Below are 72,089 nucleotides of genomic sequence, written 5' to 3' on the forward strand. Positions count from 1 at the left end.
TTAAATTATTAGACTTTAATTACTCAAATTAATTAATTAATTAATTAATTAGGAAAAGTCCTTTTAGTCATTAATTAGTTTATTTAAGGCTTAAACACAAGTCAAACAAACAGTTAGAAAAAACACATAGAGTATGCACAATTAGTCAAGTAGGCACAATATGATGCAATGAGTTTGCAACCTAACCATGGCTCTAGTTCTCTAAAGTTCAGGATATGGGTTAGTCAAAGAGGGTCCATGGTTATGAGCCTGGATGCACCGCGCGGAAGCCTTACCTTTAGAAGGGTTGGTGCGAGTGGATGGGACCCCGCGAGTTAAAAACTTGCTTCCATGGTATGGTGAATTCAACATTCTCGGATGTACCCTTTGTTGCACAGAGCGTTCAATCAGTTAGATGGAGCATGAATTCCTAGAGGGTTATGTCCATATGTAGAACACATATGAGTTTCAGAAAAGTGAGAAAAACTCAATCAGGAAGTAGAATCGAGCCAACAGTGCTAGAACTGGTCGAAATTAGAACTCATATTTCTTGCTCGGTATTGGAAGAACGCAATGCCAGACAACGACTGTCGCCGCAATATAACCCTGTCGCCAGGCGACAAAATTGTCGCTCGACGACAGAGCCATATTATCGGCGACAGGCTCTGTTTAATAGACGCCAGTTCCTACAAGCCTCAGTAGCTTTCTGTGTTCAATAAAATTTTCTTGTTTTTCGCAGCATTATTTCGATCCTAATTGTGAAAGATATTCCTCAAATTTCCTACATGTAAAAATCCTATGTTTTAAACTCATTACGGATGGTCTTTCCAATGAGATCTTTTTTATGCATATGAAAAATAAAGTTAATCAAAATTACGCACATGAAATACTTAGAACTTTTCGAGTCTCATCCACTCATTCTAAATAATTGCCAAAATAAAATTTAGGAATTGAAATAGAAATCCTCCCCAGTGGAGTCGCCAAAAACCATAGGTAATATTTCAAGCATTACCCCAAACTTGAACTCCACTGTGATCATACACTTAAGCATGATGGCGTCCAAAGGGAAGGAAGCTAAAGCAAAAGAGTTGCCAACAAGTTTTAGGAACTTGTAAACCGTTCACAGGATGAAGGTTACACCCCTTAACGATCCAAGAGATCGTTAACTCTAATAGGTCTGGAACCAAGACTGGAAGTTCGGGAATGAAGGTACAAATCAAACCTAAAAGAGACTGAACCTGCCCTAATAATAGGCCTCTACTTTATTCTTCTCGTATTTATGTGCGCTTTCTGACTAACATGTAATCAATAGGTTTACCCTAAACCTGTTTATCTATGTTGGTTGAATATTAATGCACAAACAAAACTATTATTGGCGATCACTTGAATTATAACCACATAAACCCTAAAGAAGATTATTAATTATCTTATTAAGCATGATTACAAGTACAAATTTGCTTTAAACATGCATAAAAGGGTGTGATCAAACAATAACTATAAATATCAAGCAACATAATAATAATCATTATAACAATAATTAATAACCATCATAATAATAATAATCATAACAATTATAAAAAAAAACAATAATAATCATGTTAAAGCATAAAAATAGCAAGATCCTAGGTGTAGGAAATATTTCAAGCATTATCCGAAACTTGAACCCCACTGTGATCATACACTAAAGTAAAGTGGCGTCTAAAGGGAAAGAAGATAGAGCAAAAGAGTCGCCAACAAGTTTTAGGATCTTGTTAACCGTTCACGAGATGAAGGTTATACCCGTTAACGATCCAGGAGATCGTCAACTCCAATAGGCCTGGAACCATGACTGGTAGTTCGAGGATGAAGGTACAAATCCAACCTAAAAGATATTGAACCTGCACCAATAATAGGCCTCTACTTTATTCTGATTGTATTCATGTGCGCTTTCTGACTAACATGCAATTAATAGGTTTAACCCTAAACCTGTTTAATATATGTTGGTTGAATATTAATGCACAAATAAAACTATTATTGGCGATCACTTGAATTATAATCAAATTAACCCTAAACAAGATTATTAATTATCTTATTAAGCATGATTATAAGTACAAATTCCCTTTAAACATGCATAAAAGGTGTGATTAAGCAATAACAATAAATATATATCAAGCAACATAATGATCATAATAATCATAATCAAAATGATCATAATAATAATTATAATCAATAATCATACTAAAGCATAATAGCAAGATCCTAGGCATGATACTAACAAGATTAATAACAAACCCTAGCATGTCACTAAACATTAAAAATCAAAGCTTTAACCCTAAAATGATACTAGCATGAATATTAGGAAGAAAATAGGAAGCATCATAGAAATCATACTTGTCATATTTGATATTAGAAATTACCCTAAACATTATACTAGGAAGATTAAAACACCATAGACATGATTTTTATATCATAATATCAATGCAAAAAATTAAGCACTTACTTGGATGCCTTGTATCTCTTTATAATAACAAAATACACGCGTTAGTAACTTCAAGGAAAATAATAAACAACAGTTAAATTAAATAATTGAAATAAAGATTAGGGATCAAACCCTCAGAAATATCAAACCTTTCACGTCTAGGGCGAAGACAACTTCGAACTTGGCTAGGTGTGTCTAGTGCTAATATATGAGGAATTGTGTTTGTAAAAGGCTAGGCTAGAAAGAGGGAGAGAGAATCAAGAATTTTTTGATGAGAGTTGATGAGAAGAAAGAATAAGAATTGATGATTGTTGAGAATTGATGATTGAAAACAGAATTTAAAGAGGCTATTTATAGAGAAAATCAGTCGGATGGATAAAAAAAACGAATCAAAGTTTCAACAAGAATAAAACTCGATTAGCCCCAGACGCTGGTCATTAGCGCCAGGCGCTAAAGGTTAGCGCCAGGTGCCAAGCATTTGCGCCAGGCGCTAATGCTTGGCGTCAGGCGCTAATAATCAGTTTCACGCGTTTTGTTTTTATCATATCTTTTGATCCAGAAGTTCAAATAAGGAATATAATATGTCATTCGAAAGCTCTTGAAGTATAATTTCTAACCCAATTAGAATAAGATTAAAGTATTTTGTAGATAAAAAGATATGGTCGAAATAAAGGAATGGTGTCAGTTTTGGATAGAGTTTCATATTCCATTCACATCTTTTTCGTTATAACTCGGATTTAATATAATAACATATCATTGGAAAGATAATTTCAAGATCTATCCAAACATATAAGATTTAGATAAAGAATATGAGGCCCGAAAATAAAATCTGAATATATTCCACTTCGTACAAAACAAGGATTCTAAAAAGGAGTAGTTTTATTCAATTTCAAACTCTTTAAAACATAATTATCAATCCTAACTCCCTTAGGATTTAAAAGAACCTTCTAGAGTATTATAGAAGACTATAATCAATCCTAATAGCTTTAGGAATGATAATTAATAATATGCCCTCCTCTAGATCATTGGGCCGCATATAAAAACCAAATCGGGCCCAGTTTAGTATTTTGGCCATAACTTCCTCATTACTCACCAGAATTGGGCTTATAATATATCGTTGGAAAGTTCTTTTCAGGCCCCATCCAACTAAACCATTATTGGACCCATATCATGGACCAAACTAAACTGGAATGCACGTTTTTCATAAATAAGGTAAGAAAAGAAATATTTTCAAAAACAGAAAGAAGAGATATTTTAATAAAAACATCCTCATCATTAGACTTTTCACACTTTTGCTATGTTCGATAATCAAATGACGTGAAAGGTATTCATAACTGGATTTGGTTTTGGGGAGACATATTTGGGTGTCTACACTAGATATGATGCAACAAGATTAATAACAAACCCTAGCATGTCACTAAGCATCAAAGATCAAATATATAGCCCTAACATGATACTAACATGAATATTAGGAAAGACAATAAAAGGCATCATAGAAATCATAATTGGCATTATATCCTTTACCCTAAACATGATACTACGAACTTATTGTTGTCACCCTAAACATCAAATTAAGAAAAACACCTTAACATGATACTAGAAATCAGAATAGGAACCTAAACACGATTTCTATATCATAATATCAATAAAAAAATCAAAGCACTTACTTGGATGCCTCGTATCTCTTTCTAATAACAAAATACACTCGTTAGTAACTTCAAGGAAAATATAAAATCAAAACAATTAAATTAAATAATTGAATAAGGATTTGGGACCAAACCCTAAGAAATATCAAATCTTTCACGTCTAGGGCGAAGGCAATTTCGAACTTGGCTAGGTGTGTCTAGATCTTGTCAATGCGGAATTTTGTTTGAGAGAATGTTAGTTTAGTAAAGAGAGAGAGTATATCAAGAATTTCTTGATGAGAGTTGGTGATTGAAAATGGAGGTTTTAGGAGGCTATTTATAAAGAAAATCAGCCGGATATGATAAAAAAGAATCATAGTTTCGAAAAGAATAAAACACGACGTTGTCGCCAAACACTCCCCTTTCACTAGACGACAGGGCTGTCGCCAAGCGACAGGCGTGTCTCCGCAACGCCAAGCCTGTGGCTAGGCGACAAACTTTAATTGTGGCGCTGCAATTAGTTTTTCCACGCGTTTTATTATTTTGATAAAATTTAAGCGTACGAGGAGGTAAAATTGAAATTTCCTTAGAAACACTTCTATTATTCTAAATAAAACTCTTAAAACTCAATTATCAATGCTAATCAAATTAGGATTCAAAAGAACCTTCTAGAAGATTCTAGAAGACCATAATCAATCCTAATTGCATTAGGAATGATAAATCATAATAGGCCCTCCTCTAGATCATTGGGCCGCATATAAAAATCAAACCGGGCCCAGTTTAGTAAATTAGCCATAACTTCCTCATTATTCATCGGAATTGGGCTTTTAATATATCGTTGGAAAGCTCTTTTTGAACCCCATCCAACTACACTATTATTGGACCCTTTCCATGGACCAAACTAAACTGGACTGGATATTTTCATAAAATAGATTTCAAAAACAGAGAGAAAGAAAAGAATTAAAAACTAACCGCAACACTAGACTTTCCACACTTTCACTTCATTCGATAATGATTCGACGTGAAAGGTACTCATCAGTGGGTTTGGTTTTGGGGAGACACAAATGGGTGTCTACGGCGACAGGCACTGTTTTCTAGACGCCAGTTCCTACATGCCTCAGCAGCTTTCTGTGTTCGATAAAATTTTCCAATTTTTTGCAGCATTATTTCGATTCTAGTTGTGAAAGATATTCCTCAAATTTCCCTTGTGTAAAAAATCCTATGTTTTTAACTCATTACGGATGGTCTTTCCAATGAGATCTTTTTTATGCATATGACAATAATGTTAATCAAAATTACGCACATGAAATACTTAGAACTTTTCGAGTCTCATCCACTCATTCAAAATAATTGCCAAAATAAATTTTAGAAATTAAAATAGAAATCCTCCCCAGTGGAGTCGCCAAAAAATGTAGGGAATATTTCAAGCATTACCCCAAACTTGAACCCCACTGTGATCATACACTTAAGCATGGTGGCGTCCAAAGGGAAGGAAGCTAGAGCAATAGATTCGCCAATAGGTTTCAGGAATTTGTAAACCATTCACAGGGTAAAGGTTACACCCCTTAACGATCCAGGAGATCATTAACTCCAATAGGTCTGGAACCAAGACTGGAAGTTTGGGGATGAAGGTACAAATCCAACCTAAAAGAGATTGAACCTGCTCTAATATTAGGCCTTTACTTTATTGTTCTCGTATTAATGTGCGCTTTCTAACTAACATGCAATCAATAGGTTTACCCTAAACCTGTTTTCTATGTTGGTTGTGTTGGGGTTTGGTGAGTCCAACTCACCGCAGAAACAAACCCAAAAACAAGACCGCACTCGCAATAAATAAAACCATAAACATAATTAAATTAATCACAAGAGTAAGATAAGCTAATTACCTTTGACGCGTGCTTCGCTCCAAAATGAGCTCTTACTTGAAAGCTTCAAGTCCCGCTCACACGGAGACCTCCAACGAAGTCCACCCGCACCAACAAAATCGACTAGATCCAACGTCTTGGGGTTAGCAAGACCCGACCAATAAAACCCGAGTAATTATATTGAGTTCAAAGGTTTTCACTAATTGTGATGCCTTTTTCAACTCTTACTCAAGCATCATTCCCAATGCCCATACATGGGTATTTATAGGAAATGATGGGAGTATCATTTACTCTCCCATCAATGTGGGATAGCTCCTCCCACAACCGGCCACCTCACTCCACACACACTCAAGGACCACAAGCCACATGGCACCAACCCTTGGGCACCAAGGCAGCAAAGGTGGAATGCCATGTGCTGCTGTCCGTGGCAGCCACGCCCAGCAAGCCCAGCAGGCCCAGCACTCGCATGCGGGCTTCCAGGCGCTGCTGGAAAGCAAGCCCAGCATGCTTGTGCGGGCTGCTGCTGGCCTTGTGCATTGGCCAGCGCAGCCAAGCAATGGCCTAGCCATGCTGCTGCTAGCTGTGGCGAGCTGGCGCGCCTAGCGTGCTAGCTGCTGCATCTTGTTGCGGAATGGCTTGCTAGCCATTGCGCGCACAAGGCTGTGCCTAGCATGCTAGCACGCACTAGGCAGCGCCTAGCCTTGCGATGCTAGCATGGGTGTACGATTTCACATTAATATTACTGATCGGAAGCGGCCTCCACCCAGGCATTCCGATCACTTGACCTCACTGAATATATTAGCTTTCTAATAATTCTGAACCCACTAACGGAATAGTACACTTGTTCGAAGGACACCATTCTTTTCAATCTCCCACTTGTCCTTCCGGACAAGTGCGCATTTTGTGTACAACCTTTTTCCTATGTCGCTTAATGTCTCTTCATGAACTATAAGGTAAGATTTATTTTGTCATCCTTATTACGTCCAGAAGTTTTTCTCGATTCCGAGTCCGATTGTCAATAAACAGATGATTTCTAAAATCCATCCGAGCACGGCCATGCATTCTACAGTCTCGCTCTGCGAGAGGCCTTGTATACAAAAAAGACATCTTCCCTATTTTAGTAGGGGGACATTCCCAGTCTTGTAATGTAGCTCTTCTTACTGAGAGGACCTAGTCGCCCGAGTGTTGCCGTTATAATCCCCTATTACGGCATACGTTTGACAACATCAAAGCGAACTAGTACTCAAACAAGAGAACTCACAATACTCATGGTCGAGGAAATAGGTTCCGATAGCCATAATGAGAAGTATACTTATGACAAATTTTTTTTTAATTTCTTAAAGTATTCTCATAGGTCGATCCAGTATGGTTCTAAACCAATACCTGTGCAAATGATTTATGACAATCATGTCCTTGTAGCACATGAAACGGTGCTATAAATCAAACTACACACTAATCTCAATCGGTCATTAATTTTCCATAGTTTAAATGACCTTGATTAGGGATAATTTTCGATTATAATATTCAATGTTTACTTAATAGGTGTTTCCTTACCAAGACTGGTCTTGATAACCTATTTTGAATATTCTCATAATCGAATGGACTCATTATTTAATCCTAAACCACAATTAAATAGCATAACGGAGTAATAAAATATTGCATGAAATTTTATATTACTCCAAAACTTGAATGGTTTTCCTTAGCGTCTTACATTAATTTTTCTCAAAATTAACTAAAACATTAAACAAGGAAATCAAAGCCAGTCTCCTACATGCTTGATTCCCATTGCCTCAACGTGCTTGTTGTGCTTCACTTGAGGCAAAGGTTTAGTAAGTGGATCGGCTACATTGTCATCCGTTCCAACTTTGCAAATTCTGATTTCACCCTCTGATTTCCATTCTCGAATCATGTGAAATCGCCGCTTGACATGTTTGACCTTCTGATGTTCCCTAAGCTCTCTGGCCTGAGAAATAGCTCCATTGTTGTCACAATAGAGGGCTATTGGACCCTTTATAGAGGGTACAACATCAAGTTCACCAACGAACTTACGAATCCAAACAGCCTCCTTAGCTGCTTTAGCAGATGCTAAGTATTCGGCTTCAGTTGTAGAATCTGCAGTTGTACTCTGCTTTGCGCTCTTCCAACTAAACGCCCCTCCATTTAGATATAACACATATCCAGATTTCGATTTGAAATCGTCTCTGTCTGTCTGGAAGCTTGCGTCGGTATAACCTTCCACAACTAAATCTTCTGCACCACCATACACCAGGAATTTATCCTTGTTCCTTTTCAGGTACTTTAGGATATTTTTGGCCGCAGTCCAATGCGCCTCTCCTGGGTCTGATTGGTAACGGCTCGTAGCACTCAAGGCATACGTTACATCTGGCCTAGTACATATCATGGCATACATGATCGATCCAATAAGCGAAGCATATGGAATCTGATTCATTCTTACCCGCTCATTAAGTGTCTGTGGACACTGCTTCTTGCTTAGGGTTATGCCATGTGACATTGGTAAGTGACCTCTCTTGGCCTCCTCAATGTTAAATCGAGCAAGTACCTTACCAATATAAGTACTCTGACTCAATCCAATCATCCTTTTCAATCTATCCCTATAGATATTGATGCCTAGTATGTACTGAGCCTCTCCCAAGTCTTTCATTGAGAAGCACTTTCCAAGCCAGGCCTTTACGGACTCTAACAACGGAATGCTGTTTCCAATGAGCAATATGTCATCGACATATAAGACTAGGAAGGCGATGTCACTCCCACTAACCTTCATGTAAACACAAGATTCATCTTGATTCTTGATAAAACCAAACTTACTGATGGCTTCATCGAATCGCAAATTCCAACTTTTGCTTGCTTGCTTTAGTCCATAAATGGACTTCTTAAGCTTACAAACTTTCCTAGCATTGTTTTGGTCGACAAAACCTTCAAGCTGTGTCATATACACAGTTTCTTCCAAATAGCCATTAAGGAAGGAGGTTTTGACGTCCATCTGCCATATTTCATAATTGCAATATGCAGCAATCGCTAGGAGGATCCGAACGGATTTAAGCATTGCGACTGGTGAAAAGGTTTCATTGTAATCAATACCATGAACTTGTCTGTAACCTTTTTCCACCAATCTAGCTTTGTAAATGAATACATTTCCATCTTTGTCGGTTTTCAACTTGAAAATCCACTTACATCCGATAGGTGTATAACCTTCAGGTAAGTCAACCAAGTCCCAGACTTGATTTTCAAACATGGAATCCATTTCAGATCTCATGGCCTCTTGCCATTTAGCAGAGTCGGTGCTTGCCATCGCTTGCTTGTAGGTTGTCGGTTCATCTCCATCCATAATCAGGATGTCCTGATTCTCGGTTAATACTAAACCAAGATATCTATTAGGTTGAGATCTCGGCCTCTGAGACCTACGTAGGGTAATGGATTGAGCATTTGCATTGTCGGTTTGACTTTGCACATTTTGATCATTTTGACTAGCGTCAACAGATGTTGTTTGAGCACTTTGACTGTCATTATGATTTTGTTTCTCATCCTCATGAACTTCGTCGAGTTCGATTTTCCTCCCACTTGTCATTTTGGAAAGGTGCTCCTTCTTCAAAAAGACACCATCGCGAGCAACAAACACTTTGTTCTCCGATTTGTTGTAGAAGTAATACCCTTTGGTTTCTTTTGGGTAGCCCACAAAGTAAACCTTGTCAGATTTGGGATGAAGTTTGTCAGAAATCAATTTCTTGACATATGCTTCGCATCCCCATATCTTTAGAAAAGATAACCTAGGAGGTTTCTTCGTCCGTAATTCATATGGAGTCTTTTATATATCTTTTGATGGAGCACGGTTCAGTGTTAGTGTCGCAGTTAGAAGTGCGTGTCCCCAGAAAGAGATAGGAAGATCACTAAGACCCATTGTTGATAGTACCATGTCTAACAAGATTCGATTTCTCCTTTCGGATACTCCGTTCCATTGTGGAGTTCCTGGAGGTGTCAATTATGAAAGTATACCCTTTTCTTTTAGATGTTCATCGAATTCTTGGCTCAAGTATTCACCACCTCGATCCGATCGAAGGGCTTTGATTTTCTTGCCAAGATGATTTTCAACTTCACTCTGAAATTCTTTGAACTTTTCAAATGATTCAGATTTATGCGACATGAGGTAGACATAGCCATATCTACTATAGTTGTATGTGAAAGTGATGAAATATCGATGTCCATTTCTTGTGGTTGAGCTCATTGGTCCACATACATCGGTATGTATAAGACCCAATAAGTCACTTGCCCTTTCTCCCAACTTGGAAAATGGCTGTTTAATCATCTTGCCTAATAGACATCCCTCGCAATTCTCAAACGATTCTAAATCGAAAGAGTCAAGAACACCTTCTTGTAGAAGTTTCTTGATGCGTTTGATGTTGATGTGGCCAAGACGACAATGTCACAAGTAAGTCTGATTTGACTCTATGGTCTTAGCTCTTTTGGTATCATTATTCACACTATAAACTTGTTTGTCTAAAGAAAGCACATAAAGGCCATTTTCAGAATGTGCAATACCATAGAAAACATTATCGAGATAAAACGAACATTCTTTGTCCTTTACTCGAAATTCAAAACCTTTGGCGTCCAACGCCGAAATTGAAATAATGTTTTTGGTAATGTTAGGAACATAATAAACATTATCGAGTTCCAAAACTAGCCCGGTGGGCAAAGACAAACAGAGAGTTCCTACGGATACGGCACCAATTCTGGCTCCATTTCCGACCCGGAGTTCAATCTCTCCCTTCTCTAGCCTTCTAGAGTTCCTTAGTCCCTGAGAATTGGAACAAAGGTGTGAGCCACATCCGGTATCTAATACCCATGATGTTCAGCTAGTGAAGTTAAAGTCTATAACGAATATACCTAATTCAGAAGCAACGGTTTCGATCTTCTTATCTTCCTTGAACTTGAGGCAATCTCTCTTCCAATGTCCCTTCTTCATACAGTAGAAACATTCGGAATCAGATTTAGAAGGTGTTACCTTCATATCCTTGGTAGCTTTAGACTTAGGCGGAAAAGTTTTCTTCTTACCTTTCCCCTTAAAGCCTTTCTTCTTTTTGCCCGAAAATTTGAACGGCTTGCCCTTTTTAATCATGAGCATATCATGCTTTCCCTCATCCTTGAGCGTTTGCTCAGCTTGCTTCAACATACCATGAAGCCCGGTGAGGGTTTTCTCCATGCTGTGCATATTATAGTTCATCTTGAACTGATCATAGCCTTTGTGCAGCGAGTGGAGAATGATGTCAATTGCCATCTCGATTGAATACCCCGCATCAAGCCTTCCCATGTTTTCAAACAATCCAATCATTTTGAGTACATGTGGGCTGACTGGCTCTCCTTTCTTGAGCTTTCTCTCAAGGATCTGCCTGTGGGTTTCAAACCTTTCAGTTTGGGTCTGCTCTTGGAACATATTCTGCAATTCAGAAATGATCTCAAAAGCCGTCTCTTTTTCGAAGAAAGTCTTTTGAAGTTCAGGAGACATTGTGGCCAACATGATGCATTTGACATCTCGATTGGCACTTTGCCATCGATTTAGGGCAGCTTGAGTCACCTCCTCATTGGGAGCTTCGGGCATTTCCTCATCAAGGACATATTCCTTTTGCTCTTGCATGAGAACAATTCGCAAGTTCCTTTGCCAATCAAGAAAATTTGGCCCACTCAGCTTCTCCTTGTCAAGAATTGAGCGTAATGAGAATTGGTTTTTTGAGTTATTTGAAGACATGATTCTACAATCGAAAGAATTTGAAATGAAAAACCATTCATTATACTTAAATAAGATTGAATTCATGCATTTTAATCAAACTTATTTAAAACTTCTTATTCACACATTAAAGATTGTCCCCATTTTAGGAGAGAATAAGTCGATTCCAAGATCCAAAGAAACAAAGAGTGGTTAAGCATGCTTTGGCTTGTCTTAACACTCAATCTTCTAAGGTAAGAAACGCTTTGCTAATGGCTCCAAGCCACTCTTGGTTGAATAAATCGTTGCATCCAATGATCTCTAAACAATTTATTCACTTTGCCACGACATGTTAGGACTCCATCACTCATATCGTTGAGTATAACCAAAACCACCTTGCATACCCGGTATGCCTTACGTTCCTTGGAGAAGTAGTGATGCCTCGCTTTGGCGTAGCCCACCACTACCCTCGTTTGGTTGGTAAGTGTGTTTTGGAATGGCAAGTTTTACTCAATATTTTAGGGACCTAGGGTTTCTATGTTGGTTGATTTAAGTGAACTTAATTAATCATCTCAACATTCGAAATCCTAAACATGCATCTAACATATAATTCATATATATATAAACATAAATATATATCGAAAACATAAATAGAGATGCATTTGGCAACTAGCATGACCCCTTGAGATCTTCAAGTCTTCAAAAGGTCTTCATTTGCAACTTCATGGCTTTGTCTTCTAAGAACCCCGTCTTCAAGACATGACCAAAATATTACAATTGCTAGTATCTACGATTAGGACTAATCTAAATATTAAGGTACAAAAATACTCAACGGTTCGCAGACCGTATTTAGATTTACAAAAATACATCACGGATCACAGTCCGTATTTTCTATCCTAATCGGGCCCCACTAGTTGCCATTTCATAAAACCTGTGAGAGAATTTACATTCCATTCATCCATTCACTATCTGTGAATGGCGCATGCATTTTACAACGATAAACAAGTAACAATGCATAAAACGCGCGAGAACTAGTAACTAATCTAGGTGGTTAATCCAATTAACACGCCTAATTAAACTAGTCAAAGTTGTTTTAACCGGTTATGGAAATAACTAAGAGACGCTCCCACTAAATTCCGCATCCAACTTAACTAATCCAATTAATTAAGTCGGTGAACCCAAATATTTGCCAAAATTAATTTTTGCAAATGTCGCTCAAAAACCGAGGCCTAGCCTCCAAAAATTTTAATTAAATAAACAAAATAATTAAAATAATTAAAACGACAATTTAAGCAAAATTACGAATTCCAAACTGTCTAAGTGCCTAGCACTAAGACTTGGAGTCCAAAAAAATACCCTTATTTACATATTAAGCAACGCTAAAATTAACTTTAAAATAGCATCGCCTTAATAACCCGGGGTTATTGTGCCAATTATGGGATTGTACGTACCGTACAACAAGCACGTAGTATGCCCATGCGCACCCCCGCAACACCAAGCATGCATGTGGGCTGCTTGTGCTCGCATGCGCTACGCCCAGCCTAGCCAAGCGTAGCAGCGCGCACAACATTATGCTGCTGCTGCGCCATGCTGCTGCTTGCTGCTGGCTGGCGCGCTATGCTGCTGGCAGCGAGCAGCAGCCCACGCCCTTCCTCGCACACACACACACGCACATCACCAAGCACCAAAGAACGAAGTGCCCAGCAGCCTCGGCAGCCACATATGGGTTGCGTGAGCAGCCCAGCTGGCCGAGAGCTAGCTCGGGGCTCTTAGGCCTCGTGTTGCGTCCTAATGCTTCGAAAATTATCGATTTTTGTGTGTGACATTATAAATCAATTCTAAATTAATTTTAGAATAAATTTTGAGGAAAAATGAAAAATATCAAGTCCAACTTAAATAATTCATCCAAATGCAATTAACCAAATTTATTTCCAAGAACCATTCTTTAATAAAATTGGTTTAACTTGGTGTAATAAAATAAATTAGGGCAATTCTCACTATTAATTTAATCACTTTAAATTAATCTTGAGATTTTGACAAAATAAAAGGGAGTTGGAAAAATGAACATAAGTTCAATAAAGACTCCAACTTTAATACTTGTGACTTCATGAAAAATTATATCTTCCAATATGAAGATAAACCAATTTCAATCACAAGTTTTAAACTTTATGATTCCAATCAACTAAAAAATGATTAAATCAACAAAGTTTAACCAAAATTCATGGAATTTAGTAACTCGACCTTAGAATCACTTATCATAAATAAAGATTGAATCTTTAGTACTTGGAAGCAACAAAGAACAACAATTTCACACTTAATGCAAACCAAACTTTCAAGCACCAATTACTACCAAGTAATCATGCTTAAAGTGGTCTAAAATTGCATATAAATAAAGGAAAGAACCAAATACATACCACCATAAATATGCAATCAATTTTCAAGGTTAGAAAGACTTAAAATTTTTCGTCAAAACGAAAAATCCCTCGAAAAATGCATTTCCGGTCGTTTTTTGGCTAAAAACCGAGTCTTGAAAGGGTAAGACCATTTCCAGAACGCCTTTTCCACCCAAAATTCACTATTTTTGGGTCGAAATCTGAGTTTGGGAGCTGAAGACAGCTCTAATACGAGGTAAAAATTGGAAAAACGAGTTACTAATCTAATTAGCAACTTAAAACCAGAAAAATTAAGCCATAAAAAACACCTTAAAAATATTATGATTTTAAAAATAAACGAGCGAGGCTCTGATACCGCTGTTGGGGTTTGGTGAGTCCGACTCACCGCGGAAACAAACCCAAAAACAAGACCGCACTCGCAATAAATAAAACCATAAACATGATTAAATTAATCACAAGATTAAGATAAGCTAATTACCTTTGACGCGTGATTCGCTCCAAAATAAGCTCTTACTTGAAAGCTTCAAGTCCCGCTCACACGGAGACCTCCAACGAAGTCCACCCGCACCAACAAAACCGACTAGATCCAATGTCTTGGGGTTAGCAAGACCCGGCCAATAATACCCGAGTAATTATATTGAGTTCAAAGGTTTTCACTAATTGTGATGCCTTTTTCAACTCTTACTCAAGCATCATTCCCAATGCTCATACTTGGGTATTTATAGGAAATGATGGGAGTATCATTTACTCTCCCATCAATGTGGGATAGTATGATTTTTCCATTTTATTTTAAAGCTAAAATAAAATTAATAATCAAGCTAGTAATAAATCAACAAGTGGCAAGCCTATGTGAGTGGTTAGGTGAGGACCACTTGGAGAAGGGGGGGACCAAACTTGCTCCCCACTCCCTCTCCCATAACCGGCCACCTCACTCCACACACACTCAAGGACCACAAGCCATATGGCACCCACCCTTAGGCACCAAGGCAGCCAAGGTGGAATGCCATGTGCTGCTGTCTGTGGCAGCCACGCCCAGCAAGCCCAGCAGGCCCAGCACTCGCATGCGGGCTGCCAGGCGCTGCTAGCCAGCAAGCCCAGCATGCTTGTGCGGGCTGCTGCTGGCCTTGTGCATTGGCCAGCGCAGCAAGCAATGGCCTAGCCATGCTACTGCTAGTTGTGGCGAGCTGGCGCGCCTAGCGTGCTAGCTGCTGCAGCTTGTTGCGGCATGGCTTGCTAGCCATTGCGCGCACAAGGTTGTGCCTAGCATGCTAGCACGCACTAGGCAGCGCCTAGCCTTGCGATGCTAGCATGGGTGCGCTAGCACGCACCAGCCAGCCTAGGCTCGGCTTGGTGCGCATGCTAGCCACCATGCTAGGCCATACGCCCTTAGCACTCGGTTTTCTTGGGCATTCCGATGCTAGGGGTATTTTGGTCTTTTGTTGATTTATTACTATTTCTCGTCTCGTCTTTCACTATTTTTCGACTCGACTTCCGACGCTCGGTTTCGACGCTCTAAGCTCGAATTTCCGACGTCTAAATAAATATTACTCGGTCGACTCATTAATTCCTTCCGAATTAATTCGTCGTTTCGGTTTGTTGAATGCTTGGGTGTGACCCGAAGGGTTCAGTCAAGATTAAGCTGTAATATTAATTATTCATTAATATTACTGATCGGAAGCGGCCTCCACCCAGCATTCCGATCACTTGACCTCACTGAATATATTAGCTTTCTAATAATTCTGAACCCACTAACGGAATAGTACACTTGTTCGAAGGACACCATTCCTTTCAGGTTGAATATTAATGCACAAATAAACTATTATTGGCGATCACTTGAATTTATAATCATATTATCCCTAAACAAGATTATTAATCTTATTAAGCGTGATTACAAGTACAAATTCCCTTTAAAGCATAAAAGGTGTGATCAAACAATAACAAAAATATAATCAAGCATCATAATAATAACAATAATTAAAATAAACCAAATGATTATAATCATCATAATAATCAAATTAATTATGTTAAAGCATAATAATAGCAAGATCCTAAGCATGATACTAACAAGATTAATAACAAACCCTAGCATGACACTAAACAATAAAAATTAAATCTTTAACCCTAACATGATACTAACATGATATTAGGACAGAAATAGGAAGCATTCTTTTTAATCATACTTGATATTAGGAATTTTTAGTTGTTACCCTAAACATGATACTAGGAAGCAAAATAACAACCAAAACATGATTTCTATATCATAATATCAATTAAACAATTAAAGCACTTACTTGGATGCCTCGTATCTCTTTCTAATAACAAAATAAACACGTATGTATCTTCAAGGAAAATAATAAAATCAAAGAATTAAATTAAATAATTAAAATAGGTAGGTGTATCTAGTGCTAATGTATGAGGAATTGTGTTTGTAAAAAGTTAATCAAGAAATTCTTGATGAGAGTTGGTGATTAAAAAAGGGGAGATATGACCTCTATTTATAGGAAAAAACAGAGTCGAAAAATAAAGAAAAGAATCAAAAGTCGAATCGAAATAAAACTCGATGGACAACAGTTTTTGCGGATTTTTTTTTATCATATCTTTTGATCCAGAAGTCCAAATAAGACCTATAATATGTCGTTGAAAAGCTCTTGAAGTTTACTTTCAAACCCAATTAGAATAAAACTAAAATATTTTGTATATAAAAAGATATGGCCGAAATAGTAGGATGGTGTCAGTTTTGGATAGAGTTTTGTATTCCATTCATATTTTTTTCGTTATAGCCTGAAATCAATATTATAATATATCATTTGAAATATAATTTCATGATCTATCCAACCATATAAGATTTTGGATAAAGATTATGAGGCACAAAAACAATATCTGACTGTCTTTGAACATATTTAAATTTGAATAGAATTAGGATTAAAAAAAAGGAAAGTTTTTATAAAAGGAAAGTTTTTATTTAACTCAAATTCTTTAATCTTATCTTTCCAAAAAGGATAATTAAGACCTTTTAGAAACTTATAGAAGCTTCTAATTAATCCTAATTAGTTTAGGAATAGGATTATACCTTTGGACCCTCCACATGATCATTGGGCCGTAGGTAAAAACCAGTTTGGGCCCTGTTTAGTATTTTGGCCATAACTTCCTCATTATTCATCGGAATTGGGCTTATAATATATCATTGGAAAGGTATTTCAAGCCCCATCCAACTACACTAGTATTGGACCTATATCATGGAGAAAACTAAACTAGAATGCATGTTTTTCAAAAATAAGGCAAGAAAAGAAATATTTTCAAAAACAGAAAGAATAGATATTTTAATAAAAACATCCTCATCACTAGACTTTTCTCACTTTTACCTCGTTCGATAATCAAATTATATGAAAGTTATTCATCACTGGGTTTGGTTTTGGGGAGACACATTTGGGTGTCTACAATTTGCATACATTGCCTCGGCTCGTTAGTCTACTCAAGAACGAGAACCTATACATGTACCTTGCTATTTTAGAACATTCTTTAAGTGTCGTCCTGCTTGCTAAAATAGTCGGCCATCAAATTCTAGAATATTTCATCAGCCATGTGTTACATAATGCTGAGCTTAAGTATCCTCCTATTGAAAATTTTGGCTTTGCATTGAATATGGCGTCAAAGAATCTTCGGCCGTATTTTCTGGCGCATTCAATTGTGGTCTATACGGAGCAGCAACTCAAGAAGTCGTATGCAACTTTGGAAGCAAGTAGTCGCATGCTTAAATGGGCCTTAGAGCTGAGAGGTTTTGACATCACGTTCGAACTCAAAAGGGCAATAAAGGGGCAAGCCTTTGCTGACTTTGTAGCTGAGATGAATCGGCCACATTTGCAGCCGGCTGGAGACAAATTTGGAAAGTATGTGTGGATGGTAGTGCAACAACAACTGGATGCGGTGCTGGGACTATATGTCAATTTCCCGAGGGAGATTAGTTTGAATATTCAATGAGATTTCAGTTCCAAGCCTCTAATAATGAGGCCTAGTATGAATCCCTATTGGCCGACCTTAGAATGTGTAAGGCGACCGGGGCAACAAAGGTTGATGCAAGCTTAGACTCTCAGCTGATAGTCAACCAAGTGAATGGTAACTATGAGGCCAAAGTGTCAGCCATGATGAAATACCTACAGATTGTCAAAGAGGAGGCCGAGAGCCTAGAGAATTTTACCCTGCAACAAGTCCCCCGTTCAGAAAATCATCAAGCGGACGCGCTCTCCAAATTAGCGTCCTCGGCATCATGCGATAATCCCAGATTGGTGTTTTAGGAAGTAAAGGAAAATAGGAGTATCGATGCCGAGCTTGTGCAAATCATTAACAAAAGCTCCTCATGGATGGACGGAGTTATCTCATACTTAAGGGATGGGGTACTCCCGGACAATCCAAAAGAGAGATGGCTGATGAAGACGAGAGCAGCCTGGTTCGAAATGAAGAGAAGGGAATTATTCAAAAAATCTTTTATGAAACCATACTTAAAGTGTATTACTCCAGAAAGAGGGCACGATGTTTTGGAAGACCTCCACCAAGGGCATTGTGGATCCCATATAGGCGGGCGTGCCTTAGCTGAAAAAGCTACCACCTGGGGTATTACTGGCCAAGCATGAATTCGGACGCCATAAAAATGGTGAAAAAATGTGACAAGTTCCATAGGTTTGCAACCTTGATCCTTGACCGGCCAACAGCTTATCGACCATAAGCAGTCCCCTCCCTTTTGCAAAATGGAGCATGGACATCTTAGGGTCGTATACTCCAACATCCGGTCAAAGGTGGTATGTGCTGGTAGCTGTTGACTACTTCACAAAATGGGTTGAGGCCGAGATTTTCCGAGGTATTAAATGGACGGACGAATCAGCTTTCATTTGGAACAATATTATTACTCGCTATAAAGTACCTCAGTCTATGGTATTTGACAACAGCCCCCAGTTTGAAACTCGCCAACTCAAAGAATGGATAAATGACCAGGGCATCACTCACTTTTTTGCCTCGGTCGGTCGTTCGCAAGCCAACGGTCAAGTTGAGGCCTAAAACAAGCTGATTTCCAACGGCATCAAGCAGAAGCTTGAGAAAGCTGGCAGCCTATGGGCGGATGAGTTGGTTAATGTCTTGTGGTCCATACGTACCACAACAAAAAGTTCAATTGGCAAGACCCCATTCTTCTTGGTTTATGGTGCTGAGGCAGTGCACCCAATTGAGATGTACGAGCCCACTCTTCGAGTGATGTTGTAAAATGAGAATGTCAATTGGGAAGAAATAAAAACCGCCTTGGATTTTCTCCCAGAGCCAAGGGGCAACACGGCGCTTAGACATGAAACCGATTGTCTAGGGATGACGAGAGCTTACAATTGCCGAGTGTCTTAAGCGGCCGCTAAATATGGGTGATCTAGTCTTAAGGAAAATTGAAGCGCTCGGCCGAGCAAATGAGGACGGGAAGTTAACCCCAAACTGGGAAAGGCCATAACAAAATAGAGAGGAAGTCCGAGATGTCACTTAGCATCTCGAAGCCTTAGATGGTCGTCCAATTCCTCGAACCTGGAACACGAATAATCTGAAGAAATACTATGTTTAAGTTTTTTCTTTTACTTAGCCAAAAGTTGTATATACATCTAGGTCTTGATGACCGATCAATGCAATTAAAGCTGTATGGCCCAAACAATGTAATTTTGACAAAATTAATGAAAAATTCAAGCATTGTTAACTTATTCTGTTTGTTTATATTTTTCCATTTTTAGCAGAGATGCCGAATGAAAAAGAAATCGATGTTGCTTGCAACATAGAAGCTTGACCTTAAAAGGCTAAGTAAAAATGACAAATAAAATAATTTTTAGATTACAAGTAATATAAAAGCTCGGCCGAAAATTATATGACCTGTTGCATCTTCAGTCGTATGACCGGCAGCCGCTTACCAATCTGACTTCTCGACACTTTGATCAGGGCCGCTGTCCGTCCCAACAGATACATCGTCGACCGACCTTGTTTTCGGTTCCACGGACTTGGTGTCAGCTGGGGTTGCTCTCCTTTGGATTGCTTTGCAGCAATTTGCGACGTTTTCTAAGCCGCAGGGTCAAAAAGGGTCTTGGACGCAATCGACTTTCTGGTCTTGGACACCTTGTCCTTGGAAGAAAAGGTTGGTGCCTTCCGCTACGCCCTTAGGGTAGGAGTAGCCAACTGAAAAAGGCAAGAAAGAAAGAAGTTAGTACAAGAAGATATTAAAACAAGTCAGCGCCCGCGCAAAAAATGAAAGGAGTCTCTTCCAAACAAACCAACACGGACGCCAAGAAGTGTCCTCGCAAAAAGGGAAAGGAGTCTCCTCTTAACATACCAACTCAACAAAGAATAAAAAAAAATAAGAAAAGAGAGAGAGATGGTCCGTACCTCCTTCGTATACTCATACGCTCGTTGGCGAGCCTTGTACCAAGAAAGATCGATCTCGGACATATCGGTCTTCCCCTTCTTCTCCTTGTCCAGCATGACGTACGCTTCCTCTGCAAAAAAGAAAAATTTAACCAACAGCTATAAAAATTTGCAAAAATAAAATTATTCGGACGTCATAAAGCGTTAAAGCCCCACCTTGGGGAAGGTTCTTGTACAAGCCGCATGCGGACATAAATATTGGGTCCCGAAGCCAGCCAGCCAAAGGGATCCAGTTTTGGGGCACGGCCACCAATTTGTCATCCCTTCTAACCATCTTGACCTTGAAGTAGTCAAGTTGGTGAGCTTGGCTAGGGTGGACGGGTGGTTTGTAAGGTTTGTGATCCCCTCAACCGAGCTTGATTGGCTTGGCGTCGAACCAATTCATTCGTACATTGAACTCCGTGTCCTTTGTTTTGATGCGCTATAATTGGTTCTTCTAGTCTCGCCACTTTGGCACACGGTCCATCGCCACCATATAGTCTTTGGTGGTCCTAAGGATTAACTAGTCGTCCGTGTCCTTCTCCAGGCGGGTCATAGCATGCATCTCACAGAAATCCAAAAAGTCCGGCTTGAAGCCTTTCTGGATGCAAGTCACTAAGTACCCAAAAATATTTACCCCGCTGTTCGGCATCAGCTGGAAAAGAGCAATGTCGTACTGGTCCAAGACCGTGCGAATGAAGAGATGATGGAGGAAGCAGAGTCCAACGTTTAGGGCGGTTCGGTAGACGCTGAATGATCTGCGGCACGGCCGCTCATCTGCCTAAGCGGCCACCGAAAGAGACCTTTTCTGGGCCACAAGTTCAAATCCTTCTCCTAGATGGAGGAATTCCTTGTACTCATCTAAGCCGTCATTAAGGTAGTCGAAGGTCGTGCTACACACAATACAGGCGTATGGGTCCTTGAATGTGTCAATATTAGCAATGGCCTCCTCGGCCGCTGCCTCGCCCTCAGCCGCATTATCACCTTCGGCCATATTCTCTACCTCCACTTCTTCAAGGTGAGGAGCAGCTCTAAACTTAGAGGACATAAATCTATCCAGATCGGCTGCCTCGGCCGAGCTTCTACTTCTGGTGCCATGGCCGCCCCCATAGATGGTTGCATCTTCAAGAATTAAGGGACCCTTGCCTTTGTCTTTTGCAGCGGCTACCCGATTTTCCGAAGAAGGGGCACTACGAGGTGGCAGTTCGGACTGTTCATTTATAATAACCCCTGTCCTAGGCCTATGTTGGAGATGGGGTGGTTTGTCCACCCCAGAAGAGAAGGAGGTCTCTCCCGAGATAACAACTCGGTCGGGTCCATAACTGTGTTGGCATATTGGGGGTACCTTAGCTCCGGGGTGTGCTCGGACACACCCCTAAGAGAATAGGCGCCCTGAGTCCTTTGGCGCTCCTCAAAGGAGGCGGTCACCTCGACCACCGAACACCCAGTGCCTCCAATAGAGGTTGTGTTAGTGGTAGTATCGGTTTGAGAGTTGGGTTATAAGGGAACCTTGGATGAACCAAACTGTTGTCTGGATTTCTCTCTACATGTTTATTGTACGTTTGCATCGTACGGGCCATCTTCGACTCTAGGGATAGAGAAGAATAGGCGGATGAGAGTCGGTACTCACTAGAATTGGACCCACACCATGAAGGAGACAACTCGTATTTGTCCACTCTAGAGTCCTCGGTCCCAAGCCTACCTCTGTCCATGTATAAAGTTTTGGATGGTGGTTGGAAACCTCAAACTCTAACCGGAAACTCAAACGAGCGGCGGAGCTCTCGAAGATTCAGGGGAAAATCACTTTCTCTCTCTAAAAAACTCTGACTTCTCTCTAAAATTCGCAAAGTTCCAAAGTGCCAAAATGAGGTCAAACCCCCTCTATTTATAGGCAAATTTTATGGGGGCAAGATGGTAAATTCATCTTTCCCGCCTAATAATTAGAACGGTTACTTTTTAAATAAAAAGTTTAACCTAGAATTCAAAAGGGTTAGAAAAAACCTCCTGTTAACTTAGATAGAAAAAAGTGACGGACGTATAATGGAATGTCCAAATAAACGGACACATCAGCTGAGTGAAAACTGCCCTCCTAAAAAGTCGGGCGTCCGACCTCCCCTCTAAGAAGATGATGTGTCGGGTTTCGTCCGCCCAGACTCAACCGTCCGCTTGAGGGGTCATAGGCGGACGGTATATGCCTAATTTCAAAAGACAATCATCCATCAAAATAGGAAAACGGATTCGTATGCCTATTCCACATGCCTTAGGCCTTCATACGCGGACGCGGTAGGAAGTGTAAAGAATCAGAAGAGGCGGCCCGTAGCGTACGAGTCATCCCCTCTGAGAGACAAATGTTTAGGGTAAAAATACCCCTTACACGTGGTCCATCCCATTGTGAGATGTGGCCCAATCAAAGGGTGACACGTTTCCTAATGGGAAGATGACACATGTAAAAAGCTAACAAAGAGCACCTGAAATGAGAGAAAAAGGGCATTTCTAACACCAGAGCCCAAATCTCGAGATTTTTATAGAAAGCTACAAAACGGCGCCCCCATCTGACACGTGTCAATACCTGATTGCGTAGACAATCAGGACATGGAAATTCAGGGCACAAACCCTAAAGGGTCGCAAATTCCCACCCCTATAAATAACCCAATCATTTAAGATGGGAGGGGTTGATTGTGACATAACAATTAATAGAGCACTTAAAGCTCCAGCTTCTCTCTACTTTCTCTCTCTAGACTTTTCATTTTCCGGTAGCTAACTTAACCGTCAGAGGCGAATATTCCGGTGACGGAATATTCGTTGTTTTGCAGGTGTCAAGTCTCGTTGCCGGCAATACGTGACTAGTGTGCAAAGGGATTCCAAACAACCCCGGAACAAGATTAGGAATGATAATTATATCTTTTATGAAAATAAAGAATTCTCATGAACGCGATATTGTTTTTGAAAAGGGAAGGCTTAGAAAAAGGGAGAAAGAAAAGCTATTACTTAAGAGAGAAGAATATAATTTGATGATGATTGTTGATGATGGTGAATTGTTGATGATTAAAAACGGGGAAATACGACCCTATTTATAGAGAAAATAGCCCTGAAACGATCAGAAAAAGACTGAATCCTATTAGGAGTAAAATTTTCTGTGTCGCAGAACGACAGAATCCAGCGCGATGAGACAGACCTGTCGCACAAAGAGATTAAATATAATTTTCAAAGATAAGTACAGACATTATTAATCGAATTTTATTAGATTAAGGATTCCGTACAAGTTTTTAGAAAACGCGTGAATCTGCGCGGAACGACAAAGCTGGCGCTGAACGACAAGTCTGTCGCACAGCGACAGGTCTGTCTCATCGCGCTGCACTCTGTCGTTCTGCGACACAGGAAATTTTACTCCTAATAGGATTCAGTATTTTTCTGATCGTTTCAGGGCTATTTTCTCTATAAATAGGGTCTTATTTCCCCGTTTTTAATCATCAACAATTCACCATCATCAACAATCATCATATAATTCTATTTTTCTCTCTTAATTAATAGCTTTTCTTTCTCCCTTTTTCTAAGCCTTCCCTTTTCAAAAACAATATTGCGTTCATGAGTCTTAGACACACCTAGCCAAGCTCAAAGTTTCCTTCGCCCTAAACGTCAAAGGTTGATAATTTTGGAGGGTTTGGTCCCAACTCCCTATTTCAATTATTTAAACTAATTGTTTGATTTAATATTTTCATTGAAGTTAATAACATGTGTATCTTGTTATTAGAAAGAGATACAAGGAAACAAAGTAAGTAATTAAATTACTTCTTAATTATTATTTTGATATAGAAATCATGTTCCTAATATACTCCCTCCGTCCCAAATTACTCGCAACTATTTGATTTTTTGCACTATTCACACATCTCATTTTGACCACCTTTTCTAGCTATTATATGAAAGTCAATATAATTATGTAAGATGTTGTTGGGTTTTTTTAATGTATATTTTATTAATACAATCTTTTTATAACTTATAATATAATATATCAACGGTCAAACATGTGCATCGGCAAGCGTGTCCAGTCAAAATGTTGCAAGTAAACTGGGACAGATGGAGTATTATTTTAAATCTTAGTATCATGTTAGGATGTTATTTATTGCTTTCTAGTATCATGCTTAGGTTTCTTCCTATTTCTACTATCATGTTAAGGATAAAGCTTTGATTTTTAATGTTTAGTGACATGCTAGGATTTGTTATTAATCTTGTTAGTATCATGCCTAGGATTTTGCTAATATTATTATTCTTTGAAAATATTGTTATGATGATGATTTTTCATTATTATTATTATATTGCTTCATATATCATTGTTTGTTGTTGCATGATCACGCCATCTCTTGCAAGTTAAAGCGAATTTGTACTTGTAATCACGCTTAATAAGATAATTAATAATCTTATTTAGGCTAATATGATTATAATTCAAGTGATCTCCAATAATAGTTTTGTTTGTGAATTAATATTCAATCAACATAGATTAAACGGCTTTAGGATTCATATATTGTTTGTATGTTAGTCAGAAAGCGCACATAAATATGAGAAGAATAAAGTAGAGGCTTATTTTTAGGGCAGGTTCATTCTCTTTTAGGTTGGATTTGTACCTTCATCCCCCAAATATCCAATCATGGTTCCAAACCACTATGGAGTTAGCGATCCCTAGGATCGTGAAGGGGTGTAACCTTCACCCCTCCCCCCTTCACCATGTAAACGGGTTTCAAGTTACTAAAACTTGTTGGCTACTCTTTTGCTCTAGCTTCCTTCCCTTTGGACGCCACCATACTTAAGTTTATGATCATAGTGGGGCTCAAGTGTGGGATGTTTGAAATATTCCCTACAGTGGCGATAGTATTCCTAGTCTTGGACGTCTTCCCATCCTTTGAAGCAAAGGTCGATTGCTTTCTCTTCGACCTTGGAGTAGGAGTGGCCAACTGAAAAAAAGCAATTTCAAAATTAAGTAAAGCTCAAATCAAGCGTCCAACCGTAAGTGAGAAGAAAGCCCCTTTCCAATGCACCAACTTGGACAAAGGGCTAAACAAAATTCGTTCGGGTGAAACCAGGAAAGACCCCTCTTTCTCTTCTACTTGGAGTAGGAGTGGCCAACTAAAAAAAAGCAATTTCAAAATTAAGTAAAGCCCAAATCAAGCGTCCAAGCGTAAGTGAGATGAAAGCCCCTTCCAATGTACCAACTCTGACAAAGGGCCAAATATATATATGCGGAAAGCAGTATCTCCTTAGTCTGCTCGTATAGTTGCTGTCGAGCCTTGTATTAACATCTCCCTTTTTCTTTCGGTCTAGCATTGTGAGTGCTTCCTCTGTAAAAGAAAAACGAAGAAAGTGTTAGAAATATTTTCGATGTAATTTACACTCGAACGACAAAGTTTTAAGGTCCCACCTTGGGGAAGGTTCCGGTATAGGCCGCACGCTGACATAAATACCGGGTTTTGAAGCCAGCCGGCCAGGGAATCCAGTAATTTGGCACGGCCACTAACTTGACGTCGTTGTGCACTTTCACGGCCCCAAAGTAATCAAGTTGGTATGAATAGTCTAAATGAACGGGTGGCTTATAAGGTCGGTGCTGCCCTCGGTCGATTTGAATTGGCTTAGCATTAAACCGATTCATTCGCAGATTGAACTCCACATTCTTTGTCTTAATGTGGTAAAATCGGTTCTTCTAGTCTCGCCACTTAGACGACTTGTTCATCACCACCATGTAATCCTTAGTGGTGCTTAGAATGAACTAGCCATCCGTCTCAGAGTCCAGGAAGATTATGGAGTGCATCTCGAAAAATAATGAGACATCCGACTTAAATCCTTGTTGAATACACGTCACTAGATAGACAAAGATATTCAACTAGCTATTCGGCATCAATTGGAAAATTGCAATGTTGTTTCTTACTAGAGTTCCTAGATGAATGGGTGAAGGGGAAAGCGAAGTCCCACTTCCAGCGTGGCACAGGAAGATCTTCGGCGGGGCCGCTCACTCTCCCAAGCGGCCACAGAGTTAAAGTGTTTTGGCGCTTTAAGTTCATAGCCCTCTCCCAACTGGAGGAAACACTTAAACTCCTCCAGTCCATCATTGAGGTAGCCTAGGGTCATGTTACCAATTGTACATGTGTACGGATCTTTGAAGTTGTCCACATTGGCCTCATCGACCGCCTCTTCAGTCTCTTTGTTCTCCGCCTCCCCTTCATTAAGGAGAGGGGCGTTCCCAAACTCTGAGGACAATGTCTAATTCGGCATCCTCGGCCGAGCTCCTGCTCCATGAACCCTGGCCGCCTCCAGAAATGTAATCCCCCATATTTTCAACTTAATTATAATTTATTTATATATTATTCTTACAAATATTTTTATGTCAATTTCATTGAATAAATTATTTTTATGAATAGATTTAAGTAAACTAATATATTTTTAACTAATTTACAAACAATTTTAACTTAATAGCCCAAAACCCAAATGTTACTCCTAATCTATTTAGAAAACCCAAGGCCCAAATAAAACCCTAAAAGAAACCCTCACACTTCTCCTCTCTCTCACGTAAAAAAAAAAAAAAAAAAAAAAAAAAAAAAAAAAAAAAAGGAGAGAAAGCTTTCACTTCTTCTTCTCCTTCATTCACGAGCAGCAAACAAAGAAAAAAAAAACTCCTTGAAGCTTCTGCCGCCGCACCAGCCACCTGAACCACCGGCCGCCTGCCCAGCTGCACCTCCGACCACCACCGCCACAACCCTGCAGTTCGCCTCTTCTTCTTCTTCCTTTTCTTTACTTCTTTTTATTTTATTAAATTGATTTAAAGTTGTAATCTTTGTTTAATTTTTATGCTAAAGGATTGTTATTATGGGTTAATATTATACTTGGGTTGCAAAAGATTTTTTTTTTTTTTTTGGGTGTTCCATCCGGTTCACCCTTTGGGTTAATCCGGATTCAAGGATCAGTTCTGGGTGGTTAGATTCCAGTCCCCTCCCAATTGTTGTTGCGGGGGATCGAACACGGGTCCTTCCTACCAAGTGTAGTCCCAATCACCACTACACCAACAACCAATTGGTGGGTTGCAAAAGATTATGAATTTATGAGTTTTGACATGTTTAAATTACTATAGAAAATTTCAGATTTTGTATATGTATGAATTTAGGGTTTAAAGCATTGATTTTTCATGTTTTAGGGCTTGATAACGTGTTAATCAAGTCATCTAATCATACTATGTTTAAATTACGTTAAAGTATAATTATTTTAATCATATATAAATTTTTTGATTTATTAAAGTTTCAATTTTTATGAACAAGTTGTGTTAATTTCATGTTTTTATGCTTCTAAACCTATAAAATAGTTATTGTGAGTATTTTGTGATTGAAAAAGCTTTGAACTTTAAATTTTAATTTTAAAAATAATTTTCAGATTTCATACTTTTTTATTTTAAAGCCTCTAATTGCATTGAATTGGTATATTCTTGGGTTTTTAACACACTAACTTGCTATATAATGATTATTTTAAGTAATTATGCTTATGGGGTTATTTTATATACTTAAAACAAATTTCCAGATTTATTTACTTACTTTAAAGTTGCTGTAATTTGATATAAAACACTATATTTTCATAATTCTAACATATAAACTTAAAGTTGGGATGTTATATTATTAACTTTTATTATTGAGGACAATTTAAAGGCTTTATTTTGATGATTTAAGAGGTTTTAAAGTAGTTTAGTATTTCTGTAAATTTATTTGCTTTGATATTGATTTATTTCTCATTGTTTGGTTTAGGAGAGGACTTTGTAGAAGGCGACTTATAGTTTTAAAGTGGCCAACCAGATTGTTTACACAAGGTACGTACAAGCTACGAAACCTTTCTTGTAGGTGCATGTTTAAGGACGGATCGAGAACTTAATATCATGTATAGGATTGACTGGGTTAAATTGTCTGGTTATACATTGTGAATTTCAAATGACGTGCACTAGTTTATAATGCAAGTATTATTTGTGCTCTAATTATGCAAGGAGTGCTTAAAGGCAAAGGTATGTGATTGGTGTAAAGATTAAATTATTACTCATTCATGATTATGCAAACAGGATGAGTAAAGGAGAAATTCAAGTCTTGTAAGACGATGTTAAGGTTTTGGGGTGCCTTATGCACTCAAGGTGTTTATACACCGAGGTAGTAAAGGAATAATTAATAAATAATGTTGTTTGTCACTGATAAATCAAGAATCTAAATTGAGAATTTGCCATGTTTGATTGAGTTGTGTTTGGGTTGTTTGTATTGAAATGTATATGAGTCATCACTAAGTCTAAACCTGTAAATCACGTAAAGTGCAAGATGGATGAGCAATAAAACTCTAGAATGGTGCACATCTGGAGTAATGACAATCAGGGGTTGGGGGTACATGGGGTATTAGCCGTGTACTTTTATCGAGGCCGTCTGATCTACGAGTCTCCTATTTCAAATATTATTTTTCTAAAGCTAGGAGTTAAGTGAGATCTCATACTAACTACGGTCACGGAGTCGCGCCCGTGGTTGTTGGATGTTTATTGATGTTTCCGAAAGGAGGCATGGGGTTTTTCTTTTATTGATGTTTCAAATGGGACATGGGTTGGACAACCTTGTCTATTGCAAAATCCAATGAAATAAATAAATGAGTCAGTTAATATTAGTTAGTGAGGTCTTAATAAATTTAATAATCGAGTCATGAATTGAGTCTGTATTTAATGATGCTTGTGCTTGATTATTAGTAGCATGTTAGGTATTTCCTTAATTTATTTCGCAGCTTGTATGTACTCGGCTTTATGTTGACTGCGTGCTTTTGTGTGTGTCTTTCTTTGGTCATGGCCTTCGCCTTTCAATGACCCTGAAGGCCATGACCCTGTGACGATCCAATTTTAACACTTGTAATATTGGGGAGCAGAATAACCACAGGTTCATACACATGCAGCATTCATCAGGGTTGTGGGATCTTGAGTAGAGAGTTTTATTTCTTTTGCAAGTTTGAATTTATTTTAATTCGATTTTATTTGACACTAAATCTTTTGGGTTTGAATTTATTCGTACACCGGATTAAATCACTTACTATTTTTATTGGGTTTTTAATAAGGGTCTTAATGGTTCCAACTTGTAACACTTATTTTGATTTAATTATTTTGTTTTGAAGTTTATTTATAACTGTTTTGGTTTTCCGCTGTTAATTTCTGAGATAGCCTTAACGTTTGAACACGTGGCGGTAGCGCGCCAGTAATTCTCTTGAAATTGTTCAGGTTATATACAGGTTTCTCACAGGTTTTTAAAAGAGAATTATTGGGGTGTTACAAGAAATCACAACGCCCCCTGGCGTTAAGGGTCCCTTGCCCTTATCCTTTTTCCTAACATTCTCCTGGTTTCTCAGAGGAGGAGCTTTGCGAAGGGGCAGGTCGGCCAGTTCAGCAATGACTATGCCTATTCTAGGTGTGGCCTATTTGGTGGTTTGGATTAGGGGTTGTTCAGGAATTTGGACGGATGCCCCAACGTCCACCCGGGAAGAGGGAGGATGCCTTTCAAACGATGGCGACTCGGCCGTATCTATGACCGAGTTGGTGAATTGGGGAAAGCGAAGTTTCGGAGTCTACCCGGATGCTTCCCTAGCAGAAGAGACATCTTGCCTCCTTTGGCGCTTTTCGAATGAGGTAGTCACTTCGACCACTGACCATTCGCTGACACTGACCATGGCGGTGTTTGTAGTTGTATTTGTGGTTTCCTCGTCCATGTTACTCGGATCATAGAGAAACTCTAGGATTTACCAGACTGTCGTCAGGATTTCTAGTACTGTATTTATCGTACGTCTGCATGGTCCATGCCATTTGCAACTTTAGGGACAGATAAGAATAGGTGGAGGTAAATTGGTACGCACGAGAAATGGACCCACTTCACAAAGGAGACGACTTGTCCCCGTCCACTCTAAACTCCTCAGTCCCATGCGAACGACCGACCACATGAGGAGAAACGGACGAAGCTGAGTGTTGAGCTAGATTGAATATGAAAAATAAAAATAAGTAAAAGAAAAGGAAATAAGTGAACGAGCAGGTGATTAAATCTGTCCGGGTAGAAAACTTGGAGAATGTTGGAAAGTCTTGAAGGTTTACCGAAAATCTCAAAAACTCTGACTAAAAACCTCAAACACATGGCTGAGCTCTCGAAGATTCAAAGAGAAATCACTTTCTCTCTCTAAAAAGCTCTTACTTCACTCTAAGATTCTCAAAGTTCTAAAGTGACAAAGTGAAGTCAAACTCCTCAGGCCGAATATATAAGGGCAAAATGGTAAAACCATCTTTCTCGCCCGAGAATTCGAATGGTTACTTTTCAAAAAGTTTAACCTGAAAGATGAAACGATTAAAAGTCGATTTCGTCATTTCAAACGGGAAAGGAGACGGACGCTCTGATGGCACGTCAAAAAAGACGGCGAGGTCAGCGGAATTAGAATCGCCAACCCGCAATTCTGGGTGACTGGTGTCCTATACAAAATAAAGTCGGCATAACCTGTCCGCCTGATCCCAAGATTTAAGAGTCCTCTGACAGAATTCAGGCGGACCAACACAAGGCATCCAGCCCAAGGGAAAAATCCCTTGCTAGAAGGACGGTATCGTCCGCATACTAAACAGAACGCTCACAACTTCTATTTGTACTTGGGCGTATCTGGACGAGTAGAAAATCAAAGGAAGAGGCCCGTAGAGTATAAGCCACCCCCATTGAGAGGCAAATGTTTAGGGTAAAAATTACCTCAATACGTGGACCAATCTAATAGCGACATGTGGCCCAATTAAAGGGAGACACGTGTCCCTATAGGAAGATGACACGTGTACAAGCCCTACAAAGAGCACCTGAAAAAGAGAGGAAAGAGTCTCCTTACATCATGAGGCCCTAATCCCGAGAAAGTCACAAAACGACACCCCTATCAGAATACGTGGCAACACTTGATTGCGCCGTCAATCAGGTCACGTAATTCTAGGTAACAACCCTACAAGGGCACAATTCCCCACCCCTATAAACACCCCAGTAATTTATGATGGGAGGGGAGGATTGTGACATTACAGTAAACAAGGCATTAAAACAGCTCCACCTTCTCTCTACTTTCTCTCTTTAGCTTTTTCGTTTTCCGGTTACTAACTTGACCGTCGGAGGCGAATATATTCGTTATTTTGCAGGTGTTGGGGCTGTCTATCCAAAGAGAGAGACCAGTATCCCAAGGGAGATCACAAAAATACCCAAAACAACACTTGACTATTTTTTTAAAAAAATTTATGGTAAGATATAGGGGTTCCTCTGAGGAAGGGAGGGGGTGAAGGATCGAACATTGGTCACACCACGGGGGGTGGAAGGACTAACCAACCATCCACTCCTTGATCCTCGATACGCTTGACTTTGTTACTTCACCTTGTTAGTGTTAAATTGGACCATCAGAAAATTTCAAGCCAAACCATACCATCTTTTAAATTCTATTCACTTGTTGTCATGTATCTTTAATTTCGTATTTTTTAAGAATTATGCAAATTAATATATATGAAAATACACATTAACACTAAACCAACAACATTTCATTTGTGATGAATTTTTATACATTGATAATTTGATATACAATTTAAATAAAATTTAACCAAATTAGAGGATCAGATAACACCAAGAAATATTCGAATCAGATGAAACAATAACTTCAAAAATTAGTGGAGATGAGATGACCAATATGGTTGAGAATATGATGGTTAGTTTAATACCCTCACCCCCACATGATTTGGTTCAACTTTTCTCACGGGATTATGCTGACTGACTCCTTCCATCTCCCATCTCTAAGCAATTGCCCCATTTAATATTCTAATAGTGTTCCTTCTCACTCCACTCCACTCCACTCCACTCCCTATTTTAGCAAGCAAAACCGTTGGATGATGTGATCAACTCATTACTTAGTCAGCCTTCTTCATTACCATTCTCATCATTTTTATTTTTTTTTACCGTTATTTTCAAGCTACTCTTCTTGAGCTCCCCCACGGCCCCACTTGTCTTCCTGTTAAAGTCACTCCCTCTCTACTCAAACTCATTCTCTGTCTTCTAATCCCTTTTGGTATTCTAACCAATACCAACCTATTACTCCTTATATAATTACTTGATCAAATACAGGTAGAAGATAACCAAAATCAACAATTATGTCATCTAAATCCCCTGTTTTCTCCATGCTTGAACCTAACCATTTCAGCGATTACGGCTTCGACCCTCAGATCGATTATTTTCAGGTATCGTTTCTTACACCTTCTGTTTCAAATCAACCGATATTGTTAGTTTATATAGATAGCTCATAATAAGTTCAATAGAGTAGTATTGTAACAACTAAACCCAAATCGACAAAATTAGTATTTCTAAAGTTGCACATAAGAATTAACGAAGGACATATTAGATTTGTATTAATAGCCACTAATCTCCCTTCCGTCTTCTCTAAACGTTCTTCTTTGTCTTGACTTTTTTTGTTTAGTAGTTTATATTATCGAATGTTATGTGACAAATTAATTTGGACGGAGGAAATATTATCGAATAATTTTGACTGAAGGTGTTGGAGGAGGCAAGGAAGCATAAGAGGGAAGCAACAACAAGATCAATAGACACCCTCCATTTCAAGCTCCAAAAACCAATCTCAAAAGACGACGCAAAAAAGTGTTCAAAGAAAAAGAGGCGTCAATGGTGGTGGAAGAACGCAGTGCTCTTCTTCAAAACTAAATGGGCTGCCCAACATCAAAGACCAAGCCCACTTGACTACCACAACCAGCAGCAGCCTTACAAAGGTGGGTCCATCTCCGGCCCAATTTACTTCACCGATAGCTTAAATGGGTCGGAGCCCACTTCTCCTTGTCGGACCACTACCCGGCCAACTTCCGGCCCAATTGCCGGAACACTGACACCGACAAGAAAAGGTGATTTGGAGATCCCGTATATTAGTCTCAAGGATCTTAATATGGAACCGTCGCACGTGATCCCTGCTACTCCCATGCCTATTTATTTAGTTACCTAATTTAATATGCCCTTTTTGATGATGAGACTATGAGAGTAACAGTTTTTTCCCTTTTTTTTTTTTTTTTTTTTTTTTTTTTTAAGTATTTTTAGAAAAAAAAAATAAAATGATTTATTGAGATTGGGATTTTAGTAAGGGAGACAAATCTTGGGTTTTATTGGGATTATTTAGGTTAATGAGATGGTTAACTTATTAATTTATTTTATATCAAAAAAAAAAAAAAATAGAACTTTTTAATTTTTTTTTCTATTTTTTTATATTTTTTGCACAAAAGATGTTCTTTGTGCAAAGGCTTCTTTTAGATGAGTGATTTTTATTTATTAATATAATTTAATTATGATGGTGTTGGACCGCTCGGTTAAGCTTTTACTTTGACTGAGGTGTGTTTTTGTCCAAAATGTTGACCTGCATCAGTAATGAAAGCATGCAGCGGGAAACACGACGTCGTTCCTTTTTTCACTCTTTTTGTTGGAAACGGCCGTTAGCTTTACCTTTACCTTTACCTTTTAGCTACTTATTTTATCTATTACGGAGCATTATTAAGTAATGTTATGGTCCTACACTCCACAAAGACTTGCATGGACCTGGTCCACAATAATGTTATTGTGAACCCGATATTTATACACACGCAACTAACATTATGTTGAACATAGTGACCCTTAGTCTTGACATAGTAACCTTAATATAACGTTTAATATTATTGTGAACTTAAAGCACAACGTTATGACCCTAATGTTAACATATTGACCTTTATTATTCATATTAACCAGTATATAAAATATTTCGTTAAAAAATTAACCTCTTATTGTCTATATATTACCAAAATGACTTTTATTTCATTATAGAGACCTTTTTTTAATTATAGTGACCTTTTTTATAACTAATAAAACAAATATAGTTTCTCAAATATTAGTGGTCCACAATAAATTAGTGTAAACCAGGTTTATTTAAGAATTTGTACCTACCCTCCTACACAAATTGTAATGTTAGTTATGGAAGTGATTACTTTGGATTTTTAGTTGATTTGTGACTTTATTTATTACAATATCATTTAATCTTATTGCCTTTTCATGTTCTTTCTCTAACACAAAAGTAATTTTTGAATGACACTATTTTATATGAGTACTAGTTAGAGATGGCAACTAGTCGGATCTGGACCGGGTTTAGATGGACCCGCATCCAGATTCGTTTTTGTAACAAGGATCCAGATCCAACCCGGATCCGTCGGGTCTGGAAAATGGAAACCCGGATCCAAATCCGACAGGTCCAACTGATCTGGGTTCAAATTCGGGTCCAATATAACTTGCCTAATTTTTTGCAATAAATGTAATGTTTAGGTCAAAAAATGCATTTTAAACTTTCACCGACTTATTAAATTCAACCTAAATTAAAGTTATACAACTAATCTATAAATAACCAACGTATACACTTATATTTAAAAATAAAAATTATAAACCACGAAAAAAGTACGATGTTACAAATGAGCAAGTGAAAAAACAATGATGATGTACCCGATATGAGCATCTAAAATTCATCTTTTGAAAGGGATAATTTTATCAATATTAACATCATCAACATTTTTAATAAAGAAACAAAAAAATTTAGTTTTACTTTTGGGGAAAATTAAAAAAACGGGTAAACGGATCTGGGTCCAGGTCTAGGGGCCAGACCTAGATCCATATCCGTTTTTCTTAGCAGGACCCGAATCTGACCCGGATCCAACGGGTCCAAAATTTGAAGATCCAGATCCGTCGGATCTGGATCCACATATCCGGGTCGGGTCTGAATCCACTGTCATCTCTAGTACTAGTACTACTTAGTTTTAGGAAGAGTTGTAGAGTGATACGAGTACATTTTTTTTTAAATAGTAAAAATAAAGAAATTAGGAAACCTCTTCACGAGGGGAATTCCTAATACGTCGGAAGAAAGAATGGGAATTAGAGAATAATTATTACAAGGAACAATATTCATACTTTTACTGACTAAATGACGAAAAAGGCTACACATACAACCAAATGTATGTGGTCCCCACATACAATTTGAGATGGAAGATTTTAATTGGTTGTTCAATTGGCCCCAAACTCCACTAATTTTGAAATTTTGTTTGAATTTCAAATTAAATTTTTTTATTAATTTAATATTTGAAATTCAAATAATTTTTCATTTCCAATGCACATATTTAATTTATGGAATTATTAAAAATAAGTTATTGTTCATTTTTCACCACCATGAACAGTAAACCTTACAAAGCAAGGGTCGTGGAAGTTAAAAAAAAATAAACATGAATTTTGTTTTTGTTAAATTATACATTTCATCCTATTCTAAACTTTCATCCATATTAAGGTAACAATGAGACTGGTTTGTCATTGCTTTGTGGTGGAATTGGACTGTGTGGCCCTCCATTGCCCAGGAGAAAGAAAGAAATTTCGACTTTCGGCATGATTTAAAATGATGTAAGGAGATTGGTGATTCACAATATTGCTATATCTTTTGCTTTCATTAGGAGAAATGGGAATAAATCTACTCTAGCTAAGCTTAGTCTATCCCTTGGAACTTTTAATGTAAGGTTGCAAGAAGGTCCAAATTTTGTTGTTATAGCTGATGTTCCTATAGTTTAAATATACAATTCGTTGATGTTGATATAGCTTATACAATTTGTTGATGTTGATAGTTAAATATACAATTCGTTGATGTTGCTTAAATAAATTTGCCCATGTTTTATTTGCTGTCAAAAAATAAAATAAAATTCTCAAATAAGATGAATTTGTTTTTGTTAAATTATATTGGGATTTTGTTAACAAAACAATCAAAAGTATTGAAATGGGTCTTCTTCCACTATATTTACACCGTAGTACTCTGTATCAAAGTATTGAAATGGATCTTCTCTTCTTGTTCCTCCTAGTCTCCTACCATTTTCTATTGAATTTGGATTTTGGATTGAAATACAATAATTATTAAAGGGACAAAAGTATCCAAAAATATTTTTTTTAAAATTTAGTTTGCAAATTATTTAGTAACACAAGCTGATATATTTGGTAAGCACATATCATAAACATACATGTGTTCACATAGTGCTTATCTCGCAATCTTGGTTATTAACGCTGAGCATAAAATTGCATTAATGTTAAATTGTTTCGAATATGATTCATTGCAAGCACATAATTTTCCCTATATTCGAATTTTTTTGTATTTTTACCCTTACAATGAATTGGAGATTCAAAGGACATCAGTAATGGGTGGGACAAAAAAAAGTTTTAGACTCAAGGATACGATGTAGAAAATACATATATAAAACCTCCTAAAAACGTCGGGCACTTTAATTTGTAAATTATTGAGTAATGCAAATAATCAACTGTGGTAAGCATAACAATTAAGAATATTACGAAGTATATTTCTTTCATTTATCTCGTAATCCTTGTTAATAGCGCTGAACATAAAACAACATTGATGTTACATTGTTCCGATTTTGCTCCCTTACAAGCACACAATTCATCCCTTTTTCAAGAAAAATATGTTACCTCCCTTCTATAAATTTTGTTATTGTAACATAAAATATATAGTAACAAAAACAACAAATCCAATATCCTAAAATATGTTATAATTTACTTATAATGGTTTCACCAAAAAAATATATAATTAACTTATAATTTCAAAATAGCACTTTTTCTAGTAACAACTATTTAGCAATAAATTGATTTTTTTTAATTTAACTCTCAATTATTTTATTCAAACCCAAGTATGGATATAACCTTGATTATCATATTTAATTATAAGTGCCAAAATTACAATTTTGGCCTTCATAATTTTAATGGATAACCTTTCGTGATTTCATTTTAACTATCGATTATTTATTTTAAACCTTTCAAAAGATGAATTAAATTCTCCAATATATGAAGTATAAATTAACCCGTAAACAACTTGATAATTTTATAATTGTTCTAACACCTATTTATTTTTATACAATTAATTTATATGTAATAAAATTATAATTTACACATTTTTTGTGTGTTTGAAATTTTGGTAGTAACTATAAAGCCTAGCTAATTACTAATATTTATTAATAAGATCACACACTATAGTAAGTTTGAAATTGTCTAACTTCATAATTTTTTCGAAAATATATCGATATGGACGTCTATAGAAAGATCTTTATAAAATAATTTTATTGGTTTTTTTATAATTTTTTTGATTTGTAGTTTGTAAAATATCGTCTAATAAAGTATTATTCAATTCTTATAATAAACATCTCTCTTCATTAATGATGTTAACTAGTACGCTATTATCTCTAGTAACAAATTTGTATTTTTAGAATTTTAGTAACGTAAAATATTTTTTTAGTAACGAGACTGTAATTAGGCGCCATTGAAATTCTTCCCTCCTATTTTTGATAAATGGCGCTTAAAACTAATTTTTTTTCCTACTCATTTTTCCCTCTTATTTTTTTGACTTATAATGAGTTGTCAATTTTCTATTGGTAATGTATGTGTAGTCCACATACAACAATTGTATGTGTATCACCTCCCATAAATGACCAACAGTATTCCTAACATGTAATCCGTAATTCTAATAAAATGTCTATACGGGTGGATGATTTGGCCGTTAACCAACAAGTATAAACACTTGATGTTGTATACCGCAATATGGCTAGAGATCTTCCTACATACTCCCTATAAAGTATAAAGAGTCGGAATACAAGATCAATCTGATCACGCTATGCTCAATGCCAAATCTATAATCTCATCAACTCATGTCCAATGGCGCTTATCAAGGTGACGACTCTGTTTTTGGTTCCTTTTGTTGGAAATAGGTAATGCAAACGGATTCTCGCGCCCAATCGGGCGGTGGTTCGCCCGACCGGACGGAGGTAGCTAAGGAAAATAGGAGAACTCTCGTGCCCGATCGGGCGGCCCTCGCCCGACCGGGCGACGGACTCGAGTTTTTGACGAGCCCGATGACTCGCCTGAGGTGGGTTTTCTAGATCGCCCAACCGGGCGGTGTTCGCCCGACCGGGCGTGACACCAGGGAAAACTTTATCTTGCGCCTGATCGGGCGGATGTTTGCCCGATCGGGCCCGCCTTTTTTCGTTAGGTCGGTTTGTTTATTTGTCTCCTAATTTCGGGACACATATAAATATGAGCATTGCCTTTCCTGTATTCATAAATTTAATATTATTGAACCCTAAACACATAAACAAAAACCTACCCTTTGAGATCTGATTAGTTCTTGAGCAATTCCACTCTTCGGGTTCGGGTGCACGAATTACGGGGAGAGTTGCGTTAAACTTGAGGGGCGTGCATCATCAGGAAACCTGTACCGATGGTGGCGTATTTCGCTTCTAAGGCAGTGGATTATTGTTCCACGGCGCGACTGTGAGTTTGAGATCTTCAATCAAGTATTTTCCCTTTCATCTTCTCTATTTTTTGTTATTGGAATCGACAGGTATTTTACCAACAATTTAAAAGCGAAATATTATTAATCTATTATACCGTTGATTCCTTGATTATTAAATTATGCAAATCGTTTAATCGGGGATTGAAATTAGTATTTGATTCGAGATCGAGAGGAGTCTTGTCGTACATGGAATTGAAAAGAATTCAAGTTCTTTAATTTGAGACTAGCAGCTACTTTATTTAATTCCTATCAAGGGATTGAGTGGATAAGGAGCTCTTGCGATTGCGATCGAGTTGCTTTGGGTTTTGTGCTCTCAAAGATTTTGATCTGGTGATCGTTCGACGTGGAATTAAGGAAGTCAAAATCCTTTAATATCAAATTATTATCAAGTGGCTTCATTATTTAATTCCTAGCAAGTGGAATTTTAATGGGTAATTGACAGAATTAATTTTCAAGGAACAAAACCCACTATTTGATTTGAGTCAACAGAAATGAATCCTAACAAATATAGTGGATTGGGCATGCCGGCATGGCAGCAAGATTTGGGTTTATTACTGTCTCGTGTTAGGTTTGGACGAGAGATTGCATCAGTAAAAGGATATATATTTCCTAATTTTCATTACTGGTGGCTCATTGAGAAGAGAACTTGGGATGCAGCTGCGGAGTAGTGATTACCAAGGCGCGTCCAGCCTCCGACTTTCTTTCTCGAAACAGCGAGATTGATGATGTTCAGTGCCAGGTTGCAGTTGGATCATAACATTTAATTAAAGGCTATCATGCTCATATCAAAGATTAGGGAAGTTTCTTCTCATTTTATTTTGTTGTTAAATTCTAACTTTATATAATATGTTTATTATATGTGCCCCAAGTATGCATAATATAATTATTATGATGTATTGTGTAGCAATGTGGGGGTGATTTGAGTTAGATTTTGTGACTAACTAGTAAGTTGGTTTTACTCATGTTTGTGAGTATTGTTGAGGAGGAAGACTTCCATGAGTTATTCTTTTATCTATGGCTATTTGTTTATGATCTGTTTAATCATGTATGATTATGGGCATTGCTATTTGTCCTAGTAGATTAGGTTAGATACGTGTTCTATCTTATGATAATGTATTTAATCGTTATTTCTCCTAATCATGGACAATGTTTTGTTAAGCACGGAGTATGTGATAAGCTTGTAAGTGTCCCTTTTTAGATTAAAAAGGGATTTAGAATTATTGGTTCTTTTAATTCTTGTTATTTTAAGTAGCTTTGTTCACGAACTTGAAATGCATTTATTTAATTTGCTAGAGATTTAGCAATTATTTTTCTTGTTGATGGTCTAGATGAGACCGGTTGATTTCCGTGCTTATTAGCAGAATAAAAAGGCTTGACTTAACAAAGCTAGAATGGTCGTGCAAGTTTGAAGTGTAAGTGCCCCACATGAGGTAAGGATGGGAATTAACATTCTATATGTCTTTAAACACTATTAATATTCTGTGAATGTTAGTATTGTGGGAGTTGCAGATATGTATCAGTTGTTTATTTGTTTAGTAAGTATTTCACCCAAGAATTTGGTTTATACTCCCTAATTTGTTACCTGATTCATGATTATTTTCATGTGGTATCTGTGATGTGGGGGTTTCCAATAATAAAGAATTGACTTCTAGATAAGTTTCACATAAAGTATGAAGGCTTGTGGGACTGAGGGTGATATGTATGCTGAATATCTGCTACGTTTATCATGTACGAGCTTGATATGTTAAATCCTTGAAATGTCTCAAGTATATGTTTTCCTATGACATGACATGTTAGTTTTACTCGTTCATAGGAATTGTTCTTGCCTCCAAAGCTTTATTCTGCCAGTAAAGTTGATGAGTTCATCATCTAAGGTGTATTGGATTAAAGCTTAAACTAGTGTTATATCATCTTGGTTTTACTTTCTTGATCGAAAGTTGTATGTAGATGTTTGTTGTGTGGTTTATATATTCATGTAGTGGTGAATGGAAAATTCCTGAACCATATGAATAAACCTGATTGACTAGTTGTGGAAAGAAGCATGTTAACGCGAGTTGTGCACTCTCTTTGAGTCTGATATGTTTGAGAAGAGTATCTCTTGCCTTGCTATAAGAAATCCATCTGTTGTAACTTGTAAGTATCTTTCAAGGTGAGTTGAAAGGTGGTCGATTGGAAATGGGCTAAAGGTAAGATATTATGTTGTTAGGATTTATTCTGTAAGTTTGGTGCTGACCAACTCTTATGACTCACCTGGTTTGTTCTAAGCTTGTCTGGTTTGCAGTAAGGTTGCTTAAGCTTCCTAGCATGATTGATTGTAAATCAAGGGTGTGTATTTAAAACGCATGCGCAGGTGACAACTTAGAATATGAGGTATTTTTGCTCATGATGTTATATCCCTTGTGATATGTATGGTGAGTGGGGGTTAGATTTGAGTAATCTAACTTGTTATGTTAAGTTTTTTCTTGGCATGTGAGTTGAACTTCTTGATTCATGTGTGATATTACTATAGTTCGCATTGATAGAGTTCATTTGCTAGAATGATCATAAGTTGTTAACTTCACATGCATGTTGTTAATTGAGATAAAGATGTATATGTGTCTCTAAGCCAAGAAACAAGTACAAGATAATGTGATAAGCAGAATGGTTCTAGGCAGTATGCCAATGAACTAATAAAGGTACACATCAATCTCATTATTGTGATGTAGAGAAAGTGGTTTGATAAATTATATTTATCATGTCTAAGCCAGAGTTATTTTTATGATTTGGCCTTGATGTTTGATTCAAATGTGCTAATGTTTTGCAATCTAAATGATGAACAAACTATTCTTGACGTGTAGTGGTTTTGTTGTGAACTATATTGTTCATTCTGTTTGTCAAGAGAGAATTACTCAATTATTGTTTGAGTTTCAGATAGTACAGGGATGGAGGTTAAAGTGAGAAAGTTTCTCAAGTACCTATCCAGTAAATTCTAAGAGACAATGATTGAATGAACAACGATGATTAGTTGAACCTCTTCAGTGTAATCAAAGACTGACTGGTCATTTCACAGTTGGAAAGGTATAAGACAACATTAGTCCTAAAAAGTAAAAAAAAAAAAAAAAAAAAAAAAAAAAAAAAAAAAAAAAAAATTAACACTCGTGAAATATATATCATACTAGATGTAGGGCAGCAAATCCATCATCAAAGATCATTACGGAGAATAAAGGCTTACCGCTTGATTAGCAATAACACGAGCACAAGATGTTTTCCCAGTACCTAAGCACAAAGTATATACATAAGACTGACGGTCACAAGATGGGAAACATAGTTTGTTATTTCCTTTATAATATAGGCATAGACAAGACAAAATGTGTTGACAGCATAGTTTAGTTTCAGTTATCATAGAAGGAAAACCTGGAGGGCCTTCAAAAAGCACGGCTCGGGGTCTATTTGACTCATATTTTCACCGAGTCCCACGGGCAATGTCATCATAAACTTCAGGACTACGCAGAGCCAATAGTACAGTATCCTCCATTTCCCTGTAAGAGAGAAAATGAGGAAAGAAAAAAAGGGTAATGAATCATATAACATTGATCAGGCAGAATTTTAGGAGTCGCATATGAAGTATATAGAAATCTCATTAAATAAGCTGTCTCTTATAAATGAAGTATCTTAACTGAGACACTGCAGTTGCAACTATTAGATAAAAGGCATACATATAAAAGGTCAAGGAGATCACTCTCCCCTACTTCACATTTACTATTCATCCCCTACTGAGCCTAATTACTTGACATTCAATGACTATTACTTCACAATTATGTGCAAAACATATCAAATATCTCTTGAAAGTCTACGATCTTCAACTAAACAAGCCGTCAAAGCCCCGAATTTTATATACCTCTTTTGCTGATCATAGCCAGCAATGGTATCCCATGTCACCTCTTCATTGGCATTACCAACAAGTGGTTCATCAAGGCCGAATACACGTACGCCCATGGCTTCCAAACTAGTAATTGATTTACTTGTCGATAGTGTTTCTGCAGAGCTACTTCTTTCTCCAGCTTTGCTCTGCCCTGGCCTTTCACCAGCTTCGGTCTGACCTGGTCTTTCATCAACTTTGGTCTGACCTGGTCTTTCACCAGCTTTGCTCTGCCCAGGCCTTTCACCAGCTATTTGCATGATGGAGACCAGAGCCTCAAGCTCTGCGGGACTAAAGCTTCCTTTCTTTAGGATCTCAAACTCCTGAAAGTATACCAGCAACAAAAACATCAATTCAATGCTAGATGCGAGTAATACTGTCTTTGATATCAAAATAGGGCATATAGCATCTATAAGGACAGTATACCCTATCAAGATTAAATTATTGGCGATAATTACCAGCTTATGAGGACTTATCACTGGCCTAAATATTAATACACATAGATCGTTGTCATTTGAAATGTCCCCCCCCCCCCCCCCCCAACAACTTTACTCTTTCCACTTTCTCTCTTTTCATTTGGGAGCCTGAGTGCTAGCTGCGAAGTAACTATGCTGAAATTATACAGGCTAACAGAAAAAAAAAAAAAAAAAGAGTTAATTGATAAAAGCAGATTTAATAACAATAGCGATGAAACTGAAATAGTATAAACACATATGACGTCCAAAATATGTAAAAAGAAAAGCCAAAAAAAGATGAAGGAGCTTAAACTTTGAAATCACCTGGCCCTAAATTGAACATCCATTACTGAATCACCATTGAGGCTTGAAGCAAGGTTAATTATCAGTCCAGGGATATCGCAATAACTGGGTACTGGAAACTTGATAGCAATCTACACTATCATAAAGAACCATTATTATTGCAGAAAACGATTCCAAAAAAAAAAAAAAAAAAAAAAAAAGAACCAATATCATAAGAGCAAAGAACAATGTACAAACATGGCTGCACAGCGCAAACAGCCTTCTCTACAATAACTAGTAAGTTTGTTCTTATCTTTTAACATTGTGAGCCTTATCATGATATATACTTAGATGTATAAAGTAAAGCATTGTGAGAGAAGAGAATCAAAATTTAATCCATCAGAACACTCTAATCAAATCATCTTTGTGCACAAGACAAGGGAAAAAAGGTTAAGCATAACTGTTTGCTATCAGTTTGCACACTGACTCTGTTATGAAATATGAAATAGGGGGTATAAGGTTTGATTTATGTGGAACAAGATCAATGAAAAATAATATATGTAAAAGCAAAAAAGAAGATAACAAAAACACATAAGAATTTATGTGGTTTGGTCAATTAGACCTAATTCACAGGTGGGGGATTCGAGAGCTTTTCTTCATTTTAATGGAGGAAACAAGAGGTAAATACAAGGAGTCAATGATGGCTATATTAGCTTAATGAAACTTAAAACTCAATGGTTCTTTTATAACATAAGAACCCTAAAAAACCCTTAGATTAAACTACAAGGATTCCGCAAGATTGGAGGAAGAGCACCTTCGTCCCGCTTTATAAAAACAAAGAAGAAGCTCAAGATTGTTCAAACAATCAAGGGATCAAGCTTATGAGCCACACTATGAAGTTGCGGGAAAGAGTGATTGAACATAGGTTGAGGGCAAGCACAAACATTTCGGATAACCAATTTGGTTTTATGCCGGGGAGATCCATTATGGAAGCAATCCATTTAATAAGACAAATGATGGAGTTTTATAGGGTAAAGAAGAAGGATCTTCATATGGTCTTTATTGATTAAGAGAAGGCATATGACAAGGTGCGTGCCAAGAGAGATACTCGAGTGGGCATTATTGAAGAAAGGTATCCCATGAAGGTACGTGGACCTCAAGGTGCGTGCCAATGGACTAACTGTTTGCTTTTTGTTTTTCTTCAAGAATGGAGGTAATACTTGTTCATGTAATCAATTTGATAAAAATAAAAAATAAAAAAAAGAGAAGGAAAATGGGTAAAAAACAACATGATTATTTTCCACCAATAACGATTATTGTTGCCAATCGTTATGAATACTTCTCAATCACAAAAAGCTTCATTATCAACATTTGTAAACAACAACATTTAACAATGAGGTTGAGCAACAAACATTATGGTGTAAACAACCCATGTAATCCGTGCATAAAAAAACACATGGTAAGCAATGGGTAGGTTTGGCTGTTTGGGTTAGATAACCAAATAAAGGATTTCTGACACCTTAGTAGATAGTAGGGCCCACCGACCCAGTGATGCCAATTGCCAAGTTGGTGAATAAAATTAACATTGACTACCAACACAACATAATTTCAATAATTGAACCAAACTCATTCTCGGAACTTTGTACACCTAAACCTATTTAGGTCTCCCATGATACCCACCGACCAACACATTCACTTAAATTTTGAAAACTTGAAAATGATCTGAAAGATTAGATTATAGTCTTCGGTTTTAGACAATCAAAGACTTTTTCCAGGCACGGAAAGAAAAGAGGTCGGGTACTTTTTATGGACCCACAAGACCCTTAAAGGCCATTTAGGTGGTCACAACCACCATTGACTCCCGACCTTATGAACTTCTTCAAATAAAAATTCACTTGGTATGCTTCCAAAATATATCTCAATCTTATCAAATTAACATTATTCAAATTTCTATTATTTTCCTTAAGTAGAACGAAATAATACGACTGTGAACACCATCATAGGACTACAGGGCCAATGATTCAAAGTATTAATCCCTCAATAATCCATATAGGAAGGAATCGTATTAGCCCCCTTTTTGTGCTTCGCGCCTCTAGTAACTTTTGTGATATCGTAATGAAATTTGATAGTAAATGGAGATTAGAAAGAAGGTGATGCAAAACTAAAAAAAAAAAAAAAACACTCTATAAGTCGTCTCATACAGCAGTTAAGGTGTTTGACGCAGGAATTTACTAGGGTGATACAGTATGTGTACCTTTTCGCCCTTTACTGTAAGGGTGAATTGTGGATAAGAACCATACTTCATGCTTTTGCTTCTCATAAGTTCCTCCAACCTGTACTGTTCCGTTTTTGCTATTTCTTCCAGGTTATCATAACTTGATGGGATATCAGGTGGCAAGGGAGAATCGGCAGAAACCTGCAGTGAGTTCAAGATAGATTGCAATCAAGAAATAATAATTCAATATACACTTTGTGCAGTACAGTTTAGAGTCCAAAATTCCAACACAAATCATACGTAGTATAAATAAAAAAGCAGACAAACTAGGCTTGGCACAGAGTATTCCATCTAGATAATAAGCACAAACCTCACTGGTATCTGCATAAGCCACGTCTAGAATCCCAACACCAACAACACTAGCTAGCACAAGCGAAATTCAAAGTGACCGGGTAGACTCAAAACTAGAAAATAGAATACGGCCTATAAATGCATTGGTTACTTGCTGCTGGGTTCCATAACCTGCACATCACATGATTGCAGCGAAATTGATGAATGTTCTTGTTGTATAACTGTATAGCATCAACCACTCAACCAGACTATCTCTATATAATTACATCGACCGGAAGATATGAATAAAATGTAAAAACATTATTATTAAAGAGCATTCATGATTCATGTCTTCCAATACAAGTAATTTACACACAATAAAAAAAAAAAAATAAATAAATAAAATAAAATAAAAAAACATATGAATTCATGAAAAATACTCTTTCTGAGCTACTATCATCCAACAATCAACTCAAGCAAGCAAAATAGAGCCTTTAGAGGTCGGTACGTTTCATAGGATCAGAAAACTTTCAGCTCAATACAATCTAGTGTTGCTTTCTTGTATATTTCCCCCCTAAAATAACAAATTAACAATACAATCTAGTGTTGCTTTCCAACAATAAATAGAACTATAATTAACTAAAATTAGAAAAATCCCAATTCAGAAACGCCACTAAATTTTAAAACCAGGCATACCATTTTCAATTTAATTACATTCTACCAACAAGAAGCAAATTCAGCTAAAACAACAATGTCATAATTCCATTGATTTTACTTATAAAGTGTACAAATTTATGTGCCAAAGGTTCAAATTACAGCATCCTCAACACTAAATGTTGTTAATATTCGAACCCAAAATTAAAACTTAAAACAATAAAATAAGGGTAAGAAACTAAAAAGTAAGAACTAAAGAGTAAAACTTAAAGAAAACCCAGAAATTAGAAAGAAAATATTACCATGATAAAGACGAGTTTGAAGGGGTTGAGCAAAAAAACGTAGGGTTTATGGTTTTAGAAGAAGAAATTGCTCTGCGACAAGCTCTTCTTCTAATTAATCGACTGGATTTTTGCGAAATAAATTATGTCCGAATTACTGGATAATTGGAGAATTGAATTCCAAGTCTCTTACAAAGTCCTCCACCAGTACAGTACAGTACTGTATGCCTTCGAAGAATAAGCATGAAGACCCTAACTCTGGTAGCTTCAATTTCTTAGGGCCAATTCATGTCATTTTTATTTTTGGAAGATGACTTCTATTTTTTTGGAGCTGTACCCATTAATATGCCATATTAACTAACTTTGTTAATATAGCGGCATATTCGCAATTATGAGCAATGAGCAAAATATTTTAATGTTATTTATGCATTTCAATGATTTGACATTAATTAGACGTTTTCTAACGATTTACAAACTCCGTTTCTTCATTATTCACCCGTTCCTTTCTTCTCTCTCCTTTCTCCTCTCTCCTCCCTCTGTAATTTAGCAAACATTCTCTGTTGAACAAACCTCAGCAACTACAGAAACATAATCATTCAACTACCAATAAATTAAATCATACTATAGCAATAACATCCCACCATTAGCAATTTCGTCAATTTCAATTTCATAAAATTAATTCAATAAAACCAATCGTTAAGGGTTCGTTTTACATCGCTTTGTTTTTCTGTTTTTTAGATTTCAAACTCATATGATATATGTCATATAATAAAACAAAAATTAGACAAACTTATTAAAATCATGATATATTTGAAAACTGACAACAGAAAAGTGGAAACACCTTTTTCTTGTTTTCTGTTTTTGGTTTTTTGTTTTAAAAAATACAGAAAACTGAAAACAAAAAACAATGTCAAACAAGCCCTAGACAATCAAGTCCAATAAAACTTGCAGTAAATTTGCATAATCAACCATTCACAGTCAAATATAAAGGAAAGAGAAACAAATTGGTTCCAGAATGCCCACCTTTGCCACCATTACCACCAAACCCATAATCATCATGCCCGCTTCCGCTTCCGCCACCCCTACCATCACCATACCTCCTATCTTCTTCGAGAGGCCCACTAGCATCCTCTCTCCCTCCACCATCCTCCTCCCCATACTCGACTGCCTCATTAATTTGAAATTCGATTCGAATTGCGGCATATCGGACTTGTGGAGAAGAAGCTGTCGAATTGCAGTATGGCCAATATCTTAGGGAGGAGAGTCAGAAGAGTGAGGACAATGGAGTAACAATAGATGTTGCAATGGAGTGTAGATACTGAACCAGTTAACGCCAGTAGTATGATGTTAAAGCTCCTTTTGCATTTTTACGTCTTTACCCTTAGTAAATAGGTGAAAATGACCTTTTGACCCTCATATAAACGTTACTGGTAATATGCCATATTAACCAGTAGTCTTTTTTTTTTTTTTTTTGTAGTAGAGTACTAGTAATTTCATTTATTTACTAGCCGTGGTTGTAAGCAATTTGGCCTAATTAATCTTGAGAAGTTATAATCACAATTTTTTTTAAAAAAAAATAAATAAATAAAATAATAGGTAACGATTGCAAATCAAAAGTTACTCATTTATAGTGGAATATTTATTTAAGGAAAATTTTCAATGGTAGCTATGTAGTTTTGCTCATTCTCAATGGTAACAAAATATTTGGCAAATTCTCTCAAATAAAATTACTTTAAAATAATTCTCTAACATCGACAATATTCTTCCAATTAGCAACTAATTAGCTTAATAAAACAATAATTAGATTATCTCAAAAAAAAAATGCAGAAGTAACAGAACCCTCCCTTCAGCCACCCCCAAGCTGCTGGCTACACATCGAAACCCACCCCCACCCCCATCCCTACCCCCACCCCCAATAATTACATCACTGACGCCTGAACCCCGCGAACCCATCCTACCCTTCGCCGGAACCTTACATAGCGCTGAAACCAAACTCCCATCAAAATCCCAACAGCCCACCACTTCCCTTTCACTACCAACTCCAAATTCCGCCCACCGTCTTGCAATCTTCCGGTGTTTTCATATCAGGGTTGGGTTTTCGTGGCTATAGGTTGACATTGGGGAAATCTAGATGGGGATTTCGGTTGAGGGTGGGGGATTAGAGGCGGTTGGATGGGATTTCGGTGAGGGTTGTGGTATTAGGGGTGGCTGTGTGCAGTGGCGGATCCAGGATTTCCGAGATAGTGTGTCACCATCAATTATTGATCATTTGTGAAAGTACAATTTTTTTTCCATGTCTTGTTCATAATTAATTTCAATCCAAAACTTATATATATAATATATATATATATATATATGTATATATACATACATATATATGTATATATACATATACCAAATTGATTTCAATCCAAAAATAGGACACAAAAATTCATATCACAACTAAATACAGTACTTAAGAATTCAATTTTACAAGTCGAAAATACTACAAATAACATGTTATAAACCAATGGTACAATAAAATTATTATATTGAATTAATTTTATGATTTTTTAGTTAATTGATAAGCTTTATGGGGAAATATTAAAATTGGCTGTACAAATATAAGATATAAAAAGGGAAAAAAATTATTAAAAAATTATACAAAAAAAAGTGAGATAACTTAAAAGACCAGTTATTAAATATAACTGGTCTCTTTAATGAAAAAGAAAGTAACGCAAAAAAATTGTGAAATGCAATAGCAGCATCAAAGAAACCTCTTATATAAATAACAGGTCTCTTTAATATATAAAAAAAACACACCAAGTCTTTTGTAGCAATAGCAGCATCAAAGAGATCTCCTATCTTAATAAGCGGTCTCTTTGATATTGTTTGTTGTTACCACTATCAAAGAGACCCCCTATCTATAATAAGGGGTCTCTTTGATATTTTATTTTTTTAAAAAAAATACTGTGTCACCGGACCCACTATGACTAAAGGTGGGTCCGCCCCTGGCTGTGTGGGATTTCGGTGAGAAGTGTGTGGTTTTAGAGGTGGCTGGGTGAGGGAGATCTGGTTTTAGAGTGGCTGGGTAGGAAGTCGGTGAGGAGTGTGGTTTTTTTTTTTTTTTTTTTTAAAAAAAGATTTTTTTTGTTAATTATTGTTAAATTAAGTTAATTAGTTGCTAAATTGTAAAAATATTGTTATGTTAAGGAAATTTATAAAAAGTAATGCTATTTGTGGGAATTTGCCAAATATTTTGTTACCATTGAGAATGAGCAAAAGTTTATAGTTACTCCCTCCGTTTTTAAATATTTGCTCCACTTTCCATATGCGGCCATTTTTAAATACTTGCTCAATTTCCTTATTTGGAAAGCTTTTATAATATCTATACTTAGTATTTAAAAACTATAACCAAGAAACTAAGAAAGACACATGTCCTCATCCATTCTATTACATTTCTCTAACCATAGTGCCACATGTCATCTTACACTATTAATTTTTTATTACGCCATTTTTTTAAATTCTTTCATTAAACTTATACTTCATCTTTCATACACACTTCATCTCTTCATCTTCATCTCTCCCCTTTAATTAAACCTTTTCCTATTCTCTCTTTAATTTTAGCCCTTCCACCTTCTATTTAAGCCTCTTTTTCGATTAAAGTTTTAAATTTTAATTTCTTTAATCATGTTTCCGATTACATATTATACCCTATAATGACTTATTGATATTTCCTCACTTATCTCTCAATACAATTTTATATGAATAACTCGTGCATTGCACGGGCCAGAAGGCTAGTTTAATTAATTTCTCTAACCTAGTGGACCCAATATATATTCTCTCTTCTCTAATTCTCTCCACTACTTTTGCTTTCTACAATATTTTATTCTTCCACCAACCCCACTACCTCCATATTTTATTACTTTCTTTAATTTCTCCTAAAACTCCGCGCATGGAGAAATGGAGCAAGTATTAAAAAACGGAGGGAGTACTATTGAGAATTTCCCTTTATTTAATTTAATAATTGTAAGAAAATAAACAATATAAGGTCGTAGTGGCTAAGATCATCTCCAGTGGTGAGACTTGAGGGAGTTTGAAAGAGTATTTTTTGCAAAAGATACCAATAAGTTGGTATCTAACATTAGCAATTTCAAGAGAAAGTTGTTAGGTTTAGATGCTCAACTTTGACTCTCATTTAACATAAAGTGTGTGATTTCAAATGCTCAACTTAGCAACTCCCTTTCGACACTACGAAAGCATCTATTAGGTCTTGATGTAAAACCTTATAACAACTTGACAAGAATCATACTACGCAAAAATGGAAGATATACTGTTAAGCGGTATACTCGTAGGTTGTTCTAGCAGAAAGGAGAGTACCTTCCAACAATGTGGTTGAAGGCTCAATCCCCACTATTGACAATTTGGGGGAGTGGGATTCCCTTACCTTCCCCCCACTCTTCCAAATTATCCAGCCCGCTAACTCGAGTTTGGAGGACCTGTGACAGGTTCTGGCCTGGTAGGACCATTCTCCTTGTCAAAAAAAAAAATGAAATAAATATTGGTAGGTTGTTAATCAGAGTTACATAACACACTAACGCTTTGTTTGGATAGAAAAGAAGGAAAGAAAAGAAGGGGAGGGAGAATGGAGGAAGGGAAGGGAAAAGAAAGGGAGGGGGAGGTGAGCTCCATTTTCCCTCAAAATCTCTCCAATTTTGGAGAGATTATGGTTATTATAGAGAGAGGAAAAATAGATTATTCCCTCTCCTTCCCCTTCCTTCCCCCAATCTTTTACCCAAACAAGAGATTTTGTCCCTCTCCATTTCTCTTCTCTTCTTTTCCTTCCATTTCTTCCTATCCAAACAAAGTGTAAATATAACATCATATTGTTTTCTAAGGACATGTTCTCTTCATCTTAATTTCGATTCAGTTCAGTTCCTAATTTTATTCTCTCATAAACAATTTATTTCAATTACTAATTCCATCTCTCATAAAAAATTCAGTTCAGTTCAGTTCAGTTCAGCTCATTTCAGTAAATCATAATATGCCCTAAGTACTTGGGAATAGAGTTTTGGGAAGATAGAAGCCTAGTTTTAAGATATTTCCTATAGAGCATGAATTCTAATATTATAGTAAAATATAAGATTACTCGCAATTAAATGTATATTAAAAATTTACACACATACTCAAATTAAACATCAAATTAAAGAAATACGAAAGAAATCAACATATTCACCTAAAAAAACTATAGTTTAACGAATATCTTCCCCAAGTAAAATCGGAAAGATATGAAGTAACAGATAATCATAAAGGACATCAAGAAACCAATACAACAAAAGAGCATCATTGTAGACACCTAAAAATGGTTCCCCAAAACCAAACTCGATGATGAACAACCTTTCATCGCCATTATTGGTCGGGTTAAGTATTTAATCTTGGAGTGTTTAAATCCATATTTTCATTTCATAAACCAACCCAAATCATAGCCCATTTCCCCAAACCATAACTTATTTCGTGCCTTTAAACCCAAAATAATTAATTTCGTGTCCTTTAAAATCATTTATTTCGTGTCATTTTTATAAAAACGTTTAGACCAATTTATTTTGGTCCATAATCTGGGCCCAATGATTTTAAATTTGTATGGGTCTTGAAGACCTTTCCAACGATATATTATAAGCCCAAATCCGAGTTATAATGAATAAGTTATGGTCAGAATACTAAACTGAGCCCAAATCGAACATAAGCCCGCCTTACCTACGACCCAATGATAATATGGAGGGTCCAAAGGATTTAATCCCATTCCTAAACCAATTAGGATTAATTAGAAGCTTCTATAAGTTTCTAAAAAAATCTTAATTATCCTTTTTGAAAATATAAGATTAATGTATTTGAAATTATATTGAGTAAAACTTTTCTTTTTAAAAGTCCTATTTCTATTCAAATTGAAAGACGTTTAAAGATAGTCAAATATTATTTTCGTGCCTCTTAGTTTTTATTTAAATATTATTGGGTTGTATAGTCCTTGAAATTATCTTTCCAATGATATATTATAATATTAATTCCGAGCTATAACGAAAAATATATAAAAGAAATACAAAACTCTATCCAAAACTGATACCGTCCCACTATTTCAGCCATATCTTTTATTCTACAAAATATTTTAATCTGATTCTAATTGGGTTAGAAAGTAAACTTCAATATCTTTCGAAAGACATTATTTATCTTATTCCGAGTTATGGATCAAAAGATATGATAAAAACAAAAACAGCAAAAACTGTTGTCTATCACAAGAGTATTATTCCAGTTCGAATTCTTTTATATTCTTAATTCTTCGACCCTTCTTTTTTCATTATAAATAGAGTCCATATCTCCCCTTTTTCAATCATCAACAAGATTGATAATCAAATCATTCTCTTCTCCCTCTTTAACCTAAACACTAGCCTCCCCATTCTCTCACTATTCCTTCCTTTAAGAACTCCAAGGAGTCCATACAATACCTGAAGTTCTATACTTTAACCAAGGCGTGATAGGTAGAATTAACTGAGGGTTTGGACAAAATCAACTCTACTTTTAATTTAATTTAATTTCCAATTGATTTATATATTTATTGAAGTTACTAACAGTTTATTCATGATGTAGCAATTCAAGGAAACGCGAAAAGTGAGTAATTAATCACTTAATTACTCTTATTTTTATTCTTGTTGCTAGTATTATAATTAGGTTTATTATATTTTATTTGACTAACAATTTATTGTTGAATTGATTCCAATATTAATGTTTATTCTATTGTTATTTATGATCACCATATTGCATGTTAAAGGGAATATGTAATTGAAAATCACGCCTAATAAGATAATTTGGACAACCGATTTTTAGGATCCTTTTTAATCTTGTTGTTTAATCAAGTGATCACGATATTTTAGAATTATATGTTGCATTAATATTCAAACAATTTAGCCTAATAATAGTTTGGAGCTCATTGAATCTTTGTTTGTATGCCTTTGAGATCGCAGGAATCACTTTTCACAATAAGAATCGAGTAGAGGCCAATACAGGTGAATGTGACTCCATGACTCACTTCGTACCATCATCCTCGATCCTCCTTTCGTGGTTTTGAACCATATGGAGTTAGTAATCTCATGGATTATGAATGGGGTGCGACCTTCACGGGTTCCTAATCGTATATGTCAATTACCATTTTCTATGAGTGCCAAGCATATTCACAACATGTTTAACGTAGGCGCACTTCAAACGACGCCTACAATTTGCGACTCCACTGGGGAGGATTCTTGATTATTTATCGATTTGAGTGATCGGTATTTAATTGAGATGAGTGGATGAGACTTGAAAGATTCTTGAATTGTATTCTGCGATTTAATTGACATTGTCACATATGCATATGCATATGCATTTTAGATTACCTATTTTGCCACAATAGTACGTGTTCTACGTATGTGGCTAGCCCGGGGGATTTAAGCTCTATTAACTAAAAAATGCTCATGGCAATAAGGGTTCATCCGAGTTTTTAAATCCACCCAAACCATGGAGTCGAGTTTGATTTCATCACGAACTCACGGAGCCGCCCATTGGCATACGCCCTCAAGGGAGGCTGCCTTGCTAACGCGTCCAAACTCTTAACCATGGTACCCTTTGACACCCAAGCTTGACCATATATGAACATAGAACTTGACTTTAGGTTGCGAACTTCATTGCATCATTCGTGACAATGTGCTTATATGTGAATTTTTGACTTTTTTTTTCTCTTATCAAACCCTTTTTTATTATTAGAGTCGAGCCATAGATTTTTTTTAAAATTTTTTGAGTCACCCGGATTTTTATTCCTGTATACTGCACAAGAGTCAACTTATTTTGGTCATAGCTAGAGTTCTAAAAAGAGTTATGTGTTGCGCAACCTATGGATCTATAGCCTCAAGTTTTATATTTCATTTGGAGTTGGTTTCGACCCAATCAGAGTCACATATCAAAAGTTATAATTGATATACTACAGCTTGTCCAGTTTAGGTGTTTTTTTAGCGTCAACTTTTTTTTTAATTTTTTTTTATATATCTTTTTGTTTCAAGCTAGTCTTAGCCATTTCCTTTAATTTGTGTCAACTCATATAACATAGGATTATAGATTTTTGTTTTTATTTATTTATTTATTTATTTTTATACCCATGAGTCCTAACTCTTGTAGAATTCTAATCCTCTTTCTAGTTTCTTGTGATCGATTTTTGTGCTAACCTTAACATGTGTTCTTTGTATTTCATTGTGGTTGATCTTATTTATGACTAACGATTTCCAATGGACCGTTTTCACCTATTAAATAGCATAAACATTAAAATTGGACAAAATTAATCAAGTTAGTTTGTCTTTTAGTCTTCCGTGCTATTTGGACATTGGGTCTTTTGTTTTTCACAACGTCCTCATGTCTAGCCATGCGATCATACCACGAGTCTTAATAAACTCACCTAATTACACATGTTGAGTCATTTCACACACTTTATCTTCGAGTAATGCACTATATTGTTTATGATCGTATATTAAGACCATGCATACGCCGTTTTCCGTCGTATAGTAATAGGAATGAGTGGAGTTTTTCCCATCAGTTTTCAAAATTATTTATACACTCTTCCTTTCCAATTCGAGTATTGAGTGAATGCATTAAGTGAGTTCATTACACAATACTTGAGTCTAAAATCACTAGGCTAGTTGGAAGAATAAGGGAAACGTCACTCCTTCCTTCTTTCCCTTCCAATCAAAGCATCAACAACAAGAAACTTTTTTCCTCACCAGGCGGCAAGAAGTTACTCATAAACTGACATGAAGACAAAGCACTATGCAAGCTTCTCACCAAGATTTCATTTTTTCTTCTTCTTTTGTTTCAAACCCTCCCCCCTAAAATGTCTAGCATAGGTTCTCCTTATCCATGTGTCTATGTGTCACATTTCTTACCTTCTTCATAAATGAGCATCTCTTTCTTACATTTGATCACGTAATTAGCAAAAATAAAAAAAAAATTATCGAACTAAACAGAAGGTACACCAATTACTTGAGGCACCTTTGCAACCATGTCATTCCCTATTAAACATTCAATCACATATCCATTTCTTCATCAACCACTTTGAGCCTTGTCTAACGATTGATCTTATTTATTCAACCCACATTCACATAAACCTGGGATGGGAAGGTGTAAAATTTGTGTAACAGTCAGAAAACAAGTTCAAATAAAAAAAGAATAATAATAAAATAAAGAATAAGTGAATTAAAAAAAAAAAAAACAATGTCTAAGGGCAAGTACTGTTCCAATGTCTTTGATATGAACACGTCTCAAATTGCGTCTCTCATCGAGTGCTTGGTACCGTGCCTGAGATACATGAATGCTAAGTGAGTGATGGAGCGCATGATCTGAGATTTCTCACATTGATTCAAACAAAAAAAAATCAAAGCAAAAAAAAAATGTTGAAAATAAAACTCGTAAAGTCCAAATTTTCAAATACACAATTGCATACCTTGGGGGCTTTGCTCGGGTCTTTAGCTTTTTACCTCTTTCTTCCTTAAACCTTCAGCTTAACCACATTAGAACCCTTGAAAGACCTCTTTGAGGTGTACATACACTTGTGCAAAGATAGAGCTACGTTCGGCCTGATTCCTAACGGATACGTAGGCAACCTCACATTGAGGTGCGACCACATTCATATGCACGATCGAGTCAAAGAATATTCAATGCTTATCCCTATGACCTTATCCATCTAGAGCTTCACTTGGGGGCTTGAACCCACATCATTTAGTCTACCTAGCCTAAAGAGTCACCATCTCGACTCTTCTAACATCTATTTCCCTCACCATAGCCTTTGCAGCCTCACCTTTGTATCACTTTCACACACTTCTTGCACACAAACATAGCCATATCATCTTTCCCTTAGGAACACTTTATCATGAAATCTTGTTTGCCTATCGCGCATGCTTCATCATCTTTCAAGACAACATGCATTAAAAGAAACATTGTATACTTGCTTTAGCTTCCTGACCTGAGTAATGTTCATTGTTTCACGCATCGCATAATGTGCTTAGTACCATTTATATATCAATGATTTGTAATCATACAAATCATATCGTGCTTAGCTCCTTGACCTAAGCAAAGTTCGTTATGAAATAATCACTTCATCTATATACGTGCTTAGCTTCTAGAATTATGTGACGTTCAAGATCGTTTCTTTACACCATATATGATGCTTAGCTCCATGACCTAAGTTCATTGTTCTATTGTGTCACATGATGTAATTTTCCTTAGCCTCCTGGCCTAAGGACATGCATCATGCATACATTATTTTCAAGACAAGCAATTCAATCCATACGATTCATTTTGTCTTGCTCAACGAGGAAATTTAAAACTTCTTCCCGTTTTCATATTTTTTCTTTTAGGGAAATTCAAAAACTTTTTCAAAATTCTCTCATTGAGGGAATTTCGAAAATAAAAGTTAAGTTTTCATGTATTTGTTTTTCGGGAGAAAGTCGGTACCCTCCACTCGTCTCATGACGGAAAATTTTTGCTTTTGCATTTTCGTGTTTGTGCACACACTCACCTAATACACATATACACACAATCACAAGTCATACACATGTCATGTCATGTCAAGTCAAGCTTGGTCAAGTCAGTTGGTCAAGTTAATCATAGTCTATATGAGTCCCTTGGCAAATTTTATTTTGCAGGTGTCATCTACAGCCCACGTATGGGGACAAGCGGACCATCTACAGCCCACGTTCAGGGACAAGTAAACCATCTACAACCCACGTTCGGGGACAAGCGAACCATTTACAGCCCACGTTCCGGGACAAGCGAACCATTTACAACCCACGTTCGGGGACAATCGAACCAACTATAGCCCACGTTCGGGGACAATCGAACCACCATCATTTCATGGCGCAAAGTTCTCGATACACAAAGACTTGCAATCTTATTAGACAAGTTTTCCCTCAAGCATGGAAAGTGTCATCCAGTTGAATGCTACCAAGCTCATTTGTCAATTTTCCTCATACATGGAAAGTATCTCAACAAATATCATCCGATGGATTCCTTCAAACAAAGGAACCTACCAAACTCATTTGTCACCGATACACTAGTGTCAGATACCATCGAACATATTTGTCATCGATACACTGGTGTTAGATACGCATTCTATCCTTTTACTCTTTTATCAGTAGAATTAATATTTTTCTACAGGTATCGGCGTATACATAGTGATTTAAGATCGCAGAACGTCTTAAATAATTTTCCGTCCCTATTGACTACTTTGACTATCGTTTTTGAAACTGACGTTTCTACAAACACATTCAAAGTGGGGGCTTCTGTAGACACCTAAAAATGTCTCCCTAAAACCAAAGTCCATGATGAACAAGCTTTCATCGCCATTATTGGTCGGGTTGAGTATTTAATTTTGGAGTGCTTAAATCCATATTTCTATTTCATAAACCAAACCAATTCATAGACCATTTCCCTAAACCATAACTTATTTCGTGTCTTTAAACCCAAAATAATTCATTTTTTATCCTTTAAAATCATTCATTTCGTGTCATTTTATAAAAACGTTTAGATCAGTTTATTTTGGTCCATAATCTGGGCCAATGTTTGAAAATTTGGATGGGGCTTGAAGAGCTTTCCAACGATATATTATAATCCCAAATCTGACTTATAATGAATAAGTTATGGTCAAAATACTAAACTGAGCCCAAATCGAACATAAGTCCGCCTTATTTATGACCAAATGATCATGTGGAGGGTCCAAAGGATTTAATCCCATTCCTAAACCAATTAGGATTAAACAGAAACTTCTATAAGTTTCTAAAAAATCTTAATTATCCTTTTTGAAAAGATAAGATTAAAGTGTTTGAAATTATATTGAATAAAACTTTTCTTTTTGAAAGTCCTATTTCTATTCAAATTGAAAGACATTCAAAGATAGTCAGATATTATTTTCGTGCCTCTTAGTTTTTATTTAAATATTATATGGTTGGATAGCCCTTGAAATTATCTTTCCAAAGATATATTATAATATTAATTCCGAGCTATAAGAAAAAAGATATAAAAGAAATACGAAACTCTATCCAAAACTAAAACCGTCCCACTATTTCAGCCATATATTATTTTCTACAAAATATTTTAATCTGATTCTAATTGGGATAGAACGTAAACTTCAATATCTTTCCAACGACGTATTATTTGTCTTATTCCGATTTTTGGATCAAAAGATATGATAAAAACAAAAACCGCAAAAACTGCTGTCTATCGCAAGAGTATTATTCCAATTCGAATTCTTTTCTATTCTTAATTCTTAGACCCTTCTTTTTTCATTATAAATAGAGGCCATATTTCCCATTTTTCTATCATCAATAAGCTAGATCATCAAATCATTATCTTCTCCCTCTTTAGCCTAAACACTAGCCTCCCTATTCTTTCACTATTCCTTCCTTTAAGCACTCCAAGGAGTGCATACAATACCTGAACTTCTATACTTTAACCAAGGCGTGATAGGTAGAATTAACTGAGGGTTTGGACAAAATCAACTCTACTTTTAATTAATTTAATTTCCAATTGATTTATATATTTATTGAAGTTACTAACAGTTTATTCATGATGTAGCAATTCAAGGAAACGCGGAAAGTGAGTAATTAATCACTTAATTACTCTTATTTTTATTCTTGATGCTAGTATTATGATTACGTTTATTTTATTTGATTTGACCAACAATTTATTGTTGAATTTCTTCCAATATTAATGTTTATTCTATTGTTAATTATGATCACCATATTTCATGTTAAAGGGAATATGTAATTGAAAATCACGCCTAATAAGATAATTTGGACAACCGGTTTACGATCCTTTTTAATCTTGTTATTTAATCAAGTGATCACGATATTTTAGAATTATATTTTGCATTAATATTTAAACAATTTATCCTAATAATAGTTTGGAGCTAATTGAATCTTTGTTTGTATGCCTTTGAGATCGCAGGAATCACTTTTCACAATAAGAATCGAGTAGAGGCCAATACGGGCTAATGTGACTCCATGACTCACTCCGTACCATCATCCCCGATCCTCCTTTTATGGTTTCGAACCATATGGAGTTAGTAATCTTATGGATTATGAATGGGGTGTAACCTTCACGGGTCAATCGTTATCCCTTTATCGTGGTTGTGATATGTCCAATTTATATAGTGTTTTACCCCAATCCCGTGGTCATAATTAGTAGTGTTTTTGGCTCTTTAGGGCCACTTTTGTTACTAATTTGTGTTCTCTAGTGTTTTCGTAGTTTTAGTTGAGTTTTACAGGAAATTGCACTTTTGGAGCATTTTCCCGGGTTTTCATGGATCGACTACGGAAGCTAGGACACGACCACTCTTGAAGCCCAGGATCGGTGAGAGCAGGTGATTAAGGGCTCGGTATGTGATACCGGGGCTATTGGATCGATTAATCAAGACCCGATGAGGAAATCCAGATTGGGCCGAGGAATCGAGCCCAATCGAAATCCAAGCCTCGAAGAAGAAGTCGGGCCTGATCGGGCAAGCATACGCCCGATCAGGCGGATGCGCGCATAAGCACCGTTAAGGAAGAAGCGCGCCCGATCGGGTGAGCGTAAGCTTGATCGGGCGCGGCATACCAAGCATGGGCAAGTAAAAAAGCGGTCCCGATCAGGCGGCCCTTCGCCCGATCGGGCGCGTGTTTTTCTTAGGAGATGATTAGTTTTGTTTTAATTTTTTTTTGAGGAATGTTTAAGTACGAATTATGTACGTAAATTCTGATTACCTTCTCTTTTAGATTTTCTCTCTCTACTTAGTTTTTAGATTAATTCTCTCTCTTATAATTTTGTTCTCAATCTATTCTTAATCCAGATTTCTTTTGGTAACTATTTCTCTTCTCTTAATCTTAGTTGTTTACTTTATTCCTTTGATCATGTCTTGTTTTATTACTTTGATTAGTTTAGTTTCTATTATGTGTGAGTAGTTTTATTTTTAGGGTTTATGGGGATCCATAAATAATATGAAGGGGTGATTTATTGTTGTTGATTGTCAATGCTAGGTTAATTTCCTATTGATTTATTTAATGCTCTGTGATTAGATTAGGCCTGATCTTTTATGCATGAGTTTGACGATATTGTTTCGAGATTCGACAGATGAGAATTGATGTTTAGGTCTAGTTTCAATAGGCAGGTTAATTTATAAATGGTTAGGTCGAGATTCGAAAGATGAGATTTAATACCGGTAAATTAATTGTGTGATTATAATACGTAGCGAAAGTCCTTTATAATATGATTAATGTATGCATTGATGAATGATTATTATATTCTACCCTGAAATATTATTTATTGGTGAACCTATGCCCTAGATCCTTTTATATGTTGTTTTCTCCCTATTCTTAACCTTCGTAGTTTAGTCTCATATTCAACTCATATATTGGTTACCTAACAACCTAGATTATATTAGTTAATTAGGAATAGAAAGACTCGTTTCTCTGTGGATTCGACCCTACTTCCCTATCTACATTAGTTAGAGGATTTAGGAATTACTTTTGATTTGGGGATACGACTTTGCCCTGTCAAAATTTGGCGCCGTTGCCGGGGAAACGGTTTTGTTTTTATTTTTGATTATTTTTGTAGTCTAGGTTATTTCTTTTTGTCTCAGAGAAAGTTAGTTCTTTGAGGCAAATCTCATATTTGCTTTTAGTTTTTTTTGTTTATGCCTAGGTGTTCCAGATCAAGGTACATCCCATTCGATCCTGAGATCGAACGATCCTTCCATTGACAAAAGAACCTTTACAAGCAAATTCCGGCGGACTCTGGTGATAATAATAATCACCGCGATCCTCCAACTGGTTCTAGCGATTCAGAGGTATCATCAGATACATAATCAGAGATGACGGCTCCAAAGAAGCTTAGTGATTACTCACAACTAAAGCTTACAGATTTTCCACATCTCACCCCTACTCCGGCTCTTGATGGGGTACAATTTGAAATTAAACCTCAATTTATAACGATGATAGACAGGAAGCAATTCAGTGGAGCTAAGGGTGAAGACCCAAATCTTCACATTGCAGACTATTGTCAATATTGTAATACCATCAGGCAAGCCGGGGTCACTCAAGACCAAATCAGGGAGTTTCTCTTTCCCTTCTCTTTAACTGGAAATGTTAAATTGTGGTTTAATGGCTTAAATAGAACTGCACTTGGTATAACTGACTGGGAAACTCTAGTTTTGAATTTTTATAACAAGTATTATCCTGCAGAGAGAACAGCCGTACTACGGAGTGCAATTCAGAACTTTTCCCAAGAAGCCGATGAATCTTTATATGAGGCTTGGGAGAGGTTCAAGGACCTACAAAGAGAATGCCCCCACCACAATTTAGCACAATGGCAGTTAATCCAAGCCTTTTATAACGGCATTGGAAATTCTTCTAGAATAATTTTGGATTTTGCAGGTAGTGGGAGATTTATGAATCTTAATGTTGATGATGCAGGTCAGGTTATTGAAGATATGGTGATACATAATTCCCAATATGGGAATCCTAGAGGATTTACTAACAAGGGGAAGCATAGTGTTGACTTTGTATCCTTTTTGCAAGCTCAATTGACCTCTATCTGCCAAAAATTAGATAATCTTAGCACTGCTAATGTAGCTAATGTTTCTGCAATTAATAATAATGCTAATGAGGCTTTCTGTGAAAATTGTGGAATTTTAGGTCATTGGGAACAAGATTGCAAGAGTTCCGTGGAGCAAGTTAATGCCTTTCAAGCTTATAGGCAGAATAACCCATACTCCAACACCTACAATCCTGGGTATCAGAATCATCCGTACCTTTCCTACCGGAGTACTAATGTTCAAAATCCACCACCACAAGAACCACAGGCGCCACAGCAACAGCAGCAGAAATATTACCATCCCAATGCTGGCAAAAAAAAACCAACCACAACAATCCTCCTCATCTTCCGACCCTTCTTTGGTGGAAATTAGAGCGATGTTGGTTAATATGCAGAAGCACATGGAGAGTAGAGATGCGCAAATTGATGCAATTCTAGCACATAATAAAATTTTAGATAATCAAATTGCGCAACTTTCCGCTACTCTACAAGCCCGCCAACAGGGAGCTCTGCCAGCACAGCCGACCAGGCCTATATATCAAGCCTATGCAATTACTCTAAGGAGTGGTTCAAACTATGAAGGCCCCCTTATGCCCAGAGTTGATGAACCTGTTTTATTAAATAATGCTAATCTTGATTCCATTAAACCTAACAATGTAGTTAATAGCCCTTCAGGGCTAAAGCATAGTACTAACATATCTAATTCTACATTGCAGGGTACGACTCCAGAGAAGGTGGCCACTCCAGATAAAAGCAACAATGCTCCAAAGCCAATTATCAAACTTCCATTCCCTAATCGTCAACTGAAAACAAATTTGGATAAGCAGTTTGGTAAGTTCTTGGAGATGGTGAAAGGTTTGAAGGTAACAGTTCCCTTCACTGAATTAATCACACAAATTCCTTCATATGCAAAATTTATGAAAGAAATATTGACAAGGAAAAGGTCTATTAGTGAGGTGGAGGCAGTAGTTTTCACTGCAGAATGTAGTGCCGTACTTCAGAATAAATCTCCACCTAAATTAAAATATTCGGGTAGTTTTTCTATCCCTTGTCATATTGGCAATCTAATGATTTATAATGCATTGTGTGATTTGGGTGCTAGCGTTAGTGTCATGCCATTATCTGTATGTTCCAAGTTGAATATGGATAAATTAAAATCTACTAATACTCTACAAATGGCCGACCGTTCTTTCAAATACCCCTTAGGTGTTTTAGAGGATGTCCCCCTTAGAGTAGGTAAATTTTATATACCTGTTGATTTTGTTGTTCTTGATATGGCTGAGGATATGCAAACCCCAATTATTTTGGGTAGACCATTCCTTAACACTGCAGGAGCAATCATAGATGTGAGAAGTGGTAAGTTAATACTATCAGTAGGGGATGATAAAATTGTTTTTAATCTTAATAATACCCCTAAAAGCCCCATGACAGAGGAGAAATGCTTTAGTGTTAATGTGGTTGAGAATTATTCTAACAAGCCTCAAGCTCTTGAAAAAGATCTCTTGGAGGCGGTATCTTGTGTTGCATCCCTTTCAGATGAGATAGACAAATGGCAAAAGGAAGTAGATGCAATAGATAGAGCACTCTACACTGTTGGTCTTGGTTTTGAGGACGAAAAGGTGGAATCGATCAAGCAAGTTGTGCAATTTGAGCCTACGACAAGTGTTTTTCCAGATCGAGTTGCAAGTGTTAATTGCAATAACAATTTGAAGCAACTCTCGATCAAAGAAGTATCTTTAGTGCGTAGCATTGAAGACCCCCCAATCCAAGTCAAGGAGGATCCACCAGACAAAGTGAATTGGCGTCCCACAGGGCATGTTAGGAAGCCGCGTCGTAGCCAAAACACCACTAGACCGGGTGAGAAACCGCCCGATCAAGCGTTTGGCCAAGGGTCCTAGTTATTTTACTTGGTAAGAAGGTCATGCGGGACCTAGATAAACCAGCGCTTTGCGGGAGGCAACCCGTATTTCTTGCTTTCTAGATTAAATTTTCCCTTATTTTTTTTATTTCTTTTATAGAGGTGAGGAGAGTGAATTTTACCTTTCATGAGTGTTTTGTACAGGTTTTAGATCACAAAGTACGGAGGTTTCAAGAGAAAAAGGCGAAGAAAGAGAAGCTCCAGGATTGGGTACGGGCCCAATCGGGCGAGGCTAGCCCGATCAGGCGCGCACCTAAGGGTCAGATTTGAGGAATATTTTTCCCGATCGGGCGCGCAATATTGATTTTATCGGAGCTTAATTTTGCCCGATCGGGCGCGCAAGTGAGGGAAGAAATCAAGGGAAATTTCGCCCGATTGGGCGGAATTTTGGAGAAATTGAGTGCCACAAAAAGAAATATCGGGCGAAGCTCGCCCGATCGGGCGAGCAAATGGCGATTTCCAGGTCCGAGTTCGCAGCGCACTTTGCAATTCCGCATACACTACCTTCGCCCGATCTGGCGAGGCTTGCCCGATCGGGCGCGCCTATTTTGTCCGGAGGATTTATCCTCCTTCTCCCTTTCTCTTTTCTTTTTCTTTCTTACTTCTTCTTTCTCATTCACACTTTCTCTCTCTAAAACCTCCATTTTCAAACCTTCAACTTTAGTCTCTTTTCAAGATCTCCTCAAATTCACCCATCAAAATCTCAAAATTTTTACATATTCTTAATCCTCACACCTTCATCTACTTTTTCCACCCACTTTCTCCCACTTTCTCTCATAAATTCTTCTAACCCTTAGAGAGAGAAAGCTTCAAATACCCAATTTTCCACCTACATATGGCTTCAAAGCGTTCTAGACAACAACGGGGCGAAAGTTCAAGGCAACAACAACCAATGGTCAACCCGGAGATTTAAGTACCGGGATGGGAGGAGGTTGTTATCACCTTGGAGGAACAACGGGCTAGGATGCTAAATCTCATCGATAGACAGGTAATCTCAACCCGCTTTTTTCATCATCCTACATTATCTAGACTAGGTCTTGATAAATATGTGGAAAAATTGTTTAAGGGTATAGGCATGAGTGGTTTCTTTCAAATGTTCCATGATACATATGATTATTTAACATTAGAATTTATCTCTAGTTTTAATGTTATTAAGATGAATGCTATAATAACTCATGTGCAATTCCGATTATTGAACAACGATGTGCGTTTAACTCTTAAAGAATTTGGGAAGTTGTTTGAATTAAAATCGGATAAACCAATCGAACCCTCCCAAGACCACATTGTCGTGGTCTACAAGAGACTCACTGGGGAGGGTTTGGCTAACCTCCAACACGCCAAAGGGACGTGGATTCAACATCCCGTCCCAAAGTTTTGGCAAAGATTTGCTGGCCTCACTATTTTTGGGAGGCATGAACCGACAAATGTGAGGAGGGATGAATTAGAATTATTGGCATCCTATGTAATCCATAATGCTGAAAAATTGAACATACCCCATAGGATAGCCAATCACTTCCAAAGGGCGGCCAATGCGGCCGAAGCGGGTAGGTCTAGGGCACCTATTTATTTTGGGGGGTTTAGTGACCCATATTGCCATAAAACACCTAGGTTGGAACCCAGATGGGCATAGGAAAGTAGTAGGCTCAAACCTCATGGACCTAGCCTATTTAGGGAGCCTAAATTGGGTGCAACCCGTGGGAGGTGACACTTGGTGGATAGTCCACCGACAATTGGGTAGGAGAGACCAAGCCTTTACCTTACCCAACCCCGCCTTGACCAAATTTGAGAAGGGGAAGCCTTCTTACACATTGAGATTAACGGTCAAGGCGAGGTTCAAGCACCTCACCCTTCACCACAACCCCACCAATCACCCCAAGACTAATCCCCCCCCCCCACACCATTCACCACACTACCCACCACCTCCACCCTTCACCTATGGCATACCCACTTCCTCGATCGATTATAACGTCGACCCCAATGCCCCCATGAATTTTCGGCTTTTAGAAGCCAACTAGACCGTATAGAGATGGGGCAAGGGAGAGTAGAGGGCATGATGCAAAACCTAGATTCTAGGTTAAGCACCTTGGATGGTCGGGTAGGTTACATAGAGAGGAACCTTGGAAGGGGTCTATACCCTATGTACGATGACTATGCACGCCGAGGGGCTATCCCCCCCGAGGCATTAGTTCCCGACTAGTTCCAATACCCCCAAGGAGGGTATTCCACCCCCAAAGAATTTGGTACTTATGTGGACTACTCTTCAGTCCATGGATATGGGGGTGATGCTCCTCTTGGGGGTATGGGGGGAAATGTGAACCCTAACTACTTTGCAGGTGGTTCGGGTTATGGTGGTGCTGGAACGAGCCAAGGTGGTGCCGGCTCGAGCTATGGAGGAGGGTATGAGAGGATGGATGATGATGAGGAGTAGCTTCTCCTATCTACCTTCCCAAGTCAATGAGGGCATTGCTTGATTTGGCTTGGGGGGGAGATTTCTTGTATATGGTAACTCTCTTTCTCTCTTCTCTATTTATTGCTTTCCTAGTGTAGTTTTTTATTGCTTTCCTTATTAAAAAATACAAAAAAATTTTAAAAAACAAAAAAAATTCAAAAATACGTTCCAATGAATTGTAAATCATGCTTCCCTGTGTCCCATACTTAGAAAATATTGTTTTGATTCTTGGTATATGATAATGAGATTTGTGAATTTGTTGATCATGATTTGAAGTTTAATTGTTTAGATTCCTAAACATGCGTCAATTTTGCCAACTATTTGTGAATATAGTTCTTGACTAGTTGATTTGGTTAGGAATGTGTGTTAGTTCCTGGTATGTCAATGAATTTGAGTATTGGTCTACAACTATTAGTAATGTTTATATAGCTCAATATTATGCACATCGAGGAGGACGAAGGCATTTGTTCTTTTAGGAAGCCTTCAGATGATATTAGATACATTTGTTCCCTTCTTGCTACCCATGTTGTTGCTTGTGCCCTTTTATTGTTTATTTAGCCACATTACAAGCCTATATGAGCCCCATTGGTTACTAGTCCCAAGCTTGGCTTGGGGGAGCTATTAGTTGGTGAGGTGAGGGATTTGTGGTGTGCACATTATTTGCACAATGTGGGAATAAAAGAAGAGTAATTGTTCTTTGATATTATGATTGGAAAATATTGATGTTTTGTGTTACAAAGTTGAAAATTTCCAATATGAGGTAAAAAGAAAAAAAAAAGAGCAAAGAAGAAAAAAATTGTTTCATATGTTCAAATGTTCTATTTGAAGGTTGTTCAAGAAAAAAAAAAAAGAAAAGTTCAAAAGAAAAAAAGAGTTCAAGTTTGAAAAAAAAGAAAGAAGAAGAATAAGTGGTTCAAAGTTTGTTTTATTTCACTCTATTTTATATTATCATATTTTGTGAGTGAATATGTAAGTGTTGAGATTGTGTTGTATATATGATTATTTGGTGAACTTTTGTGGAGTTGAGTTGTGATTGGAGATGATTTGGTCATCACTTGTTGTGACCTTGGGTTTTATTAGGATATGGCTCCCTTTAGCATGGCTTTACTCTCACATTTTCCTAAATTTATCCTACCCTTTACCCTAGCCTTACATTACAAGCTTTAAAGACCTTTCGACCTTTGTGCATAGAGTTGTATGAATGTGAAAGTGTTGTTTATCAATGCAAGTTATGATTTGACATATTGCGAGTCGACTAGTAGGTTGAGCGTTCATTGTTTTAAACACACGAGAGTGTGAGATGGGAGAACATTGTTCACAAATAAAGGGGTTGGTTGGAGAGCGATCGAGTACATCTTTTACTCGCCACATAAATGAGAGTTGAGTGCGTGAGCACTAGTCTTGAATTCTATATGCTCATGTGGTTTGCTTTACTTGACAATTGTTGGGGATAAAGGATGATTAGATGAATGAGATTGATTGACATTGAAGCATGTTCATTAGATTTATCTTGAATCGTTTGTGCTTGATTTTGTTTATTGGGATGAGGCATGTTTTATTGTTCATTGATGAGCTCTTTGCTTAGGGACAAGCAAATGTTTGGCTTGGGGGAGTTTGATATGTCCAATGTATATAGTGTTTTACCCCCGTCCCGTGGTCATAATTAGTAGTGTTTTTGGCTCTTTAGGGCCACTTTTATTACTAATTTGTGTTCTATAGTGTTTTCGTAGTTTTAGTTGAGTTTTACAGGAAATTGCACTTTTGGAGCATTTTCCCGGATTTTCATGGATCGACTACGGAAGCTAGAAGGACACGACCACTCTTGAAGCCCAGGATCGGTGAGAGCCGGTGATTAAGGGCTCGGTATGTGATACCGGGGCTATTGGATCGATTAATCAAGACCCGATGAGGAAATCCAGATTGGGTCGAGGAATCGAGCCCAATCGAAATCCAAGCCTCGAAGAAGAAGCCGGGCCCGAACGGGAAAGCATACGCCCGATCGGGCGGATGCGCGCATAAGCACCTTCAAGGAAAAAGCGCGCCCGATCGGGTGAGTGTAAGCTCGATCGGGCGCGGCATACCAAGCATGGGCAAGTAAAAAGGCGTGCCCGATCGGGCGGCTCTTCGCCCGTTCGGGCGCGTGTTTTTCTTAGGAGATGATTAGTTTTGTTTTAATTTTTGTTTGAGGAATGTTTAAGTACGAATTATGTACGTAAATTTTGATTACCTTCTCTTTTAGATTTTCTCTCTCTACTTAGTTTTTAGATTAATTCTCTCTCTTATGCTTTTGTTCTTAATCTATTCTTGATCCAGATTTCTTTTGGTAACTATTTCTCTTGTCTTAATCTTAGTTGTTTACTTTATTCCTTTGATCATGTCTTGTTTTATTACTTTGATTAGTTTAGTTTCTATTATGTGTGAGTAGTTTTATTTCTAGGGTTTATGGGAATCCATAAATAATATGAAGGGGTGATTTATTGTTGTTGATTGTCAATGCTAGGTTAATTTCCTATTGATTGATTTAATGCTCTGTGACTAGATTAGGCCTGATCTTTTATGCATGAGTTTGACGATATTGTTTCGAGATTCGACAGATGAGAATTGATGTTTAGGTCTAGTTTCAATAGGCAGGTTAATTTATAAATGGTTAGGTCGAGATTCGAAAGATGAGATTTAATACCGGTAAATTAATTGTGTGATTATAATACGTAGCGAAAACCCTTTATAATCTGACTAATGTATGCATTGATGAATGATTATTATATTCTAACTTGAAATATTATTTATTGGTGAACCTATGCCCTAGATCCTTTTATATATTGTTTTCTTCCTATTCTTAACCTTCGTAGTTTAGTCTCATATTCAACTTATATATTGGTTACCTAATAATCTAGATTATATTAGTTAATTAGGAATAGAAAGACTTGTTTCTCTGTGGATTCGACCCTACTTCCCTATCTACATTAGTTAGAGGATTTGAGAATTACTTTTGATTTGGGGATACGACTTTACCCTGTCAGGTTGCCTTAAATGATCCGTGAATGGTTTACAAGTTCCTTAAAAACTTGTTGGAGGCTCCCTACTTTCTTTGTCCCAAATAATATATGTTAATTCCCTCTTCCTATGAGTGCCAAGCATATTCACAACATGCTTAACGTAGGCGCACTTCAAACAAAGCCTACAATCATACTTGATCAACTTATCATCACTGTAGGGAATATTTCAAGCATTACCCAAAACTTGAACCCCACTGTGATCATACACTTAAGCATGGTGGCGTCCAAAGTGAAGGAAGCTAGAGTAAAAGTGTCGCCAACAAGTTTTAGGAACTTGTAAACCGTTCACAAGGTGAAGCTTACACCCCTTAACGATCCAGGAGATCGTTAACTCCAATAGGTCTGGAACCATGATTAGTGTTCGGGGATAAAGGTACAAATCGATCCAATCTAAAAGAGAAAGAACCTGCCCTAATAATAGGCCTCTACTTTATTCTGCTCGTATTCCTATCCTAAGGTTAGGTAGATGTTGGTTGAAGAAAGAAAGGTCAATCGTTAGACGAAGCTATCAAGAAATGATTACATATTTGAAGGGTGAAAGGTGATATGATATGGCTACAAGGGCTGCCTCAAATCATTGGTATACCACTAGTAGAAAATTGTAAAAGGGCACCGGTTCAAACCCCCCCTATAGCACCGGTTTTGAACCGGTGTTTATGTGAGGGATGCCAAAAGGTGAAAGTTTTTGCCACCGGTTACCGGTGGCAATAACACAATTATTAGCACCGGTTCAGTTCAGAATCGATGCCAATAATATAATTTTTAGCACCGGTTCGGTTAAGAACCGGTGCCATTAATGCCCCAAATATATATATTATATATATATATATATTGCATTTTTTTGACTTAAATTGATACATAAACACTTATATATATATAAACTTATATTTTTTTTATTAATATAAAGCTGTAACATTACAATTTTAATTAAAAAAAAAAGAATATAGTTTTATATTGTAACAGATCGACTGTAATAATATTTACAACAGTAGCTTAGAGCAGATTAGCAACAGTGGCGTAGAGTATAGCAGCAGCATCTACAGGAGCATAGAAGCAGTAGCGTAGACCAGAAGAACAACAAGAGCATAGAAGCGGGCAGTAGCTGCAGCAGCAGCAGCCTTGCGAGGTAGCAGCTGCCTTGCGAGGTAGCAGCTGCCTTGCGAGGCAGTAGCTGCAGGGCAGCAGTAGCATCTTTAAATTTGTCAAAATCGCAGCTTGAACCCCTTAATTACCAAGTTAACATCCTGATCAGGCTTGAGAGAGCAGAGAGCTTTATTAAAAACTAAATGATAAAATTTCAATCTAATAAAAAGCTTAGTTTGTTACACTGCCTGAAAGTCTGCTTATAATCATAGATAATCATTTTTACGGAATAGGAGAAATTAAGGCGAAAATGTACTCTGTATTAGACTTAAAAAGACAATATAGCATTAGAATTCAATAATTCAATTCGGTCATTTAAATTTTGATTCTTTCTTTCTGTCTTTTGAAATATGCAGAAACTATGAATGTTATAACAAAATTTTGAGGCACAACTCAAAAAAAAAAAATTAATAATAAAAAAAAAACAGATGACAAAAATGAAAATTTTATAAGCAAATATGAAAGCAAAACAACACCAAATTCACAGTAGCGTAGAGCAGATTAGCAGCAGCGAGAGTATTACAACAGTGGCGTAGAGCATAGCAGCAGCATCAGGAGATCAGAACAGCAGCAGGGCATAGAAGCATGAAGCAGCAGCCTTGCGAGGCAGCGGCTAAACAGATCCAGGAATATAATGCATAAACAGAAGTCTACTTTTTCTCATATGCTTCTTTATTCTTTCAATTTTTTAATTTCATTTTACAAAAGTAGAATGTTCAATCATTTTATTGAATCTAAGTACTATGCCAACATTCTAAACTGAATTTTACCCACAATTCAACCAATAACAAGCATCAAAACCCACTACATACACTTAACATTATTTAAAAACAATCAAAGTCATATTGAAAATTAAAAAAATTACTGAGTCATGACTACTAGTGAGTTGTATTGTTGTAGTCCTATGAAAGTAAAAAAAAAAAAAAAAA

General features: G+C 37.0%; 3 protein-coding genes and 1 long non-coding RNA gene across 5 annotated transcripts in view; 1 reads left to right on the top strand and 3 right to left on the bottom strand.

The window, feature by feature from the left end:
• The first annotated feature begins 32,080 nt into the window (after window positions 1-32,080).
• LOC110689159 lies at window positions 32,081-34,260 on the top strand. Its single transcript, XM_021865888.1, has 2 exons — window positions 32,081-32,706; window positions 33,018-34,260. The coding sequence occupies exons 1-2, from the start codon at window positions 32,620-32,622 to the stop codon at window positions 33,474-33,476; spliced, it is 546 nt and encodes a 181-aa protein (XP_021721580.1). The 5' UTR covers window positions 32,081-32,619; the 3' UTR covers window positions 33,477-34,260.
• Window positions 34,261-39,039: 4,779 nt separating this feature from the next.
• LOC110689160 lies at window positions 39,040-43,287 on the bottom strand. The gene is made up of 4 exons (XM_021865889.1): window positions 43,224-43,287; window positions 42,745-43,088; window positions 42,261-42,385; window positions 39,040-42,122 (listed from the first exon to the last, which is right to left on the bottom strand). The coding sequence occupies exons 2-3, from the start codon at window positions 43,023-43,025 to the stop codon at window positions 42,310-42,312; spliced, it is 357 nt and encodes a 118-aa protein (XP_021721581.1). The 5' UTR covers window positions 43,026-43,088; window positions 43,224-43,287; the 3' UTR covers window positions 39,040-42,122; window positions 42,261-42,309.
• Window positions 43,288-43,298: 11 nt separating this feature from the next.
• On the bottom strand, window positions 43,299-47,662 carry LOC110689161. The gene is made up of 5 exons (XR_002504823.1): window positions 47,004-47,662; window positions 46,088-46,239; window positions 45,757-45,918; window positions 43,545-43,654; window positions 43,299-43,391 (listed from the first exon to the last, which is right to left on the bottom strand). It is a non-coding gene; the product is annotated as an uncharacterized LOC110689161 (long non-coding RNA).
• Window positions 47,663-70,898: 23,236 nt separating this feature from the next.
• The window catches only part of LOC110689162 (ruvB-like protein 1), a 3,367-nt gene continuing 2,176 nt past the window's right edge, over window positions 70,899-72,089 (bottom strand). The window contains exon 3 of one of the 2 annotated variants that reach the window (XM_021865890.1): window positions 70,899-71,240. In XM_021865890.1, coding sequence (XP_021721582.1) covers window positions 71,021-71,240 — 220 coding nt within the window. In that variant the 3' untranslated portion in view covers window positions 70,899-71,020. Of the gene's footprint in view, window positions 71,271-72,089 lie in introns of both variants that reach the window. The other variant, XM_021865891.1, reaches the window with a different exon arrangement.

The sequence above is a fragment of the Chenopodium quinoa genome, unplaced genomic scaffold, assembly GCF_001683475.1.
Source record: "Chenopodium quinoa cultivar QQ74 unplaced genomic scaffold, ASM168347v1, whole genome shotgun sequence".
NCBI classification, from domain to species: Eukaryota; Viridiplantae; Streptophyta; class Magnoliopsida; order Caryophyllales; family Amaranthaceae; genus Chenopodium; species Chenopodium quinoa.

Excerpts from the sequence above, each read along its gene's own strand:
- LOC110689160 (XM_021865889.1), bottom strand. The coding sequence starts at position 43,025 with ATGCAAATAGCTGGTGAAAGGCCTGGGCAGAGCAAAGCTGGTGAAAGA. Across the intron at positions 42,386-42,744 it reads GGCTATGATCAGCAAAAGAG|GGAAATGGAGGATACTGTAC; the intron begins GTATATAAAATT and ends TCTCTCTTACAG.
- LOC110689159 (XM_021865888.1), top strand. The coding sequence starts at position 32,620 with ATGTCATCTAAATCCCCTGTTTTCTCCATGCTTGAACCTAACCATTTC. Across the intron at positions 32,707-33,017 it reads CTCAGATCGATTATTTTCAG|GTGTTGGAGGAGGCAAGGAA; the intron begins GTATCGTTTCTT and ends TTTTGACTGAAG.